The sequence below is a fragment of the Podarcis melisellensis genome, assembly GCF_964234715.1.
Source record: "Podarcis melisellensis genome assembly, chromosome: 1".
Taxonomy (NCBI): domain Eukaryota; kingdom Metazoa; phylum Chordata; class Lepidosauria; order Squamata; family Lacertidae; genus Podarcis; species Podarcis melisellensis.
In genome coordinates, this window is record NC_138528.1 from 7,620,418 (window position 1) to 7,692,506 (window position 72,089).

General features: G+C 47.9%; 1 long non-coding RNA gene across 1 annotated transcript; it reads right to left on the reverse strand.

Moving 5' to 3' along the window:
* Positions 1-16,416: 16,416 nt before the first annotated feature.
* Positions 16,417-52,762, reverse strand: LOC309373419. The gene is made up of 3 exons (XR_014170019.1): positions 52,664-52,762; positions 17,194-17,222; positions 16,417-16,435 (listed from the first exon to the last, which is right to left on the reverse strand). It is a non-coding gene; the product is annotated as an uncharacterized lncRNA (long non-coding RNA).
* Positions 52,763-72,089: the final 19,327 nt, after the last annotated feature.

Here is a 72,089-nt window from a genome sequence, read left to right on the forward strand (position 1 = left end):
TGGCTCCACCTGCAGGGATCAAACCTGGGACCTTCTGCATGCAAATCAGATGGTCTGCCACTGAGCTACATGAGTCTGGTGCTTTACAGAGCTAGAAGAGGGCAGGTTCTTAAGCAGCCTGCATTTTCACATTTGGCACAGGAAACAGAGGACGGGGAAGGGAGAAAATAACCATTATTTGAGGTATATGTATTTTGGCTAAGTCGCACACTTAGCTGTTGTAGTCCTAGGAACTAGGAGGTTGCGCCAAAGGCGCTGTGGAAAAGGTGCAATTTGAAGGACGTAATATAGGTGGCAGGTGGGTGGCCTCTCCCTCGAGGGGGCTGTATTATTTTCAAAAATGAAAATGAAAGCTGAGATGGTAAGGATACTGGAAGCAGTACCAACTGCTGCCCACATGTGGTACGGCCATTGACTGCCAAAAGACCGGCCGATGGAGCACATGCACACCAACAGAGCGATTTCGCCAAAGGGCACGCCGGAAGAACAGAAATAAATCCAGATTTTCCATTGGGATGAAGTTTGGAAAGTTCCTCCCCCAAAAAGTTTGCTTTTAAAAAAATAAGTGACAGTCGATAGCTGACAACTGTAAATGAACAGCTATTGAGCTGGAGGGAGTCTTTGGAGGACGGGGCAGGGAGTGTAATTACAGGTCGTAAAGCCCGCATAATTTTTGCAGACAGAGAGGACTTTGTCTCCCGTGTGACATGCTGATTGCCATCTGGCCCAAAGTCCTACGGTTTGGCTAAGGAAGGTTTCCCCCTCGCTTTTCCGGGAGTAGATTCCCACTGCTAACGGAATATGGCACATTCTAATTTCATTAATGCTGCAGGATTATCACAGCTTCCTCCTTCCTGCGGGGAAAAGGCTGCGCTAGGAATTCTACCTCCAGATGCAATTAGCCGTATATTTTTTTTAACAGCAGCATGCCGTCCATATGCACGGCTGCATGGGAGGCACTGAGGTCGCATCCTGCCCAAATGAGGCCTATGCATGGGCAGCATGGGAGCAGCCTCCCGAATGACAGCTGTTCCGACTTAAAGGGAGGAGGCCAGACTGCAGCAAAGAAATGGAACAATGGTGCAGATCACCTGGAGGCAGGGATAGCCCTGATGTGAGCCATGCTGAGCAATGTGGCTCAGGCAGTAGATAGGGGGAAGGTGAGCAACAGATCTTACTATCATCACTGCTGCTGCCTCCTTGGCCACTGCCATGGGCTAGTTGGACGCAGAGGAATGGTGGGAGGGACCAGCCGGGGAACAACCAAGGGAACAAGGCTCAGAACCCAAGGAATGGTGATGGGACAACGATGAGTAGTCAGGAGGTGAAGGTGTTGGAAGCTGAAGAGGTTAACAGGGCTTAGTGAGCGGGGAGAGTCTGTGGCAGAGAGCAGTCCGGAATCAGAGGAAGAAGCTGAAGCAGGAGAGGAGGGAGGCCAAGAGGCAGAGATGAGTTTGGCTGGTGAAGAGTCACGGATGTCTCCCAGAAGGTTGGCGGTTCGAATACCTTCAACTGGGTGAGCTCCCGTTGCTCGGTCCCTGTTCCTGCCAACCTAGCAGTTCGAAAGCACATCAAAGGGCAAGTAGATAAATAGGTACCACTCCGGCAGGAAGGTAAACGGCGTTTCTGTGCGCTGCTCTGGTTCGCCAGAAGCTGCTTAGTCATGCTGGCCACATGACCCGGAAGCTGTATGCCGGCTCCCTCGGCCAATAAAGCGAGATGAGCGCCGCAACCCCAGAGTCGGTCATGACTGGACCTAATGGTCAGGGTTCCCTTTACCTTTTACTCGAAGTTACGCAGTACCTGCACCTCTTTTTTGTTGTTAAAAAGTGTGGCGCTTCTGTAACAACTACATGGTGGGTACTGGCATCTATTTTTCTAGGAAAAAAACAATGAGTACATGAACTATGCCTGGTGTGGAGAAAGAAGAGAGGGAGAAAAGGTTCTCTCCTAGCCCTTAGGGCCATCCAATAAAGCTGAACGTTAGAAGATTCAGGACAAAGAAGCTATTTCTGCACACACAGGCGAACTGTGGGGTTTGCTCCCAAAGGAGGAAGTGATGGCCACGCACATGGATGGGTTTAGAAGAAGACTGGAGAAACTCATGGAGGACAAAGTTATAATTGGCTACTTGCCATGATGACTAAGCTCTTTCCTGCTGGAGGCAGCAATGTTTCTGCGTGCGGGGAGAGTGATCTTGCAACCATGCCCTGCTTGCAGGCTCCCCCAGGCATCTGGCTGGTCCCTGTGAGAACAGAATGCTGGACTAGAGGGGCCATTGGCCTGATCCAGGAGGCTCTTCTTATGTTCTCATGTTTCTGCATGCTATTATGGCTTCTGGATTCCTACCAATTCAAATGGAAAGCTACACTGAATAAACACCCACCAATAAAAGATAATGGGAGAGCATTTACCCAGCAAATTATTTGTCAAAATTACAAATACCCAAATACAGACGGTCATTCACCCTTGCTAGATTCAACGTGCTGCCATCTGCCTTATTGCAGGGCAGAGTCGAGGGTAAACCATACACGGAACGATTCTGCCCCTGCGGCTTGATGGAGGTAGAAACTGTCTCTCATGTATTGCTACGCTGCCGTTTCTACGGGGATATACGCTCGGTATTTATCACTCCTGTTATACAAAAATCTCCAAATGGGTCCGAACTTCAATGTCTAAAACTCCTGGTAGAGGACCAGGATCTAGAGATCATGCTAAGGGTGGCCAAATTCTGTGTGACTGCCATAAAACTTAGGGAACAAGCTGTACTGGCAAAATGATTAAGCTTTTAAATGACAATTTTAGGTTATATTTTAGTGATCAAGATTTAATACATATTTTTAACTGCCGCTATATCTGAATTGTCTCTGTTATACCCAACTGCAATTCAATGTATTCTTGTTGTGTTTTATGATTTTCCGATATTGTAAGTGAGCCAGAACTGGTCTATGACTGTAATAATAAAATTCATTCATTCATGCATGCTATTATGGCTTATAAATAAAATTCATTCATTCATTCATGCTATTATGGCTTATAAATGCTTACATACACACTATTTTCTCCAGTACAATTTACGTTATCTCTGTGCACGCTTTCTGGCTAACGAACTGCAAAACTACTCGGACCCCGAAAGCCTGGAACGCATGGGACAAGCGGTCACATACTGGTAAATACTGACCGCCACTGCCTGGCATTGGTGAGAAATATCATATCTTAATCCCAAATACAAAGTTTCAGGATCTGACAGCTTCAGGATCTGTCCTTCCAGCTGAGCACACACACATTTGGAGGATATTCACTATCCAAATTCACAGAGCGTCTCCAAAACTTGGAGAAGCAAACATTTCAAAGAATGGCTGCGCTTTGGCTGAAATGTTGTTTTGGGGAATGCAAATAAGGTAAGTTCAGGTTTAAATGTTGAACGGAATCAAAATTTCCCCCTGTTCCTATGGGTGGGTCTGCATGGCATCTAGCTGTGTGCCTCTTTTAATAAGGGAAGTGTCGACAAGTGTGTTTTGGACAGCATTCATTTCCCAACGCTAGGGCATATTGTTGTTGTTTAGTCGTGTCTGATTCTTCGTGACCCCATGGACCAGAGCACGCCAGGCACTCCTGTCTTCCACTGCCTCCTGCAGTTTGGTCAAACTCATGCTGGTAGCTTCAAGAACACTGTCCAGCCATCTCGTCCTCTGTCGTCCCCTTCTCCTTGTGCCCATCTTTCCCAACATCAGGGTCTTTTCCAGGGAGTCTTCTCTTCTCCTGAGGTGGCCAAAGTATTGGAGCCTCAGCTTCATGATCTGTCCTTCTAGTGAGCACTCAGGGCTGATTTCCTTCAGAATGGATAGGCTTGATCTTCTCGCAGTCCATGGGACTCTCAAGAGTCTCCTCCAGCACCATAATTCAAAAGCATCCATTCTTCGGCGATCAGCCTTCTTCCGGGCATATTAGCTACAAATAAAACCGAACACCACAATATAGCATGCAAGGCTTACTGATACAGAAGGGGGTAACTTATTATCTTAACCATATAATTCAGGAACACGGTAGCAATTTGAGTTTAATTTCTACCTGTTGGGATTTACTGAAGCAAGGTTCACGCTTGGAATGATTCCATTGCTCCTCATCCCCATGGAGATGCTCTATATATAGTCGCATGAATTCAGTCCAATTATGTTGCGCTGGAAATCTTTCAAGTTGGCTGGTCATCGTTTGCAGATCGTCTTAAACCCAATTGGTGCAGCTCTCATGTTGGGAATTGTGCAGAATTGTGCAGAATTGGCAGCTGGTGTGGCGGCTTTTACCGAGAGTATAAAAGCTCTTTTATGGAGCTGGTTCTTGGGTCTTTGTTTGTTTGTTTTTAGCATAGCTGCCTTGGCTGATCAGCAGGAACTGTAATTCTCCAGCCATTGTCCAATAAATCACAGGCAGGGCCATTCTGATGCTTAAACTCCGAGAGCACTTATTTTCACAAGGGCGCCGTGTGTTCTTACTAGCCACACAACTGCAGCACCGTCCCCTGGGCACGCACTGAATGCACGGCCCGTTTCGATGTGGGCTGCCATTTCTATGAAATGTTATCTTGCATGGCAAGGCCTAGGCTGTAACAAGGCATTTTAAAAGCAGCAGTACACAAGCAGGGAGAGCATTAACGCAAGGTGCACGCATTAAAATCCCTGCACACACCGAGTGTATTTTGTTCTCTCCTACTGCCCGGCTCAACAGAGTAGCAAATGCTTTTTTTAAAACAAGAAGAAGCAGCAGCTAATCTTCATTGATTTTTTCCATTATGAAAAAAAGCCAAAGAAAGAAACGAAAATAAAATAAAACCAGAGAGAATAGAATTCACACTCACAAGGAGAGGCTCTAACTTAGTTTCCAGAATTTACAGTGTAAAAGCAGAACAATTAAATCAGCAACCAAATCTAAGAGAGGGGGAAATCATTCTGGTACACAAAAGTGCCAATATACATGGAAACACGACATATAAGTAGGGTACAAAGCAGTGAGAGAAATAAGAGAGCATGCTATGAGCCACAATTTATAAATATATACACTGCCCTGGACCTTTGGATAAAGGGTGGTATATTGTTGGAATCTGTTGCATACCCTCCAACATTTCACTGATGAAAATAGGGATGTGCTATTCCATAATAGTAACAATAATTTTATTGTTTATACCCACTGCGGGAGGCAGTGGAAGATAGGAGTGCCTGGCGTGCTCTGGTCCATGGGGTCACGAAGAGTCGGACACGACTAAACAACTAAACAACAACAACAACAAACCCCACCCATGTGGCTGGGTTGCCTCAACCACTCTGGGTGGCTTCCAACATACATAAAAACATAATAAAACTTTAAACATTCAACAAACTTTCCTATACAGGGCTGCCTTCAGATGTCTTCTATAGGTTGGCTTGGGGATTGCATAACTCCATACCCTCCAACATTTCTCCAGTGAAAATAGGGACATCCCAAGGAAAAGCAGGACACTCTTCTTAAAGGTGGAGTGGAAAGAGGAGCCAGGCAGCTTCCTCAGGTAGCAAAAGAGCAACGGGATCAGGCCCTCTTGACCTTTGAGGAGGTGGCTGTGTTTTTCACAGAGGAGGTTTGGACTCTGCTGGATCCAGGCCAAAGAGCTCTGCCCAAGGAAGTGATGGAGGAGAATTATGTGATGGTGGCCTCTTTAGAGACTCTGATACTCAAGTCTGAGCTCTTCTCCTCACTTGGAACAGAAAAATACAGGGATGTTGTTCTGGACCAATTAGAATTTTGAGGGGCCATCTGGTAAAGGCTGTTTTCCAACTGGAGCGCTTGCAGGCCAGTGTTTCCCAATCGTCAGTGCTTATACATTTTTTTAGATTTGTCTTTGAACCTCTTTTGTTGACCACCAGCATTACGCTTTCCATTTTTAAATCTGGAATACAGTATTGCTAGAACGCAAAGGGACTTACACATTAGCTCCCTCGCCCCCAAATCTCAAGCAAGTCCTTAACTTCTGCTGTCCTCCAGTGCCCCCCCCCCATCCCTGTCTTTCCTGCACTGCAGCTGAAGTACTGCTTGGTACAGCGATGCTCCAATGCAACCACATACAGGAACAATGGGAAAATAAAAAGTAGGGAGATTAATAATCATCGTAATAGTAGTTCAGCTCTCACTGAGCTGCAGTTCCCTGCACCCTTAGCCAGCCACAGTTCCCAGGATTCTTTGGGGGAAGACGTGGTCAGTCTATTTGGAGCTGGCTTTGGGGTCCACTCCTCACACACATTTTAGAATTGGCAGGTTCTGCGGACCCTGGAGCAGCTGGGAAGCATCACAGCCCAGGCAAAAATCCCAGGAAAGGACACAAGGGTTGGGGCAACGCTTCATGCTTTCATCCAAAACATCATTGCTGCTGCTCACACCATGGCAACAAGAAAACAACACTTCACAAGAAAATTAGGGTGTGTTTTTTAGGGGGAGGGGAAATACAGTAAAGCGCACAACAGCTGTTGAAGGACCCTCATTACCATGGCAAAGTGAGACAAACAGCTATCCATGCAAATCAAAAGCTTTTCGTAATTCCAGGACTGTCCCTGGAAGATCAGGACACTTGGAGGGTATGTTCCGTGTCCTGTCAGGTGACCAGATCCAGCCTGACTTGAGAGGTCCTTGGCTGAGTGTCCGACAGCATTAACGAGGCCCTGCCTCCCTCTTTGTCACCATATGAACTCCAAAATCTGGGATCCCCTCGATACTGGTGCCAAGGTTTTGCAACGTTTTGCAGCGACCCGCAGACAGAGTAATTGATACATCAAAACGCGGTTGGTGGTTAATTACCCCAGTCTCAGTGTTGTCCGATTCACTCCAAACCGGAGCCAGACTTTGGCAAAATGAGGAATTCGCACTGCAAAACTGTTGCCAAATTTCCTCCGTCTTGGAGAAAGAGACACATACACAGAGGCACGAGGCTCTGTCCTGCTTTTTAATCCTCCTGCAGCTCCTCTCTTAATAATAATAATAATAATAATAATAATAATAATAATAATAATAATAATAATTTTAAATGCTGCCCACCTGACTTGGTTGCTCCAGCCACTCTGGGCATCTCCCAACAAAAAATAGTAAAAACACAATGCAACATCAAACACTAAAAACTTCCTTGAGCAGGGCTTCAGTTGTCTTTTACAAATCACATAGCTGTTTATCTGTTTGACATCTGATGGGAGGGCGTTCCACAGGGTGGGCACCACTACCGAGTTGGCCCTCTGCCTAGTTCCCTGTAACCTCACTTCTCACAGGGAGGGAACCGCCAGAAGGCTCTCGGTGCTGGATCTCAGTGTCTGGGCTGAACGATGCAGATGGAGATGCTCCTTCAGGTATACTGGGCTGAGGCCGTTTAGGGCTTCAAAGGTACTTCCAAGGGCTTCCAAGCACTTTGAAATGTGCTTGGAAACGTACTGGGAGCCAATGTAGGTCTTTCAAGACCGGTGTTATATGGTCCTGGCGGCCGCTCCCAGTCACCAGTCTAGCTGCCACATTCTGGATTAGTTGTAGTTTCCGAGTCACCTTCAAAGGTAGCCCCACGTAGAGTGCATTGCAGTAGATAACCAGAGCATGCACCATTCTGGTGAGGCAATGCACAGGCCTCTGTGTCCTGACAACCCCTATCCGTCTGCTCAGAATAGTAATACATCTCTGGTGCCATTTCCGGCTGCAGCCGACATGCCCGATTTGAGATTACTGTAATAATACTGCATGAAAAGGATAAACAGCCTTGTTTTATTCGGTGATTGGTTGCATGTGTTTGCCTAGGAAAGCCAATTCCTTAAGAGGGGAACATGTGGTTCCGGGAGACACATCTGCAGTGTATCTTGGTGCTTTGCCTCTGGTAAACGCTGTGCTCACTTTAACGATCAGATGTCGGGCGGAATGTGCCAGAAAACAGCCTGAGTCTGCCAATGCTTATTTTATTTTTATTATTTAAACGGAGGGGAGGGATAAAGTATTGCACCAATGCGCTTTCCAAGGCAGAAAGCTGCGTTTCCTGGCGGTGTGCGTGCCTTTTGCTCCTTCTCTTTCTATCACCCCCTCGAGTGCTTTTTGGGGTGGCTTCCTCCTTCCTCACCACCTGTGCGTACAGCCCCAAAGGTTTCGCCCCAAAGCGCAAGATCTGCTTTCTGTTGAGTCTTGAGCTCTTTAAGGAAGGCACCACCTTCAGCCAGGATTCAATGTGGCTTTTGTTCACACAAAAGTATACAAAAGCTCAGTTGTGATGGCTGTGCGTTTCGAAAAATCCTAGGGTTTCCAAGCTTCCGCCTTGAGGCTATGTTATATTTCACGTGAGATTCCAGGCCGTAAGAGAGAGCGTCTTGGCTGGCTTCTTTCTGAATGCACCTTCTTTCTGCAGAACCGTTTTAGCTACAAGCAAAAATTCGCAGCCAGCCCAACGACTTTTCGGGCTGGATCAATTAAAGCAGGAACTCCCAGGGCAGTTTCAAACAAGGGTGCCATTATCAGCACAGTGGTTGAGGTGAGGAGTGGGGGAGATACAGAGAGATCGTAAAACGAGAAAGTCGCCAGGATGCCAGTACAATAGCTGCAGTGAGCTGAATTCCCCCCACCTCCAGTTAGGAAGTTTAATAGCCCTGCAATATTATGCTGAGTCTCTTGATCGCAAGCCTACAAATGCTTCTAAGTTCACTCCAGAACTTTCTCCAAAATCCCAAGAAGGACTCATCTGCATGGGTCATTTTCAGCATTTCAAAAACGGCACAAATGTTCCAGTTATAATGTGTGTCTAATAACTGCTGTGGCAGCACCCCATTGTTGCCTTTGACTGGACTTAACCATCCAGGGATCCTTTACCTTACCTTACCTTACTATGAGTACAGGGTTTGCTTGGCAGACAAAATGAATCACTTGCAATGCAGATTCCAGAGAGGTCGCAGCAATGGTCAGCTGCAGCAAAATCAATAAGGAGTCCTGCATTATCCCAAAGACTCACAGTTTTATTGTGTCCTAAGATTTCGGGGGGTACGCAGGTGGCGCTGTGGGTTAAACCACAGAGCCTAGGACTTGCCGATCAGAAGGTCAGCAGTTCGAATCCCCGCAATGGGGTGAGCTCCCGTTGCTCAGTCCCTGCTCCTGCCAACCTAGCAGTTCAAAAGTACAGTGGTACCTCGGGTTACATACGCTTCAGGTTACAGACTCTGCTAACCCAGAAAGAGTGCTTCATGTTAAGAACTTTGCTTCAGGATAAGAACAGAAATCGTGCTCTGGTGACGCGGCAGCAGGAGGCCCCATTAGCTAAAGTGGTACTTCAGGTTAAGAACTGTTTCAGGTTAAGAACAGACCTCCGAAACGAATTAAGTACTTAACCCGAGGTACCACTGTATGTCAAAGTGCAAGTAGATAAATAGGTACTGCTCCGGCAGGAAGGCAAACGGTGTTTCCGTGCGCTGCTCTGGTTGTCCAGAAGTGGCTTAGTCATGCTAGTCACATGACCTGGAAGCTGTACGCCGGCTCCCTCAGCCAATAAAGCGAGATGAGCGCCGCAACCCCAGAGTCGGTCACGAATGGACCTAACGGTCAGGGGTCCCTTTACCTTTACCCTTAAGATTTGGAGGACCAGATCCCGCTTTTTCAGACACAGGAAGTGCTGTCTTCAATTTACTTCAAACTGCTACCTGTCAAATATCATAGAACCATAAAAATGTAAAGTTAACAAGGGGTAATAGGGACTGGAAGCATGAGTTCAAATACCTTCCTTCTCTGACTGTCAGGAGGGTGCATGTGATGGCCTGGGAATCCGATTCAGAGGCTGAACCGGAGGAACCCCAGCCTGCACAGGAGTCCCCACCTCCAGGGCCGGCTGAGCTGGGGCAGGGCCTTGGATCTGAAGCGCCTGCACCTGTGCCGGATCCTCAGGAGCAGGCCCCAGGTGATTCCACTCTGGCTCCGGAGGTGATTGAGGACACAGTGCCTACAGATGCACCTCTCCCAGCCCTGTCAGGGGAAGGTGAGTCTCCCCCTGGGTCCAGTAACCCTCCGGCCTCTCCTGAGCTGCAGAGGCTCAGGGCAGAGAGGCGGAGGGAACTGGTTTCTCCCAGGAGGAGTGCTCGCCTTAAGGCCAGGGGAGGCGGGGCTCCTGGGGGCCGGGACCGCCCCTGGCCTCAGAGAAGATAAAGGCCAGTCAGCCCGGTCCCAGGTTGCGGGAGCAATGTCGCTGAATACCTGCTTCTGCCCGGACCCAGACCTGTCCTTCCAGAGTTCCTGTCCCCGCCCGGCTTCCTACTTCGGACCCTGCCTGTTTCCAGACTCGTGACCCAGGACCGGACTTTGACCACGCCAACAGTAACCTTCCCCCCGGGACCAGCACAGTGTATGAGGAGCAGTCGTCTCCATCTCATTGAGAGCAGAGGGCAAGGGAAAAGTCTCTCCAGTTATAGGTGCTTGCAGCAGCTGTCACCACTGAGACCAATTAAACAGGTGGATGGAAGCTTTGGTACATGTGGTGCCTCATACAGCCATTGTATGAACTGGATCTTGATGCCAGAGCTCTCAGCCTAATGCATCCATTTGCTTGAGCCGACCTTGAATTATACGACATTTACAGTCTGTGCCTGACAGTCTTTCATGGCTGATTCACAAAACCTCTTGGAACCAGCTCACCCGATGCTACAAGAAGCAATAAGCAAAGAGTGTGTGTGATCCACAACCAACGTTACTTTAAAGCAGCGACAGATCAAAAACTTTTCACACTCCAAGCTGCTTTCTAAGTTGACAGAGTCCTTTTAATGCAAATTCACTTCAAACCGTAATTTCAGAGCAAACTTTAAAACCCTCCATAAGGCTTAGAACCTCTACAATGTCTCATTGTTTTTTGTTCCAAAACAGTTGAAAGAAAGGCCCTCTCTTTTCCATCTGGAGTCGGCGAGGTTTGGCTTGAAGAAAATAACAAGCCCAACACGCAAACGCATTAACTCGAATTGTTAAACTGAAATTCTTCTACAATAAGAGATCAATGAAATTAAAGACCATTCGCATTAAATTACTTCCATCCATTATCCACGACGCATTACATCTGCTGCACTTTTGCCGATGGAATATTACTTTCACTGTTATGAGGGCAAGGAATAAAGATCCCAATAAAAGAACACACACATCAAACATCGGTTCCTTGTGGCATTCCCCTTTGAAGTCTCATTGGCTTGCTTCCAGGATCCAGTCACAAATTGATTTAGAATTTTCATATATATATATATATATATATATATATATATATATATATATATATATCCCAGCCCCCCTTCTGAAGAGTGCTCTGGGACCGTTAACCAAGATGGAAATTCCAGTCTCTGATTGAATCTCCAGCCATGTTGCATTAGTAAGGGTACTGTATTTCAAACGGATTTCTTTCTTTTCAGCCAACCCTGTTTCTCCTGGCTACGTACGAAATGCACGGCGTTGCCTTTAGCTTGGCCGTGTAGCATTATCAGCCATGAAAGAATTTGAGCTCAACTGGCTCGCTTGATTCAACTGGATGATATGTTTCCATTGGCAAATGTCCCCATTAAAACCAACATCTTGAGAATACTTGGGTGAATTTAGTTCATGTCGGCTCTGTTTTCCCACAGGTTGTCGAGGAAATGCCAGAAACACACGTTCTCTCTCGTAACGCTAGAACCCGGTGTCATCCAATGAAGCTTGAAGAGTGTGGGCTTCAGGGCAGACAAAAGAAATAGCTTCTTCACACTGTAGAATTTGCTACACAAGATATGCTGGCTGTCGCCATCTTGGCCAGTTTCAAAAGGGGGTTAGACGAATTCATGAAGGATAAAGCTATTAATGACTATTTCTCATTACAAGCCATATTACCTGCAGTAGGAATATTCTAGAAAGAACTTGACAATTGGTCTTGAATAGGTTGCTAGGCAACAGAAAAATCTACCCAACAACAGGAACCTTTTTTAAGGGCATGTGGTCAATCTGACCAGATTGGTTACAATATCATCAACTCCATGAGATATTTAAACTTGATAAACGAAATGCTTTTGCTATGGAGCCTTCCAGATTTGAAAAAGAATTGATTAACTCCAAAAGAATTGATTAACTCCAAAGGAAAAACTCTTTCTAAAATATATAGACTCCTCCTTGACTGGGAAGTCAAGGAGGAGGAGGTAAAACCAGTAATAGTTAAATGGTCTCAAGATCTTGGTTATAACATCCCAATGGATGCTTGGGAACGACTATGGAAGGTAGATATGAAGTTCACCGTGTGTTATGTATTGAAAGAAAATTTTATGAAAATGCAATTCCGCTGGTATTTAACACCATTAAACTATCTAAAATGTATAAAAATACCTCAAGTAAATGTTAAATGCTGGAGATGTGGGGAAGCGGAAGGTACAATGCTACATATGTGATGGAACTGTAAGAAAATAAAGGAATTTTGGGAGGTAATTTCTAAAAAGCTCAAAAACATGTTTAAGATCTATTTTGTGATGGCCTGGGATTCCGATTCAGAGGATGAACCAGAGGAATCCCAGCCTGCACAGGAGTCCCCGCCTCCAGGGCCGGCTGAACTGGGGCAAGGCCTAGATGCTGAAGAGCCTGCACCTGTGACAGAGCATCAGGAGCTGGCCCCAGGTGAAGCCCTTCTGGCCCCAGAGGGGCTTGACGACTCAGTGGCCACAGGTGAGCCTCCTCCAGGGCCCAGTAACCCTTCGGCCTCTCCTGATCTGCAGAGGCTTAGGGCAGAGAGGCGAAGGGAACTGATTGCCCCCAGGAGGAGTGCTCGCCTTAAGGCCAGAGGAGGCGGGGCTCCTGGGGGCCGGGACCGCCCCCGGCCTTAGAAGAGGATAAAAGCCCAGTCAGCCCGGCCCCAGGTTGCGGGAGCAACGTCGTTGTTGGCTTCGGACCATCCTGTGTTCCTGATCCCTGCTCGGCTTCCTGTTCCTGACCATCCGGTGCTCCTGTTCCCTGCTCGGCCTCCTGTTCCTGTTCTTCCGGTGTTCCTGTTCCCTGCTCAGCCTCCTGTTCCAGCGTTCCTGTTCCCCGCCCGGCTCTCCGCCTCGGACCTCGCCCCTCTTCGTGTGGACTCTGCTTACACCCACGGTACCTTACCCCCGGGACCAGCACATATTTTATAAAAAAGATGGAAGCTTTCCTTTTGGGTATACTAGGTTCAGACATCCCTAAAAAGGTGAGGAAAATATTCTTGTATGCCACGGTAGCTGCAAGAACATTAATTGCTAGAAACTGGAAAGGGGACACAATCCCGACCAAGCTGGCGGGGTGGGAGCAGGAATGGGAGTCCAGAAGCCAGGAGTCAGGAAGCCAAGAGTCCGAGGGTCAGAGAGCCAGGAGTCAAGAAGCCAAGGGTCAGGAAGCAAGAAGTCATGAAGTCAAGGGTCCAAGTCTAGCATGGGTTAAATATATTGTTTGATTCACACAGAAATGAAAAATGTAAATGTATTAAAGAAGGTTTAAAATGGAAAATGGCTAAGTGTATGAAGCTAACCTTGGGGTTTCCCCAATGTTGTTTTATAAAGGACTCTGAGCTGTAACCAGTTGATGATTAGCCTGTTGATCACTTCTCTGCACTGAGAGTGAACCTTTGATCATGTGATGAAGGTATTGAGTTGCAAATTTGCCATCTTGAAAGGTTGGTGGCTGTTAAGTCTTTCTCTGAACGCCGCGGAGAACAAAGCATGTCATCCTGAGTCCCCAAGAGCTGCATAACCTGGAGATTGGAAAGCAGGTTGGAGAGAGATATGTTTGTTTGGATTATTTCATGTTTTGCAAGATGCTGAACGCAAGATATTGTATGGATATTTTTGATGTTTTAATTCTTTTTTAAAAAAAATAGTTTTTATTAAAGGTTTTATTGGATTACAGAAGTACATGCATTGTCTCCAGGTTCAGATTATAACCCCACCTATCTTCTCCCCTAACCTTAAACTGTGTACAATACTGAAGTCTCGCATCAAATAAAACATTGTTTTCTTTCTGTTTTAAAGAAAGTTCTGCCAGTAAAATTTTGAATAATTTTTTTCTTCACACGAAACCTGCGGGTTGCTTTTATTTTATTTTTTTAAAGATATTTATTAAAGTTTTCAATATTAATACAATAAAAAAGTCAAAAAGAAAAAAAGAAAAAAATAACAAAAATAGAAAAACAAAAAAAATTCTTAAAAGGTTTAGAAGTAGGTTAAAATTTATAGATAAGGATTTGCTGAAATAACAATCTGAATTGGAATACAATAAAGGGAGGTATGAGGAGGTCTGGGAAATAAGTTAATGAAAAATAAGTTATTGAAACTTTGTGTGTTTTTAAGTAAAATTTGAATAATTTTTCCATGGGCCTGGACAATGCTTCATTTCCAAAGGAGTCAGTAGCTTCAAAGCATTCTAAATTTCAATTTCCAGTTGTTGGAAAAATTGTTGATTCATTTCATAAAATTCACACGCTGCTTGGATTTAATTTTTAACACTCATCAGTGGTTTCTAAAATGCATTTTTTAAACCCTTAGCACATGGAGAGCGCACGCTGTGTGCTGGAGGCTCACATGGGTGTCAATGCACCACCATAGGCACATGTCCTGCACCAGCTTCTAACGCAGGTCACGATAAAACTATTTTGAGAAAACAGTGGGAAAAGAGAGATCAGCTGCTAGCGTAGGGTTGCCATATTTCAGAAAGTGAAAATTCAGAGTTGTTGAGCTTTCGGTGGGGGACAATTTTTTTTGAAGCTGTAAAGGAAATTTTAAGGGAAATTTGCCAAAATCTAGCTTTCCAACAGAATCTAGGACTTGCTGATCAGAAGGTCTGTGGTTCGAATCCCCGCGACGGGGTGAGCTCCCATTGCTTGGTCCCTGCTCCTGCCAACCTAGCAGTTCGAAAGCACATCAAAGTGCAAGTAGATAAATAGGTACCACTCCGGCCGGAAGGTAAACGGCGTTTTTGTGCGCTGCTCTGGTTTGCCAGAAGTGGCTTAGTCATGCTGGCCACATGACCCAGAAGCTGTACACCGGCTCCCATGGCCAATAAAGCGAGATGAGCGCTGCAACCCCAGAGTCGGCCACGACTGGACCTAATGGTCAGGGGTCCCTTTACCTTTACCTAGCCTTCCGACATGGGTTGCCATACATCCGGACTTCCCCAGACATTTCAGCAATTACCACCCAGACCCTGTTTTTGTCTGCCATATTCCAGATGTATTGCAACCCTACGCCAGAGCCTCACCGTTTACTCCAACCGGCACCCCTGCATTCCAGACTCTGAGCCTCAGGCGGCCTGGCAGGCCTATTTAATCACCTTAAATGTGATCATGGGTGAACACACACACTCATGTTCCTTTTCCATCTCCATACCCTGAGAAAAGACACACTCCCCCCCCCCCGGTTTTTCAGCCCCCCAAAACAGATTTAATGTGTGTTGTTCCAGATTCAAGCTTGCCATGTGATTCTCTAATAAAATAATTAATATGTATGAGCTGACACAATAGGCTAACAGCTTTAAGGCACCCGCCGCGTTCTATTATGTATGACTTGCCGAAAAGCAAATACAATTATTATCCTAAGTTATAATAATTATGTAATATTTCCTTGATGGAAGCAATTGCCATCTATTGTGCTGGGGAGTAATTACAGCCTTCTGAAAACCTTGATGGTCTTTGGAATCTTGAACAGCCAGCAGAAATGACATGTGCGTTTAAAACAAAAAACGGCCAACCTACAACACCGGGGACGATTTCTTCCAAAAATCTGGATGTGCCCAGAAGACTAAGAGGTTAAAATGGTAACGGTTAGCTTTAAAATATGGCGTGTTTTTATTCTCTTAGCAGTTTGATGGGGTGCCTTCCAGATGTTTTCAACTACAACTCCCATCAGCGATAGGCGTGGCACATAAAGGCATCTGATTTTGCTGTTACAGATGCACATAGCATTTCTTTCTCTATGTAATTCTCCCATTTATTATTATCATTTATCAGGACAGGGAAAAGAAAGTGCTTATTCATGCAGTGCGCAGTTAAAACTTTTGAACTCACTCCCGCAGGGGCATAGCTGTCAACGTTTCCTTTTTTAAAGGGAAATTCCCTTATTCCAAATACGATTCCTCACAAGAAAAGGGAAAAGTTGACAGCTATGCGCAGGAGGCAGTGATGTCCACCAGCATGGATGGATTAGGGTTAGACAAATTCACGGAGGCTATCGATGACTACTAGGCAGGATGGCTATGCTCTGTCAGGAGTGCGTGCAAGAGCCAGGCCCTGTGACCAATAGGACTTTGCAGGACTGGGGCCTTCCTAAGTTTGTTCTGAAGAGGCAAGGCGCGGCCACACAGGTGAGGCCGATTGGGCACAGCACCTGGTGGCAAGAGCCGGGAAGGGTCAGCATTTTCCCTTTGGCTCTTTGCCACAGCAACACGTTCCCTGCCTTGCTGCGTTTGACTCCTTGCTTCTTGATCCTCAGACCCTTGACTTCATGACTCCTTGCTTCTTGATCCTCAGACCCTTGACTTCATGCCTCCTTGTTTCTTTATCCTCAGACCCTGACTTCGTGACTCCTTGCTTCTTGATCCTCGGACCCCTGATGTGCTGGTCCCAGGGGGGTTACCATGAGGCATGGTCAAAGTCTGGTCCTGGGCCGAGGGTCTGGAGACTGTCCACCAAGGGGGAAGCTGGGTTCAAAGCAAAAAGCCAGGCGTGGTCGGGAACTCCGGAAAGACAGGTCTGGGTGCTGGCAGAAACAGGTTTCCAACATCGTTGCTCCCGCAACCTGGGACCAGGCTGACTGGCCTTTATCTTCTCTGAGGCCAGGGGCGGTCCCGGCCCACAGGTGACCCGCCTCTCCTGACCTGGAGGTGAGCACTCCTCCTGAGAGAAACCAGTTCCCTCCGCCTCTCTTCCCTGAGCCTCTGCAGCTCAGGAGAGGCTGGAGGGTTACTGGACCCAGGGGGAGGCTCACCTTCCCCTGACAGGGCTGGGAGAGGTGCACCTGTAGGCAATGGGTCCTCAATCACCTCCGGAGCCAGAGTGGATTCATCTGGTGTCTGCTCCTGAGGATCCGGCACAGGTGTGGGCCCTTCAGATTCAAGGCCCTGCCCCAGCTCAGCCGACCCTGGAGGTGGGGACTCCTGTGCAGGCTGGGATTCCTCCAGTTCAGCCTCTGAATCAGATTCCCAGGCCATCACATCTGACTTCGTGACTCCTTGCTTCTTGATCCTCAGACCCCTGACTTTGTGACTCCTAGCTTCTTGATCCTCAGACCCCTGACTTCGTGACTCCTTGCTTCCTGACCCTCGGACCCCTGACTTCTTGATTTCCGGCTCTCTGACCCTCGGACTCTTGGCTTTCTGACTCCTGGCTTCTGGACTTCCGTTCCTGCTCCCACCCCGCCATCTTGCCCCTGGTCCCGACATCCCCAGCCGGGACTTCGATCGTCCACGAACCAGACCGTGACATGCTCTGCCTCCAAAGTTGTGGGAAGCAATGATTCTGAACACCAGTTGCTGGAAACAATAGGAAGGTAGAAGAATAATTTGCTTGAATCCGGTTTGCGGGTTTCCTACAGGATTCTGGTTGGCCAGTGTGATAACAGGAGGCAAAACTAGATGGGCCAGCAGACTCTTCTTAACTGCTAGCCATCAGTAGTGTTGAAACAATCTCCAAGGTCACGGTGACATAATCATTGCTATAAAAGAAGTTTGGCAGTGATTTGAGAAAAAGAGGGAGGGTATTCCAAACACACGGTTCATGTATCGGCTCAGTTTTCTAAAACGTTATTCTGACGCTGGTCTGAAAATATTCGGTGCTGAAAACGTAACAATATGAAAAATGTCACCTTCCCTGCTCTGCCATTCTCCAAAAACACACCACAGAAATCTGGGTTGAAGACGCATGTTGGTTTGACCGTTCTTATTCCGCACTGGACAGTGTTTTCCAAAGGATTTTCTGAGGAGGAATAAGAGATGCTTAGGGAATAAAACGAAGCGCCAAAGACATAAAATGTAAAAGACTGCAGGAAGTGGTAACAGTTTGTGTTTCATGGAACGGGCTGGAGATGACAGAAAGGGTCAAGCGAGAGGTGGCAAAAAGGCAGACATGGGTGGGTGTGGAGAGGCCAAATGGAAAACACACATGCACTCACAAAGGGGCACGTTTGAACTGCTCCACCCCATGTCAGGTGTGCATGCAGGAGCCAGGCCCTGTGACCAATAGGACTTTGCAGGACTGGGGCCTTCCTAAGTTTGTTCTGGAGAGGCAAGGCACAGCCACACAGGTGAGGCCGATTGGTAACTCACAGCACCTGGTGACAAGAGCCAGGAAGGGATATAAGGTCAGCATTTCCCTTCGGCTCTTTGCCACAGCAACACGTTCCCTGCCTTGCTGTGTTTGACTCCTTGCTTCTTGATCCTTGGACCCTTGACTTCGTGACTTCTTGCTTCCTGACCCTTGGCTTCTTGACTCCTGGCTCTCTGACCCTCAGACTCTTGGCTTCCTGACTCCTGGTTCTGGACTCCCGTTCCTGCTTCCACCCCGCCATCTTGCCCCCGGTCCCGACGTCCCCAGCCGGGACTTCGATTGCCCATGAACCAGACCGTGACACCCCAGCTGATTTAGAAAGGGCCCAATTAAAAGAAATTTCTACCAAGATCATGTGGGGGGCCGGGTGTTTTCTACTACCATCCCCTGCTGCAAGCCCACCACCCGTTCCCCAAACTTGCTGCACCAAGAGGTGTGGCAGCCATTTGCACATTGCACACACACAAGGAAAGGTGCGTCCATCACCACAAAAAAGGACATAGATATGCACATTTAATATAGGTGTGAATTTAGAATTAACTACCCAAACCTAGATCGATAGCTAGATGCTATTTCTATTCATCTATCTTTTTCACTCTGTGCAAGAAGAAAGGAAGGCTGTGGCCAGGTGATAACTGCTGTCTGGCTGCTTCAAAGACCCTTCAGCTCAGAGGGCAATTTATTTATCCATTTCAGAATGGATATATGTATTGCTTTCAAAATTGGTTTACAAAACCAACGGCAATACGAACAATGTGGCTGGGTGGGGGGAATAGATAAGAATCATCCTTGTAAGAATAAAAGAAACATACAATGGAGTGGGGGTCGGGGGCGAAAAATTCACAAAAATAAAAACTTTCATTGGAAATCATTATTTGCCTTTCTGTTTGTTGATCTACTGAACTGCAATTCTGACATAGCTGGGAAAGGGCTAACGTTAGGGAGGCAGCATGGTGCAGTGGTTAGTGTGCTGGACTAGAAACAGGGAGGCTGGGGTTCGAATGCCCACTCGGCTATCTTTCTTCTTCTTTGGCGACCACTCGGAGCTGAGTGTCTTTGTTCCAAGTTTATTTATTTAGGGAGAGAGGAACAGGGAGGTTGTTGACTGCAACCACCGAGAGATGATTCACCATGGAATCTATTCAAACCCTTTGGGGAACCGACTTCCGGTTTTCAAGGGCTACCAAGAGTCAGGAAGTTCAGTTTCCAGTGTCTTCCAGTCTGGCCCTAATTCTAACGTATTGCCAATATGTTCTCTACCCCCAGATATCTTTTTACATAACCCCCCCAAACACTTAAGATATTATTTGTTCTCTTCCTATGCCACCCCCATTTTGGCAAGGTACTGAGCTGCATAATCTCGTACAACTCAAAGAGAACAAGATTAGAGTGTATTCCCCAAGTCTCCTAATGAGATGAGGAATTAATATTTGAAAAAAAGTGAGGAAATCCTGGCTTAACACACTTCTGGGAGAATGCGCTGCAGCCAGCCAGTCGCTCGGCCATGGTAAATCCTCCTTTCTTGGTTTTTGTGATATGAGGATGCCTCCCTTTAAAAGGGGGGTTTAGCTGGAATTCAATGTGACCTATGAAGTGGGAAAGGACTTGAATAAGGGACTCTCTGAACCATATCCCCTGTTCTTTGACCAGCTCTTTAAACTGTGGTGCCCAGAACTACATACTGTACAGTACTGCAGGTGGGGTCTGCCCAAGGCAGAATAGAGCAGTACTAAAAAAGTAATAAAAAAAAGAAGTAAAAAAAGTAGAGACATCACCTTGCCAACAAAGGTCCGTATAGTAAAAGCTATGGTTTCCCCAGTAGTGATGTATGGAAGTGAGAGCTGGACCATAAAGAAGGCAGATCGCCAAAGAATGGATGCTTTTGAATTATGGTGCTGGAGGAGACTCTTGAGAGTCCCATGGTCTGCAAGAAGAACAAACCGATCCATTCTGAAGGAAATCAGCCCTGAGTGCTCACTGGGAGGACAGATCCTGAAGCTGAGGCTCCAAGACTTTGGCCACCTCATGAGAAGACTCCCTGGAAAAGACCCTGATGTTGGGAAAGATGGAGGGCACAAGGAGAAGGGGACGACAGAGGACGAGATGGTTGGATAGTGTCTTCGAAGCTACAAACATGAGTCTGACCAAACTGCGGGAGGCAGTGGAAGACAGAAGTGCCTGGCGTGCTCTGGTCCATGGGGTCACAAAGAGTCGGACACGACTAAACGACTAAACAACAACAACAATTGCTTCTCTTGAAGAATCAGAGACTGGCCTTAGCTGAGAAATTCTATAAGGCAAATATAACTGATATAACGACCCAGAGGCTACCTTCTGAGCTTGGAAAAAACTTTCAAAGTCAAAGGTTACTTCCAAATGTACACAAACAGAGGAGAGAGACGGCTATCTTCAGGACCAGTTCCACTTGATATGCACAGACCTCTCCAGCATGAAAAAAATTCTAACAATAAATTAAAACAACAAAACAAAGCACTATAAGGAGTTAAGAAGTAAAATGGAAGAGAGGATAAAAACAAGTGCTAAGGGTTGGTTATAGAGCAGAAACTTTAGAGTTCGCCTTAGAGCTCAAAACCCTGCTTCAGGCATTCAGCAGCCATCCTGACTCATTTATGTGCATAAATTGATAAGAAAACCATGCATCTGTAAACACGTCAGATTTAGCCTGACCCTTTGCTAATCTGACACTGTGCATTCGTTTTCCCATTAAGACTAATCTCCAAATGCAATCGTACCAGTTATAGAAAATTCCAAGGATATGTCACTGTTGTTCTGGCACCTACTAATAAAAGGACACACACACACACCCCGTCGAACCTGCCACAGTCATTCTGTTGGCTGGGGCCCACTCCCAGGGCAACCCTGACCCTCTCCCTTCAAAACAGAATACAAACTGTACAATAAACCAGTAAGACAGTAGAAACTAATAAGAAATTAAAATTACGTTTATACTATAATAATAATAATAATAAATTTTATTTATATCCCGCCCTCCCCAGCCGAAGCTGGGCTCAGGGCGGCTAACAACAGTCAAAATAGTTCAACATTCTAAAAACATTTGTCAGGGTTTCTGGGAGAGAGGAGGAGATGACAGAGGAGACGGAGAGCGAGTGGGAGGAGGGGCAGAAGGATGAGGAAGAAGATGACGGAATTCTGAGGGAATCCACGAGTCTGAGCAGCGAGTCAGAGGATTCTCAAAAGGGGGTTACCTTAATCAAGCAAAGGGGAGGAGAAGGGAGAAGCGGAGAGGAGCCCAGTGGAAGACAGAGGAAGCAAGAGACGTCTCAGCCGGAAAGGAGTAAAGGGGGTGGAGTCGTCAGCCTCTCGGAGGGAGCAGGATTAGGAGAGAACAGAGAGAGGGGGTTGGAGCAGGGTGTTCAGCCTGAAAGGGTGGAGAGCAGAGCAGGGGGTGGTGTAGCGGTCGAAAGAAAGGTCAGCAGCAACGTACGCGCGCCAAGTTCAAACGTAGAGGCGCGCGGAAGTGGAGAGAGCTCAGGGGAGGAGCCCGGCCCTAAAGCCAGAAAGAGGGGGGAAGAGGCGGCAGAGGATTCAGCCTCAGGCGAGTCACGGAGAGAGGGAACCCAGGGGGGCAGGAAGACCCTGCGGAAAAGAAAGGAGAGGAAGAGGTGGTCTAGAGCCAGGCTATTAAGTTGGTGCGGAAGAGGGGAGGAGTCAGAGGGGACTTCAGCGGTCTAACGTGGCAGACGTACGGCCACAATGCTGAACTGTATGAGAAGCAGAAATCTTCAATAAACTTTTCCTGTAAATAAGCTGCAACGGAGTGAGGTCTCTTGTGAGCTGGGACCAGTCCTGGGTGGCCGTGACAGTAAGTCCCCTCTCTGAAAGCAAAAATTTTTTTTTGCGAAGCTCACGAACGGGAGCAGCCATGAGCGCTGAGGAGCAGCTGGTTGCATTGCGGAATCAGGTTACCGCTCTCACATCGGCAGTCATTGCTTCGCAGAAGAAGAATGACGACTTGGAGAAGACGTGCCAGGATTTGCAGGCAAGGTGGGAGCGCGCGGACAAGGCGGGGGCCCCAGGATCCAGAGCGGAGGGCATTGCGCTTGGACGGAGGGGGGGTGCCCTAGTTCCGCATTTTAATGGCAACTTGCAAGACTATCCCAATTTCAGAGCGGACGTTGTATATGCACTGCACTTACTCCGTCACGATTTTAAAGATGAGGAGGAGAAAGTGGGGTTCATTGTTTCGCACCTGCATGGGGAGGCCAGGGCTTGGCTACGCAATTTGTGGCGCGAAGATGGACCGGCCCGTCGCGATTCAACTGCGTTCATCAAAGCGATGGATTCTTGTTTTCAATCCTCTGTGGATGTGGACATTGCGCGCCGTCAAATGCACGGGCTGAGGCAGGGGAAAGCGACTGTGCGCCAATACCACTCTAAGTTTTTTGCATTGCTCACCGCCTTAGATTGGCCAAAGGACAGTAAGCCGGTCAGAGATCTTTTTTGGGAGGGATTGAGCCCCCCCATCAAGGATGAGATCGCTAGGGGGGACAGACCCCAGACCCTAGAAGACGTGGTGCACCGGGCTTTAGCTATTGGAATTCGACATGAGGGGCGTCCGTGGCACGAGGAGGACGGGCCCCAAGCGCGTGCGCAAGCAAGGACTCTCCCTTTTGTGCACAGGGACTTCAGCCGTGCGCACCCCTCGCCAATGGGGAAGGACAGAGAGGAGCCAATGGAGATTGGTGGTGCTAGGGCTCAGAAGCCATCCCAGAGCCCTGTCCCTGGTGCAGCCAAAGCGAAGCCTCCTAGAGGAACCAGGAAGTGTTACATCTGTGACAGTGCGCACCATATGGCGAAAGAGTGCCCCCAGAGGCTCCAGAAGCACACTGCAGCGCTGGCAACTGTAACAGCAGAGGTGCAACCAGGGGAGCAGCTTCAGGGAAACGACAGTGCCTGGCTGGAAGCAGAGCTACTGGGGCTCAGCCAGGCGGATCTGTAGACAAGCCCCCAGCATCACTGCAGAGCGTGGACCCTTTGCCTCCCAAACCGGCAGTTCTGCTCACAGCAACACTCCAGTTGCCTGATGGGAGACTCCTCGAGGTTCCAATAACGATCGATTCGGGAAGCAACGCCGACTTCATGGGACTGCAGTTCGTTAAGCAGCACAACATGGCGCTCCTGCCTGCAACGACGCCTCTGAACGTGGTCACGGTGGACGGCAGGAAGTTGCTGGGGGGGCAAGTGGTGCAGCAAACCCCTCCCATGATGATGCAGATTGGCAACCATCGAGAACTTATTAGTTTCAATGTCACCCACTTATCGGACACACCCATCGTGTTAGGCATGAGTTGGCTGGAGAGGCACAGTCCCGCGGTTGCGTGGTACCAGAGGCAGATCAACTTTTGTTCATCGTATTGTGCTCAGCATTGCTTTCAGACCGATCAGGGAGGAGAAGCTGAGCAGCCATTGCATCTGGGTATGGTGCAAACAGTGCCTCACAAGTACCAGGAATTCTTGGAGGTTTTCTGTGAGAAGGAAGCTGACAAGTTGCCGCCTCATAGACCTTACGACTGCGCGATTGATTTAGTGCCAGGGGCGCAATTGCCTGCTGCCAAGCTGTACTCCATGTCGGAGGACGAAATGCAAGAGCTTCGGGAGTTCATAGACCATAACCTCAAGCGAGGTTTCATCCAGGAATCTAAAGCAGCGGGAGGCAGCCCTGTTTTCTTTGTGAAGAAGAAGGACACGCCCCAAAAAAGGCTTATAGTGGATTACAGGTTCATCAACAGCTTGACTAAGCCCAAAGCTTTCCCCATGCCCAAAATTGACGACCTTTTAGCGACCGTCAGGAGGGGCAAGATTTTCACCAAGCTGGACCTACGTGGAGCTTACAATCTCATCCGCATCCGGAAAGGAGATGAGTGGAAGACCGCCATGTTCACCCCTCTGGGCACATACGAATACAGAGTCATGCCTTTCGGCCTCCAAAATGGCAGCCACGTTTTTCAAGCATTTATGCACCACGTGCTAGCAGGTCTCCTCTACAAAAAGTGTGTCTGCTTTCTCGACGATATCCTGATTTTCTCGGAATCGCCGGAGGATCACGATAAGGACGTGAGGGAGGTCCTGCAGAGGCTGAAGGAACACAGGCTGTACGCCAAGTTGGAAAAGTGCCAGTTTGATGTCAGAGAGGTTGATTTCCTTGGCTACAAGTTGTCCGACGAGGGACTGGCCATGGACAGGGCTAAGGTTCAAGCGCTGTTGGACTGGAAAAGCCCTCGAAATCGGAAAGAGGTCCAGAGGTTCATCGGCTTTGCCAATTTTTACCGCAAGTTTATTAAAGGTTTTGCGAACGCGACGGCGGCGATCACTGACACCCTCAGTTCCAAGAAGAAGAAGTTCGTCTGGACCGAACAAGCGGAGCGGTCCTTCCGGACGCTTAAAGGTCTTTTCGCCTCCGAAGAGCAGCTGCTCCACGTGAATCCCGGCAGACCCATGCGGGTAGAGACCGATGCGTCAGATAGAGCGGTTGGGGCCGTTCTTTTGCAAGAGGATTCACAAGGCAACTGGCGACCGGGTGCGTTCTACTCCCGGAAGCTCAGCAAGACGGAGCGCAATTATACCATATGGGACAGGGAGTTGTTGGCCATTCATGCAGCTTTCAAAGCGTGGCGACACTTCTTAATAGGAGCCAAGCACACGGTGCAGGTCCGCACGGATCACAAGAACTTAGAGTATTGGCGGACGGCTAAGTTGCAGACCCAGCGACACATGCGCTGGGCGGAGTTCTTTGCGGACTTCGACTTCAAAATAGAATACATCCCAGGAGACTCCAATGTTATTGCAGACGCGCTGTCCCGAAAGCCGCAATACTTGGAGGAAGCAGCTCCAATCGCAGCGAAGCACATTTTCGCACCGCAGGCGTGGACGTGCGCTACCATCGCAGTCGACCTGGACGCGGTGCGACGCGCGTTGCAAAGGGATCAGTTTGCACAGTCTAAGATGGAGGAGCTACGCGGAGGGTCGCGACACAACGATGAGTTTCAATTACAAGATGGACTTTTGACTCGTAAGGGTGCCCTTTACGTGCCCACCGACGATCTTCGAGCCAAGGTTTTGCAACAGTTGCATGACGCCCCTAGTGCAGGCCATTTCGGCAAAGAGAAGACGATGGAGTTGGTGGCTAGAGACTTTTGGTGGCCCCAGATGAGAGGAGAGGTGGCGGACTACGTCGCCAGGTGTGATATCTGCCAGAGGTCCAAACCAGTGCACCAGAAGCAGGCGGGATTGCTAGAACCGCTGGAGACACCGCAGCAACCGTGGGAGAGGGTAGCGTTGGACTTTGTTACAGACCTGCCCAGCTCCAGAGGTAAGACGGCGGTGTTAGTGGTGGTGGACTTGTTCACCAAGATGGCGCACTTCATCCCTTGTGCCAAGGTGGCGACGGCAGAACAGACCGCAAAGCTCTTCATCGATCACGTCTTCAGAGTGCATGGACTTCCGCAGTCCGTCTTGTCCGACAGGGGGCGCCAGTTTGTTTCCACTTTCTGGCGAAAGCTTCTGGGCATCTTGCACGTCAAAATCAACCTGACATCGGCGAGGCATCCACAAACCAACGGTCAAGCGGAGAGGGTCAACGCGATCATGCAGCAGTACCTGCGGTGCTACGCCAACCAGCGACCTGCGGCGTGGGTGGACTATCTGCCGATGGCTGAATTCGCCTACAACAACACGAAACACGCTTCCACCGGGGTGACGCCTTTCTTCGCGAACAATGGCCGTCATCCCAGAACCTTCCCGAGATTTGCGGCACCAGGAGGGGGGGGGCCTCAAGATGCAGACCAGTTTGCAGCGGAGTTGCAAGAGGTGCACGAGGAGCTGCGGAGACATTTGGAGCTGGCAAAACAGGCGTATAAGGTGCAGGCCGATAAGCACAGGAGGGCGGGAGAGGACATCCAGGTTGGGGACTGGGTGTGGTTAGCAGCCCACGCGATGCCGGCCAGGTCATTGGCCAAGAAGAAGTTAGGACACAGGCAGCTAGGGCCATATCAAGTTGAGGCTAAGATCAATCCGGTGGCTTTTCGTCTAGCCCTTCCGGAAGGTTCCAGGGTGCACCCGGTCTTTCATAGGTCGGTGCTCACTCCCTACAAAACCCCACACAGGTTTCAAGAGTCAGGAGCACCCCCAGAGCCACGTAGGAGGGCGCCTGAGAGGGGGGAATCGCCAAGACCAGAACCTCTTAACGAGGTCACAGAGATACTGGACTCGAGATGGGGGGAGGAGGGAGTTGAATATTTTCTCGCCAGGGAGGGCACACCAGCCGCTGCTAATAGTTGGGTGCCAGGCTACGAGTTAGACGAACCCCTTTTGAAAGAAGAGTTCCATGCACTTTTCCCACATAGACCCATGCCAGCTGAGTACTTTGATGACTGGCTTTTCACACCCACATTGTCTGATAGCACGTTCAGGGGTTTCTCTTCCCCCGAGGAAAGAACACCAGAATCAAGCCCGCCCAGGGGATCGTGCTCGGGGGTGGACACGGAAACCCCTTATTGGTGGGAGGAGCAGCCAGAGGAGGAATGGCGTAAGAGGTGGCTGATAGGTCCTTGGCGGGCAGCACCGGAGGAAGTAGCGATGGAAGCAGAGACTGAGAAGCATTTGGGGGAAGAACCCGACTTCGAATACACTTACACAGAACTGCCAGCGGAGAACATTGACGTAGACGACCTGTATCCTGAGCCTACCCCCGAAGAGCCGCAGTTTCCACAACCGGTCCCCGGCGAGCGGGAGGGGGGAAGGGGGGGCTTCGAGGGGGGGATGGATGTCAGGGTTTCTGGGAGAGAGGAGGAGATGACAGAGGAGACGGAGAGCGAGTGGGAGGAGGGGCAGAAGGATGAGGAAGAAGATGACGGAATTCTGAGGGAATCCACGAGTCTGAGCAGCGAGTCAGAGGATTCTCAAAAGGGGGTTACCTTAATCAAGCAAAGGGGAGGAGAAGGGAGAAGCGGAGAGGAGCCCAGTGGAAGACAGAGGAAGCAAGAGACGTCTCAGCCGGAACGGAGTAAAGGGGGTGGAGTCGTCAGCCTCTCGGAGGGAGCAGGATTAGGAGAGAACAGAGAGAGGGGGTTGGAGCAGGGTGTTCAGCCTGAAAGGGTGGAGAGCAGAGCAGGGGGTGGTGTAGCGGTCGAAAGAAAGGTCAGCAGCAACGTACGCGCGCCAAGTTCAAACGTAGAGGCGCGCGGAAGTGGAGAGAGCTCAGGGGAGGAGCCCGGCCCTAAAGCCAGAAAGAGGGGGGAAGAGGCGGCAGAGGATTCAGCCTCAGGCGAGTCACGGAGAGAGGGAACCCAGGGGGGCAGGAAGACCCTGCGGAAAAGAAAGGAGAGGAAGAGGTGGTCTAGAGCCAGGCTATTAAGTTGGTGCGGAAGAGGGGAGGAGTCAGAGGGGACTTCAGCGGTCTAACGTGGCAGACGTACGGCCACAATGCTGAACTGTATGAGAAGCAGAAATCTTCAATAAACTTTTCCTGTAAATAAGCTGCAACGGAGTGAGGTCTCTTGTGAGCTGGGACCAGTCCTGGGTGGCCGTGACAACATTCATTATAAAATTAATTAAAATCAAATTAATGGCAACCATCAAGCAAAATCCTGTGCAGGTTGCCAGAGGAGGGGGTCACGCTGCGCCCTAAATTAAACTAATCCCCAGCCCCAACTAAATGTTTATCCTACCCTAAACAGAGCGAAAACAAAACAAAACAAAACCCCAACATTTAAAACGCCACAGATTAAAAACTATTTTAAAACATTTAAAAGAGTTTTTAACACAGTAGTGTTAAGTTGTGGGTGAACATATCAGACGACACAGCGATTCTTCAAACAGCTCTTGTTTATTCACAGGCCAGGACAGAACTGAACTGAAGGGTTCAGTCAGCCTGCTTATATAGAGCTCCAGTACAACGTTACTGTAACAGCTTTCTAAAACTATCCAATCACTGAACGTCACTTTCAATCCCTTATTTGCATAACTATCTACAGTATCCCCCTGCTGGCCCAGGGCGAGAACTTCAGTACATAACAAGTCGGGCAATGTCTCTCCGGCCTCCCTGAAATTTGGGAACAGTGCGGTGACTGATTCTGGAGAGACAGTTAAGTAGATCCGCAAAACTGAGCTTACTATCTGTGAGTATAAGGAGACAAACTTTCATGCCACTTAATCTTACTGGGGTGAGATACCAATGGCATATAAGATACATACCTGCATATATCTTATTGCTGCAACCCCCATGGGGACCTTATGGTAAAGAGAAGGTCAGGGAAGAATAAATGGAAAGGAAGCCAGAAGTAAAGCCACAGGTAACATACAGGTAACATACCTGTTACCTGGATGATGTGTGGACGTTGGATGGGGTAAAGGGCCTTTTAGTGGTGGCACCCCAGCGGTGGGCTGCCCTCCACAGAAGCTCAGTGCCTCCTCTGTTGTCATCTTGACCTTAGCTCCCCCTGCCCCTGCCAATATATTCCCAGACTCTTTCCCAACAGGCTATCTGGATTTCACCAAGAAGAAAGTATTGCAAAACATAATTGGATGCAAACACCCAACTAGGTTAAAGGAAAGGAGGCAAGCTGTTCCTTTTAGATGCACCCAATAGCAAAAGGCTGTTATTTCTTCTTCGTTCAATTAAGATCTACAAAATAATACAACAGCAGTTACCAGCCCGTTACAAAACCTTTGCCACAATTTGGATGTCGGCCGCAAAGTCTCTTCTTGGTACCCAGAAACAACTTCTGAGCTTCTTCTTCTGTTGTTTTAAACAAAGAGGAAGTTCTGACTACTGATGGGCCTCGGGGACATGTTCCTGGGTCACTGGTCATACCCTTGGCTCTCGTGTGTTAAAAGGAGGAAGGAAGGCTAACTTTCGTTAATGTCACAAGGGGATACAATTCTTCCACCAGTGCACGTTAGGAAAACATACAGGCCAGGCTTCAGGTTTTTGAAGGCCCTGAGAGGAAAAGATCTCCAGTGTTCCCTCATCCCCCCATCTCTCTCTCTCTCTCTCTCTCTCTCTCTCACTCACACACACACACACACACACACAAAGTGACTCTGCTATGAAGGAAGAATTAATAATAATAATCATTTCATTATTTGTATCCCACCCATCTGACTGGGTTGCCCCAGTTTGCAGTGCTTGGGACATTTTACTTGAGAGAAAAGGCAAGGAAGAGGAGATACCACCAAAGTTTATAAAATTATGGCACGGATTAAGAAAAGGATTCCTTCCTCTCTCATTCCACAATACTGTAACTTCGTTGTTCTGTATGTGACAATGACAATAAAGATTATCGTATCGTATTACATATGGTATGTACAGTTGTTTATGGTTTTTTATATTATTTTTGCTGTAAAAACGTGTGAGATTACGATATTGTATTTATTTGCATTACCTAGAGCCTGTTCTACTGATGAAGCCTAGGATGGCGAAACAAGGCGAATATTCCGGAAATCCCTGTCTTAGACTCTGCGAAAGGATTCTGTGGAACTGTAACAACCTTTCATGTGGATTGTTTGGACCTTATGAACAGACAGGTGGAATAGACACTTATACATGTATGGACCTTATGCATGAACTGACTAGAGAATGAACTGGTCCACTGGGTCTTCTGCTTTTTTCGTTGAACTTTATGAAATCTACAATTTGATACAATAAATAGTATACCTTATTTATTCAAAAGTACAGCTGGTTACGTCTTGTGTGTTTATCGAGTATGTTAACCATAGGTTTGTTGTTGTTGTTTTGCCTTTGTACAACGGCACGTTCCTCCTGGTCTTCTGCTGCAGCAAATCTGCCCATGGGACTCTTCCTTTGAAGAGATTTTCTCCAGGGTCTGGGCTGGAGGGACTCCTGACATCATGTATTTGGTGCTCTGCAAATACTCCAAGGTGCAAACAATTGAGCCAAAGTATATCTGGAATTAGTAAGGGACGCGGGTGGCACTGTGGGTTAAACCACAGAGCCTAGGACTTGCCAATCAGAAGGTCGGCAGTTCAAATCCCCGCGACGGTGTGAGCTCTCGTTGCTCAGTCCCTGCTCCTGCCAACCTAGCAGTTCGGAAGCACAAAAGTAGATAAATAGGTACCACTCTGGCAGGAAGGTAAACGGTGTGTGCTGGTCCCAGGGGGGATGAGGTATTATTACCGTAGGCCAAGATCAACAGGGAGCCGGGCAGGTCAGCAGGAACGGAGGTAGGGCAGAAGCAGGAGTCCAGGTGGGGAAGCAGGAACACTGGTAAGGCAGGAGCAGGAATCCAGGCAGGGAAGCAGGAACACTGGTATGGCAGAAGCAGGAATCCAGGCGGGGAAGCAGGAACACTGGTAAGGCAGAAGCAGGAATCCAGGCGGGGAATAGGCACACTGGGAGTGCCAAACAAGGACTGGGTAAAGCAGATACTTCACAACGACGTTGCTCCCGCAACCTGAGACCGGGCTGCCTGACCTTTATCTTCTTCTAAGGCCGGGGGCGGTCCCGGCCCCCAGAAGCCCCGCCTCTCTTGGCCTTAAGGCGAGCACTCCTCCTGGGAGACACCAGTTCCCTTCGCCTCTCAGCCCTAAGCCTCTGCAGATCAGGAGAGGCCGAAGGGTTACTGGGTCCTGGAGGAGGCTCACCTGTAGCCACTGAGTCTTCCAGCACCTCTGGGGCCTGAATGATTTCACCTGGTGCCTGCTCTTGAGTTTCCTCAGCAACTAGGCCTTGCCCAGGTTCAGCCGGCCCTGGAGGCGGGGACTCCTGTGCCGGCTGGGGTTCCTCCGGATCGCTCTCAGACTCGGAATCCCAGGCCATCACACCATCCCCCCTCCCAGGCCCCCCCCTCACTTGAGGGCCCGGACCCGGCTTGCTGGGGTACGCTGCATGAAACTCCCGGATGCAGGCAGGTGCGTGGACGTTGACCGCTGGTTCCCAGGAGCGGTCCTCTGGCCCATACCCCTTCCAGTCAATGAGATACTGCAGCCTTCCCCTGCGGTATCGGGAGTCCAGAATGCGTTCCACCTCGTACTCTGGCTCTCCCTGCACCAAAACTGGCTGCGGTCGGGGACGGTCTGGGTGGAACTCGTCGGGTGGGGCCACCGGACTCAGAAGGGACCTGTGGAATACCGGGTGAACCTTCAGGGTTGCTGGCAACTGGAGACGGAATGCCACAGGCGAGACCTGGTCCACAATAGGGAACGGGCCGGTGAACCGGGCGTCCAGCTTCCGCGAAGGTCGAGAAGGGTGGAGGTGGCGAGTGGAAAGCCATACCAAGTCACCGACGTGAAGTTCCGGCCCCACCTGGCGGTGGCGGTCGGCCTGGACCTTGTACGCCTCCTTGGCCTGGCGCAGCTGCTCCATCAACAGCTGTTGCTGGGACTGGAGCTCCTGAAGCCACTCTGTCACCGCAGGGACCGCAGATGCCGGCAGCACATCCGGAAACAACCGTGGGTGAAGGCCATAACTGGCTTGGAACGGGGTCTGCTGGGTGGACGCATTCACCGCGTTGTTATAAGCGAACTCCGCCAATGCTAGGTGGTCGACCCAGTCGTCCTGCTGGTAGCTGCAGTAACACCGGAGGTACTGTTCCAGTACCGCGTTCGCCCGTTCTGTCTGGCCATCAGTCTGTGGGTGGTAAGCAGATGAGAGACAGACCTCTGTTCCGAGGGCCTGGTGCAAAGCACGCCAAAACCGGGACGTGAACTGAACGCCGCGGTCGGATACTACACGCTCAGGTAGGCCATGCAGGCGGAAGACATGCTGAAGGTACAGCTGCGCGGTTTCCTTAGCTGAGGGTATGGATGGGCAGGGGGCACAGTGCACCATCTTCGTGAAGTGGTCGGAGAAAACTAGAAGGCAGGTGCAGCCACGAGACGGGGGTAACTCCACTACAAAGTCTAGAGAAACTGTGTGCCAAGGACGTGGTGGAACCGGCAACGGCTGAAGAAGGCCGGGGGGTCGCCCGGTAGGCCCCTTGGCCCGCCTGCAGACGTCACAACCAGCGACGTAGCGAGCCACGTCAGCCTTCAAGCGGGGCCACCAAAACTCACGGCTTACCAGATGGGTGGTCCGATACCGCCCAAAGTGCCCCGCCGCTGGAGCGTCATGGGTCATCCGGAGAACCTCAGCCCGCAGCGGCCCTGGCGGGATGTACAGGCGCCCGTGGTGCAGCAGAAGACCCTGATGCGAAACCAGCCCTGGATACTGAGGGCATGATCCTTTGGCCAGTTCCCGGAGTCGTTCCTGGGCCCAAGCGTCGACCCGTTGCTGCTCCCGCACCCGAGCCTGCAGTGGCTCAACCTCCTGGGTGGCCAGGAATGCAGCTGGTGGTAGGATCGTGGTGGGTGCTGCTTGCTGAACCGTGTCTGCGTTGTCTTCAGGTTTCCGGGACAGGGCATCCGCCTTCTGGTTTTGGGAGCTAGGGATGTAGCGGATCCGGAACTGGAACCGGGAAAAGAACAACGCCCACCGGATCTGCCTTTGGTTCAGCTTGCGGGTGGTCTGGAGGTATTCCAGGTTCCGGTGGTCGGTTCTCACCTCCACCGGGTGTCTTGCTCCTTCAAGATGGTGGCGCCAAACCTCAAAGGCCACCTTGATGGCCAGCAGTTCCCGCTCCCACACGGTATAGTTACGCTCCGCTGGAAGGAGCTGGCGGGAATAGAAGGCGCAGGGTAAGAGTGGTGCTTCCGGTTCGTGCTGCTGAGACAAGACGGCACCGAGAGCCGTACTGGAGGCGTCAGTCTCTACCACAAAGGGTCGAGAAGGATCCGGATGCTGCAAGATTGGCGCTCTCTGGAAACAGGCCTTCAACCCTTGAAATGCCTCCTCCGCCTCCTTGTCCCAGGAAAACGGCATCTTGGGGCGCAGAAGCCGGGTCAACGGGGTGGTGCGGTGAGCATAATCCGCAATGAAGGTCCGGTAATAGTTGGCGAACCCCAGGAAACGCTGTAGGTCCTTGCGGTTCCGAGGTGCCGCCCATTCTCGAACCGCTGCCACCTTCCCAGGATCCATCTGCACCCCACCTGGTGAGAGTCGATGACCCAGGAAGTCCACTGACTGCTGATGGAACTCGCACTTGCTGAGCTTTGCATACAGACGATGCTCGCGCAAGCGCTGCAGCACGGTCCGGACATGGCCCTCGTGGCACGCCGGGTCACGAGAGTAAACCAGAATGTCATCCAAGTACACCACCACGTACTTGTCTAGCAAGTCCTGAAATACGTGGTTGATGTACCGTTGAAACACAGCAGGCGCGTTGCACAAACCAAAGGGCATAACCAGGTATTCAAACTGTCCGTACCGGGTCCCGAATGCTGTCTTCCACTCATCCCCGGCGCGGATCCGAATCAAATTGTAGGCTCCCCGGAGGTCTAGCTTGGTGAACACCTGCGCCCCTTGCACCCGCTCCAGTAACTCCGAAATAAGGGGCAAGGGGTACCGGTCCGGGATGGTAATCTTGTTCAGGGCCCGGTAATCATGGCAAAGGCGGAGCTCCCCACATTTCTTTTTAACAAAGAGCACTGGCGCAGCAGTGGGCGAGGTAGAAGGTCTAATGAACCCTCGCTCCAGGTTCTTGCGCAAGAAGTCCTGCAAAGCCTCGCGCTCTGGCTCTGTTAACGAGTATAAGCGACTCACCGGTAGAGGCGCTCCGGGCTGGAGGTCTATGCCGCAGTCATAGGACCGATGCGGCGGCAGCTGGTCTGCCCCCCGTTCCTCGAACACGTCGTGATAGTCCCGGTACTCCGCGGGGAGCGTTGCAGCAGCCTCCTCAGTGGGCGCAGCTGCTAGCATCTCAGTCTCAGCAGACGAACTGGGGTCTGGGAAGTGTACAGTCCGTTTGACCCAATCAATCTGCACATTGTGATCCTCTAGCCAGTCCATCCCAAGCACCAGGGGGAACCGGGGCATGGAGGCAATATCCAGAGTTCGCATCTCACGGTGCTGCTGGAGGCACAGGACCAGGGGCTGGGTCTCTCGAGTGACGGCGCCCGAACGCAGTGGCCGTCCGTCGATTGCCTCCACCTGTACCGGTTCTGGCTTGTTCCGAAGTGGCACCCGATGCTGGGCAGCAAAAGCAGCGTCCATATAAGAGCGGGTTGCCCCTGAATCCACCAGGGCATGGGTAAGAATCCATGGCCCTCCTGGAGGGTATAGATGTACCGGAACCATAAGGTGTTGTAATTCGATTGGTGCGGTCCCATTCTGTGCTGTTTGGGACCCCAGGAAGCCAGGGCCATCAGCTACTGGGGTTGGCGGTTTCTCAGGACAGGATCGTGCATAGTGTCCGCTTCCGCCACAATAGAGACATAGATTCCCCTCCCGACGCCGCGACTTCTCTGCGGGGGAGAGGCGTGGCCGCACTGCCCCAAGCTGCATGGGTTCCTCCAATGACTCAGCTGGGCCTGTGGGGCTGCTGGTGGACCCCGGGGCCGAGAACTGGAGGTGCCGGCGGCCCCGAGCCTGACGCCGATCCTCTAGCCGATCGTCTATCTGTAGACTCCGCTGAATAAGAGCGTCTAGCGTGGTGGGGCGTTCCATTGTGGCCAGCTGGTCCAGTATCTCATCTGAAAGCCCCTCGAGATACTGGTCCCGAAGAGCAGAGTCGTTCCAGGTCAAGTCCTGTGCCAGCAGCCGGAATTCTGTGGTGTATGCGGCCACCTTGGACTTGCCCTGTCTCAACCGCCGAATCGCCCGGTTGGCTTGACTCCCCTTCAAAGGGTTGCCGAACGCGGCCTCCAACAGATTGCAAAACCCCCCGTAGTCTGCCAGCAAGGGGGAGTCTTGCCTGAGCAGCGGCAACGCCCACTTGGCCGCCTGGTCCTTTAACAAACTAATCAAAAAATGCACCTTGGTGCGGTCGTCGGGGAAGTTCCGGGCGCGCCCCTGAATATACAGCTTGGCCTGGGCAAGGAACATGGGAAAGCTGGCCGGAGCCCCATCAAACTTCTCAGGCAAGGCCACTGGGTACTTGCCAGAAGCCGGGGCGTCGGCCCCAGGAGCCGGTAGGGCGTCCAAACGCTGCTGTAGTGCCGCAACCACGTTACTGAGCTGCTGCACGGTGTGCGTCAAGGCCTGGTTCTCCTGGGCTATTGCCAACAATGTAGCCGCTTGGTCAGCCATGGCCTCTGAATCTTCCCGAACGCACCCCAACAAAGAGGGAGTGCGGGTGTGGCGGGAGCAAACTGTGCTGGTCCCAGGGGGGATGAGGTATTATTACCGTAGGCCAAGATCAACAGGGAGCCGGGCAGGTCAGCAGGAACGGAGGTAGGGCAGAAGCAGGAGTCCAGGTGGGGAAGCAGGAACACTGGTAAGGCAGGAGCAGGAATCCAGGCAGGGAAGCAGGAACACTGGTATGGCAGAAGCAGGAATCCAGGCGGGGAAGCAGGAACACTGGTAAGGCAGAAGCAGGAATCCAGGCGGGGAATAGGCACACTGGGAGTGCCAAACAAGGACTGGGTAAAGCAGATACTTCACAACGACGTTGCTCCCGCAACCTGAGACCGGGCTGCCTGACCTTTATCTTCTTCTAAGGCCGGGGGCGGTCCCGGCCCCCAGAAGCCCCGCCTCTCTTGGCCTTAAGGCGAGCACTCCTCCTGGGAGACACCAGTTCCCTTCGCCTCTCAGCCCTAAGCCTCTGCAGATCAGGAGAGGCCGAAGGGTTACTGGGTCCTGGAGGAGGCTCACCTGTAGCCACTGAGTCTTCCAGCACCTCTGGGGCCTGAATGATTTCACCTGGTGCCTGCTCTTGAGTTTCCTCAGCAACTAGGCCTTGCCCAGGTTCAGCCGGCCCTGGAGGCGGGGACTCCTGTGCCGGCTGGGGTTCCTCCGGATCGCTCTCAGACTCGGAATCCCAGGCCATCACACGGTGTTTCCGTGTGCTGTTCTGGTTCACCAGAAGGAGCTTAGTCAGGCTGGCCACATGACCCGGAAGCTGTACGCCGGCTCCCTCGGCCAATAAAGCGAAATGAGTGCCGCAACCCCAGAGTTGGCCACGACTGGACCTAATGGTCAGGGGTCCCTTTACCTTTACCTATATCTGGAATTAAGAACATGTGAGAGTTCCAAGCCACCTCTGCTGGAGAGCATTCCATGACGACAAGCTTCTCTTTCAACTCTGCGGCTTTCTGTGTTGTGTAATCTTCGGGAAGGATTCCCGATTGCAAAACCAAGCTTAGCACCCAAGGAGAGCGCGTGTGTTGTGGTCTGCGGAGACCACAGAACAGAGATTGCGAACAAAGAATGGGGCGAAGGGAGTGGCAGAGGCAAAGGGAGGTCAGCAACCAAAGTGTGTTAGCTGTGGGAACTGTGTACAGCCCGTTGATTGGTTCTAAATATATACCAAATTCCTTCTCGAAAGCTATAATTAAAAAAACTCCCATCTATTTCAGGGGACTGGTGTGCCAGAAAGAAGATGATTTAATTACAGCTTTCAAAGTGGAATTTGACCATAAGATAGACAGAAATCAATAAGCAAAGAGCATTGCGGTTCCTATGCAACATGCAATAATGTCGTGTATCTGCTGACCTTTGGGAACTCTTGCTAGGATGCCTCGAACGAAAAGGAATATGCTCCTATCAAAGGGAAGGTAGAGGAGATGGCCAGCCTGGGCAGCTGTTTCAGAGGTCAATTCCTCACATTAAAAAAATAAAATCCTTCTACCAAGACATTCAGGGTGGTGTACATGTTCGCTCTCCCCTCTTCTTTTACAACAACCCTGTGAGGTAGGTTAGGCTAGGTTGAGAGAAGGTGACTGGCTCAAGATCACCTTGTGAGCTTCATGAATGAGTTTACTGGAGAGCAGGGGGTAATCAATTTTTAAGCAAACAATTTGGATTAGCATATCAGACTTAATAAAGGAGATTAAAGGTGTGTACTGTGTCCAATATACCTGAAGGAGCGTCTCCACCTCCATCGTTCTGCCCGGACACTGAGGTCCAGCGCCGAGGGCCTTCTGGCGGTTCCCTCGCTGCAAGAAGCCAAGTTACAAGGAACCAGGCAGAGGGCCTTCTCGGTAGTGGCGCCCTCCCTGTGGAACGCCCTCCCACCAGATGTCAAAGAGAACAACAACTACCAGACTTTTAGCAGACATTTAAAGGCAGCCCTGTTTAGGGAAGCTTTTAATGTTTAATAGATTGTTGTATTTTAGTGTTTTGTTAGAAGCAGCCCAGAGTAGCTGGGGAAACCCAGCCAGATGGGCGGGGTATAAATAATAAAATTATTATTATTATTATTATTATTATTATTATTATTATTATTATTAATTATTATGCTTTAGAGATTTAGTGGCTGAGGAAGATCTACAGCTGGTAGTGAGAATCTTAACATGGGCAAGAAGAGGAATTTCAGCAAGATGGAAATTTACACAGATGTCTTGGGGAAAACATGGAATGGGGCAACACTGACTAAATGAGCAATTTTGTGGGAATCAGTTCTTTATGGGACCGCACTGCTGAGGTGCAACATGAGATCTGTGTTGTCCCGCCCCCCCCCCCCATTCTCTGCTCCTTCTTCCATAGCCAACTTCTGCTTGTAAGATACCTGCCCTTTTATTCCATGACTGTGAAGTTTATGTAGGAGCTTCCAGTAAAGGGACTTTCTCTAAATATTTTTGGAAGGCCAATCATATGATGTACTTGGACTGCTCTTATCTACGGATTTGCTTGTAGCCTTTTAAAATTCTTTCAGGGTTACTTGCCGACTGTAAAGCGGGTCTGAACGTTACTGTAAAAAATAAATTTGGGTCACTGGGGAAAGAGCTAAAAGCAGAAGAAATCCTTGAAAAAAGTAAAAATCTATGTCCTATCCAAACTAAAAGCAACAGAGAGAGAGAGAGAGAGAGAGAGAGAGAGAGAGAGAGAGAGAGAGAGAGAGAGAGATATTAAAGCAGTACAGTACTTGTAAATATAGCCAGAGTTCTGTGATTTTATAGCATTTATGGACTATGGTTCACTACAACCATTTAAAACAGTATCACTAAACCCCACTGATCCTTTGGGCAGGCAGTGAGATGGTTTTCACTGCTTTACTGCCTGCAAATGACACTAACAAAAAGAATTATAGGTGATGTGTTGCAGCTCTGCCTACAAAAACACCAAGAATGTTACTCAGGGCCACAACAAAAGCATCTCCCTATGGAACAAGGTTTCATCTGAGCCCCGATGTTGAATAAGTAATTCAGAGTTACCCTGCCCACCACCTGCCCCTCCCCCATCCGTTGGCATGGCCCAGCCAAAGTTAAGCACTTGCATTGATGCCTGAGAGATGTAAGGATGTGATTTGAACGCTTGGCAGCACCTGACACTTCTCCTTACCCTCCCATTAGTGTCCGTCTCCCCTTTAGAATTTAGACTGCAAACTCCTTGGGGCAGAACCTTCGCTTCTTGCTTATTTAGGGTCCTATGGAATGCACCCCTTTGCACAATTGGTTCCACATGGCCAAACCATGGGCTCACCATGCAAAAACAGCTGGCTGATTGCCAGAGGGTGTTGGGTAGGTGGGTGGGGATCTGCTCTTTGGGGGGAAATTTTTAGGGCTATCTCTACTCTACTCTTTGACTCCAGAACCATAATGGTAACAGGAAGCCATGATTGCCACCAAGTTGTTAGGTGAAGGGTAAAAGGAACCCTGACCATTAGGTCCAGTCATGGCCGACTCTGGGGTTGCGGCACTCATCTCGCTTTATTGGCCAAGGGAGCTGGCATACAGCTTCCGGGTCATGTGGCCAGCAAGACTAAGCTGCACCTGGCGAACCAGAGCAGTGCACGGAAATGCCGTTTACCTTCCTGCCGGAATGGTACCTATTTATCTACTTGCACTTGGACGTGCTTTCAAACTGCTAGGTTGGCAGGAGCAGGGACCGAACAACGGGAGCTCACCCTGTCACTGGGATTCAAACCGCAACCTTCTGATCCACAAGGTTTGGACCACAGCGCCACCTGCGTCCCAAGTTGTTAGGTATAGTGATTTAATTTAATGAAATTGGGAATGCTTCAATGCATTACAGTGTTTTTAATTCTGAAATGTTCCCTAGTAATTCTCATGTGATTGGTTAGCTCTGGTCACACGAGAGGTATCTTATTACAGTGGTACCTTGGGTACATACGCTTCAGGTTACATACACCTCAGGTTACAGACTCCACTAACCCAGAAATAGTACCTCAGGTTAAGAACTTTGCTTCAGGATGAGAACAGAAATCGTGCTCCAGCGGCGCGGCAGCAGCAGGAGGCCCCATTAGCTAAAGTGGTGCTTCAGGTTAAGAACAGTTTCAGGTTAAGAACGGACCTCCTGAACGAATTAAGTACTTAAGCCGAGGTACGACTGTACTTGGATGCCTTTAAAAGATGACAGTACAAATTCGTGAAGGCTACCTGTGGCTACTAGCTGTGACAACTACGTTGACTCACTACTCGGGAAGCAGAAATGCTTATTTCCAATTCTGGAAACCTCAGGAGGAGAGCGGGCACTTGTGCTCAGGTCCTGCTCGCAGGTTTCGCTAGGGCATCTGTTTGGCCACTGTGAGAAGAGGATGTGGACTAGAGGGGCCCCTGGTCAGATCCAAGAGGACTCTTCTTACATTCATCAAACACAATCTCCATTCATTTTGGTGCAAAGGAAACACAACACAAATGGTCTCTGTTTGCAGATCAGTTGCCTATCATTTGTTGCTTAAGGCCCACAACAGCAGCAAATACCAATTGCATTTGCTGAGCGGGTTTCCATTCCAGACATGGGGCAAATAAGTGAGCATCGACAATTACTGCTCCCGCTTTTGTCAGAGTTATTTGACACCTCTAGTCCCTATTAGTGGCACCTGAGAGAAGAGGTAAACAGGATTCTTCACTGTAACGGCAGCTATCCTGCATCCAGAATCTTAGGCTGGGCAAAAGGAACTCTGGGAAGGAAGCAAAGGGCAAGGGGAAGTTGAGCTGGGCGAGGGTTAAACAAAAGTATTCCCAGACCTGAACTCTCCACTGAACATCTTGTTTTAAGTCCTGTGCCCGCAGATGCAACCCAAAGGCAGCAATGGTAGTTGGCCCTCAAAAATTTCAGCCCTCGAGTGCCTCAGTGTTTTGGATGGTGGCTTTGAAATCCAATCCATTTCCTAGAACTGGAAATGAAGAATTAATCCTTGAACTGTAAAAATAACATCCTGCATGGGAGAATTAATGGAAACAAGTAACAGGCCAGCCAGTAAGACACTTTCATCCTGGATTTTTTAATTCTCTGGTTTATTTTGGACCAAACACTCGAAGCGTGCGTTGTTGTTTTTCTCCTTGCCCGCCCCCCTACTTTCTTGGTATCCAATGTACACATGATGGTTGCAATAAATTAGAATATTTAGCTGTTTGAACTCTTAACAAAACACTCTCCTCCTCCGCCTTCAGTTATGTTCCTTTAGGCTGTCCCCAAGCCAAGGGCAATTCAGATCTCAGGCAGATTTGGGCAGCATATGCTCAAAACATGTTTCAGCTGCTGACCTCACCAACCCAACACATGAAAACTAAAAATAAACTTGGGATGGCAGAGCTAGACAAATGGGAGCCCACATTCCTTCCTGGGAAAGGAAAGAGAGACAGCGACTCCTCTGATCTGTTTATTGTAGGAAGATAAGATCTGATGTCAAATGTCCGAACGGAGATTGACTTTCTGGATTCTGTCTTCCGGACAGCACAGTCATCTTCTAGATGCATCCTCTGAGAATCCACAGTGTTCTCCATCTCCATGTTGCATCGAACCAAATCCACAATTATTTCCTCGACGTCCCCCATGCACTTATTTAATCCACCTAAATGGCTAGTTGAAGATCCTCTTTGCAAACTCTCTAGCAGCCCAGCCAATTATTCCACTCTTCTGGGCGCTGGAGGGGGACCTGATGCTTAAACCATCTCCCTCTAGTTGAGTGCCTTCTAAACAGACATGGACCACAGTCCTCTCAAACAGTGTGTTGAATGACTTTAATGCACTAAAAAATAATAATAATAAGGTTCATAGAGGAAAATACAAAATTTAATATCTTCTCTCATTTTTAAACCAAACCAAGACTTTTATCTAGATACAATAAAAACACCAAAGAAGAGGGGGAGGGGAGAGAAATAGATAAATGATATCCCTTGAGTCCGCTAGATGACATCGCAAGGGATTGTTGCCTTAGGAGAGTGAGAAAAATTCTCAGGGATGACTCACACCCCAGCCATCACCTCTTTAATCTTCTACCCTCAGGAATGAGATATTGAAGCACAATCAGCCGTACCAACAGGCTAAAAAATAGCTTCTATCCATGGGCTGTTAGGCTGTTGAACAGAAAATAACATAGCGAAATTGACTTGCGAGGTGGTGTGTTGTTCGATAAGCACACAGAGTGCAATGAAACTGAGTGATTTTTTTTGGGGGGGAGGCTTGTTTAATTTCATTGTGTACAGGTTGTACAATAACAATAAAGGTATTATTATTATTAAAGAATTAAAGAAAAGAGAGTAGAAAAGAGAGAGATAGAAAAATATGATTTACTTTCAATTCTTCATCTGTCCGCCATATAAGAAAACAATATTCATTTTGCCCAATCCAATATAACAATGTGCTTTTGATATGCACGTACGAAGATTATATTGGCCTTGCAGAAATGGAACATTTATATTCACATTTTAACTTCAGTGTGCTTTCTGTGCTATTGGTTAACCCGGCATGTGCTTTACCGTCTTGTCAAACATCTTTTTTTAAAAAATTAAAAAATGAAAAGGTGTGTGTGTTCTGCACCAGGCAGGAGAACAGCCTGTTGAATGAGGTCAAGGGCTCCGGCTAGCCCAATACTCTGTTCTCATAGTGGCCAAGCAGAACCGGCAGGTGACAGCATTCTCCCCAGCCATGTTCTCTAGCACTCAATGGCATTACTGCCTCCAGCTATAGAGGACATCAGGCACAGACATCAGGCCCAGTAGCCATTGATAGCCTTACCCTCCATGAAGGATGTAACTCACAATGAGACAAGATAGAATTTGATATGTATGTGTATGTGTATATATATATATATATGCAGGTTTTGGTGTCCTCGGGTGTCTTCCCGTGTAAAAGTTGGGGTGTCTAGGCGACGTTTCGACGAGGTCTCACTCGTCATCTTCAGGCTGGTGCTTTCGGCTTCTTGCCAGCCTGAAGATGACGAGTGAGACCTCGTCGAAACGTCGCCTAGACACCCCAACTTTTACACGGGAAGACACCCGAGGACACCAAAACCTGCATTCCTGTACCCGTGAAAATCTACGAAAGCAAATATATATATATATATATAGTAGTTGTTGTTTGTCATTTAGTCATGTCTGACTCTTTGTGACCCCATGGACCAGAGCACGCCAGGCACTCCTGTCTTCCACTGCCTCCCACAGTTTGGTCAAACTCATGTTCGTAGCTTTGAGAACACTGTCCAACCATCTTGTCCTCTGTCGTCCCCTTCTCCTTGTACCCTCCATCTTTCCCAACATCAGGGTCTTTTCCAGGGAGTCTTCTCTTCTCATGAGGTGGCCAAAGTATTGGAGCCTCAGCTCCAGGATCTGTCCTTCCAGTGAGCACTCAGGGCTGATTTTCTTCAGAATGGATAGGTCCAAAACAAGCTGTATGGTGTAGTGGTTAAGAGCGGTAGTCTCGTAATCTGGGGGACCGGGTTCGTGTCTCCGCTCCTCCACCTGCAGCTGCTGGGTGACCTTGGGCTAGTCACACTTCTTTGAAGTCTCTCAGCCCCACTCACCCCACAGAGTGTTTGTTGTGGGGGAGGAAGGGAAAGGAGAATGTTAGCCGCTTTGAGACTCCTTAAAGGGAGTGAAAGGCGGGATATCAAATCCAAACTCTTCTTCTTCTTCTAATCCTGGGGAACTTGTGCAAGAGGAAGTTGTGAAGCAACGCACCCCGTGCGCCTGCAACTAAACAAGGCGTCAAACAAGCAAAGACTTTACCGTGTCCTTTTGAATGCAGTTTTGAATTGTGTTCCCCTTTTCCGTATAGCAGAACGCATCTCATCTCTGAATAGTGGCAAGGTGAATCCTTGGAAGCAGTGCTGATGATTCACAAGTTGTCATTAAAGCAGATTTGAAGCCACTCCCCAACACATACTGAGTTTGGCTCGGGGCGCTCTCACTTGTGGGGCTACATCACAGCATTGTGGTGAGTACAGCTCTATTCACACAGCTCACGTCTGTCAAAGCAAAATGAAGAGGGGGTGGAGATCTATTCACGTATATTTTTTTCTCTACTCATTTTTGTGTCCTTTTTGTTTTTTCTTTGCATCTTTATAACTGAAAACTTTTCAGTATTGATATTTGATATTAACATTAAAAAAGAGGGGGTAGGGATGCAGAATCCTGCCTCCTGGACTCATCCCTGACTTTTAGACTTATAGGGGAGCCCCCCCCAAAAAAACCCCATTAATAAATGGTAGGATTTTTATTAGTTGGGAGTATTGAAGAGAAAATTGCAGGCCAGTGGAAAATACAGGCTAAGCTTCCTTTTCAAGCCAGGGCCTCACCTGAAAAAATAGAGGCATTAACATGACAAAAGTTGTTGCTAGCCCATCTAAGAATTCTTGGGCCTGGGCAGACAGAGGTTGCCATGGTGAAGGGGTGTGCGTTTGAGGTGTCAGGAAAAGTGCCTTTAGAGCAAGGTGTGCTGGGGAAAAGGAGGAGAGGAAAGGGACAGATCCATTTTGGGCAGGCTGGCTGAAGGCTGGCTGGGAGAGAGGCCTTGCTGTGGGGAACAAACCTTTCTTGAAATGACCATGCTGTAAGTTCTGGACTCCCTCCACACAGACAGAAGGTGTAAATATTTCATATTACCAACAGCAGCTACAAGATTGCTGGAAGTCTTGGAAGTATCACAAGATTCTTTACTGTTGTTCTATCTTGGGAAGGTTTCAGGCTGAGCAGGCATCAGGGATGGGTGTTTTACTTACTTCGTGGCAAGGGGTTAGCTGTTCTAAACACCATCAGCACTGGGGAAATAAACATCATTTCAAGCCTCCTTTTTTAAAAGGTGAAAGAAAAGCACGGGGAGCAGCTACGAAACAGTACAAGGGATGGGAATGGAAACAAAGAGAAAGGAAATCCCTTATTTCATAATGGGGCAAACAGAAGCACTGGGAGGAATACATCAAGTGAAACCTAAAACCATCCCTAATGCATTTAAGAGGAGGCAAAATGCGAAGTATATCCTGCCTCTGGGAATAATACTGGTAGGAAGCTTTCACCAAGAAGGCTGGAGGACTTTCTGTTTGCCCTGGAATTTGAGCTGTTGTTTGCAAAACCTTCCCAAGAGTCCGTTGTTTTTTTTCCAAGTGTCCGATACTTCTGGCCAATCTGTTTTCCAGAATGACCAATTCCCTGAGCCCGCTTTCTCTCTGTTACGTTATCAGAAGCCAGGAGTTGTCAGAACCAAGTGAGGAAAGCAACAACCCTTCTGCCTGAGATGTAGAATGACGGGGGAGAACACGGATATTTTTTCCCCCCATTTCTTTTTATTGAGTTTCACTTAGATAACCAAAGAAGAAAACAAATCAACCATTTCAAAAAGAATATCCAAACATAACATAAATATAACATCAGTTTCCGTTACAGTTCTTTGTCTTCCCACTTAAATCTTTATATCTTTAAACATTTATATCTTTCCTCCACACACCTATTGACCTCCATCCCTCCTGATTTCAGGCTTCGTAATATAAATACTTTCTTTTTCCTGCAGCTGATAATTGTTAATGGTTTACACATCGTGAGATCATACCTGCTATAGTTTTTAAGTTTCTATAATTCCCTTCGATATATACCATAAATTTATTCCAATCACTAATAAACTTTGTATTTTTTTGGTTTCTGATTTTTTGTGTCATTTTCGCTAATTCAACAAATTCAAATAATTTTATCTGCCAATCTCTAATCGTTGGGGTGTTTGGAATTTTTCCAATTTTGAGCAATTAATATTCTAGCCGCAACTGTAGCATACTGGAATAATGTCTTATCTTCTTTTTTGATTTCATCCCCAATTATTCCTAGTAGGAAGGCCTCTGGACTTTTGGGGAAAGTGTATTTAAATATTTTTTTTAACTCATTATAAATAAGTTCCCAATATTTCTTCATTTCTTCGCACGTCCACCACATATGATAGAAATTGCCTTCTTTGATTTTACACTTCCAGCAAGCCTTATTTCCTGTTTTATACATTTTCCCTAATTTTGCCGGTGTGATTTTTGAGCAAAGTATCTTATGCTGCTTCATGCTATAGGAAAATAGGAAGCTGTCATCTGTTGAGCGAGACCAATGGTCCATCTAGTTCAATACTGTTGACGCCAACTGTCAGCGACTCTCCAAGGTTTCGGACAGGGGGGCAAGATGCTGGGGATTGAACCCTCGGCACACAAAGATGTTCTCTCACTGAGCTACAGCTCTATATATAGACAGGAAGAGCAGGCCAGTTGAAAAGGCAGCAACCTCAATCACAACAGGATTGCAGAAGGTAACATATTTTTACAGTGCCGTGCTTGGCACGAAATGCCCCAACAAAAGCTCCAGGCTGGTGTTTTATTGCAGGCAAATTCTGAAACATCTTCTTGAGTTAGGCTTCATCTGAACTATGCATTTGAATCAGTATCGTGCCACTTTAAACCATCATTGCGTCTCCCAAATAATTCTTGGAGCTGCTGTTTGTCTAGGGTGTTGGGAGTTGTTTGGTTTGCAAACTATTATTATAAAATGTAAAATACCTTGAGTGTTTTGTTTAAAAAAGGAGGATATAAGCATGGCAAATAAATACAAAGGTCCAGAGGATCTGAATGCAGAATTCACAGGTGTGGGCCCAAGGGTGGGCCTGGCAAGAAGTGCAGGCACTGAATTTTTCCCACACCCTGAAATGTTGCCCCAAACTGAAGCCAAAATCTCCCTCAAGATTTTGGTGTATTTACATACATTCAACTTCATATGCTAAGTTCTTTCTTGACTTAAGCAACTTAAGAAAGAAATTAAATATTTAGCTTAACCTTTGTTGATATCTACAGGAGCCTGGCTTAAGGAACTTTAAAGACCGAATCTTCCTTTTGGACACAATTTGAATGAGTTTTTTTGTTTGTGGCTTCTGTAGTAGATCTTGTACCTTGTTCTCTCAATTTTTGGATTATTAATATAAGATTTAAAACATAGGATGGTTTGGTAGTGTTTTTTGTGTCGCTTATGTGCTGCTTACTTCATACTGTTCTACTACCAGAATTGGCAGCATAGGTTACCGTATTTTTTGCTCTATAAGACGCACCAGACCACAAGACGCACCTATTTTTTGGAGGAGGAAAACAAGGACAAAAATATTCTGAATCTCAGAAGCCAGAACAGCAAGAGGGATCGCTGCGCAGGAAAAGCAGCAATCCCTCTTGCTGTTCTGGCTTCTGGGATAGCTGCACAGCCTGCATTCGTTCCATAAGACGCACACACATTTCCCCTTACTTTTTAGGAAGGAAAAAGTGAGTCTTATAGAGCAAAAAATACGGTAATTTTTCCAATCTAAAGTCAAGCTACTTGAATCTGAATTTACCAATGCGTGGATGTCTGCATTAACAACCACAACTCTTTGGACCTCACTCAAAGTAAGATGTAACTCCCCGGGGCCATCTCACCAATGCCATTGAAACTAAGATGTCAAGCGAGGCTGCATACTGGCCCCACTCTTATTTAATTTCTACATCAGTTCCATGGTGGGCCACCTCCATAATACAAACTTTCACTCCCCCAAACACATCTCTGTTCTGCTCTATGCAGACCATGCAGCAATACTTTCAAGAATGGGATCATCTCAATAGATGGTCCTGGTTGCGGGCAGGCTCTCAACCTGGTTCCCCCCACCCTGGCGTGGCTGGAGCTGTCACCCTCACGCCGGGTGGCACCACAATCACCCAGGGCTATTGCCCAATCATATCAAAGGGTGATAGTGGAGGAAAGTATAAAAGTGGCAGCACAACGTGTGCCAGGCTCCTGCTTCGTGCTGCCAAACAGAGCTGAGACTTCTGTCACCTGCATTCTTCAAAGGCCATAGCTATAATTCTTGTCAACTGTCAATTAATTCCTTTACCTTTTCAGTACATTAACCTTACAGAAAGGCTTCTTTTGCCATTTTATATCCTTCCATTTGTCGCGTTAATCTTCATCCCCTAGCCCTCCGGAGCAGCGCCGTTGCGGCATTATTTTTTCCACCCCACACCCCTCAGAAGTGGTTTCGCTGCTTCTGCCTTCCCCTTGCCCAAAACCATAAAGGAATTGTTTAGCCAGCTTGCCTGATAACCCCCGACCCCATAGACCTGTTGTTTGTGTGTTCATTATTTTGCCTGTGTTCCTGCTTCGTTGCCCTCTGCAGTGGTACCTCGGGTTAAGTACTTAATTCATTCCAGAGGTCTGTTCTTAAACTCATCCTGAAGCAAAGTTCTTAACCTGAAGCACTATTTCTGGGTTAGCGGAGTCTGTAACCTGAAGCGTATGTAACTTGAAGCATACGTAACCTGAGGTACCACTGTATTTTGCTCTGAGCTGTCATTCCTTATCTCCAATCTGCACTCCGTTTTCCTAACTCCAATTTGGGGCGCTTAGCGCTTGGGTCTTTTTTGGACTTTAGTTGTTATTGTGGTTGCACATTAAGAATTGTAAAGTCAAACTTGTATTTTGAGGGTGGGGGAAGAAGCGGGGGGGAGGAGGTAGTGGCTTATTGGGGGGCTGGGGGGGGAATTGGGTTTGAGGGTGTGTTCCTTGTTGCCAATTTTACTTTATTTGAATTGGGTTGCAAGGTTTGTTTGTGAAGAGGATTTTGTGGCATTTGAATTGTATTGCAAAGGAAATCTTTGCTTTGTTATTGCGGAGAGCGTAGCTAACTTGGGTGTCTTATTATTTGACCTGTTGAGTTTTTGTGCAGGTTAATGTAGCACAACACTAAATTGAAGGGGCGGTTTTGCAAGCGCTATTTGTGGAGTTAATTCTTGTTAAAACTGCACTAGTTTGAGTGGCATCTTGGGCAGTTTATTTTGGCGCGAACAGCCATTTTAGTGGTAATTTGTTGTGACCGCTATTGTCTAGATCAATTTATTTAAAAGGGGGGGAGCAGCCTCATTAAAAGGGACTGCTCTTGTTCCTCTTTTTGCCAGTCAATTACAGTGGTTTTGCTGTTGTTTTTGATTTTGTTATTCCTTTGCCTTTCACCTTTGCAATTTGGCTGGTTTGTATATCTGCTGTTTGTGGTGCAGCAGCGCCACCTGGCGGAGAGGCTAAATAATAGCAGGGACAGTTGCAAGCCCAGCTAAACGGATTAGCAATTGCTTCAAAATAAAATTCAAAAAGGCAAATGGAATCTACCAGGTGGTTTGACAATGAGTGCAAACAGGCTAAAAGACACCTGAAGAGAGTTTACCGCAAATATAGGAACTCTAAATTCCACCCCTATTCACTGCATATGTGTGATGGCCTGGGAATCTGATTCAGAGGCTGAACCGGAGGAATCCCAGCTACTGGGTCCAGTAACCCTCCAGCCTCTCCTGAGCTGCAGAGACTCAGGGCAGAGAGGCAGAGGGAACTGGGTTCTCTCAGGAGGAGTGCTCACCTTAAGGACAGGAGAGGTGAGTCACCTGTGGGCCGGGACCGCCCTATGCCTCAGAGGAGATAAAAGCCAGACAGCCCAGTCCCAGGTTGCGGGAGCAACGTCGTTGGAAACCTGTTTATGCCAGCACCCAGACCTGTTTTTCCGGACTTCCCGACCACGCCTGGCTTCTTGCTTTGGACCCCGCTTCACCCTTGGTGGACAGTCTCCAGACCCTCGACCCAGGACCGGACTCTGACCACGCCTCATGGTAACCCCTCCCCCCCCCCCGGGACCAGCACAATATGTCTCCCTCAGACAGAAGTATAATCTTCCAATAGAATGGAAAAGACAAAAAGCAGAAAGAAATGCTTGGCTCAGCTTAATAAAGGCCTTGCGCGACAAAGACACCTCCCTCTCTTGGCGTACTATATCAGGCCTCCTGGAGCATGAGCGCAATGTGCCAATTCTGTGCCTCAGAGGTCTCCCAGAGATGCAAGAGGAAGACATAGGAATGAAATTAATAAAAGAACTGGCAAATTGGTTGGGAGTTGAAGAGGAAGAACTGCTCTTAGACATAGACAAAATATTCAAAATGTTGTTGTTTAGTCGTTTAGTCGTGTCCGACTCTTCGTGACCCCATGGACCAGAGCACGCCAGGCACTTCTGTCTTCCACTGCCTCCCGCAGTTTGGTCAGACTCATGTTTGTGGCTTCGAAGACACTATCCAACCATCTCATCCTCTGTCGTCCCCTTCTCCTTGTGCCCTCCATCTTTCCCAACATCAGGGTCTTTTCCAGGGAGTCTTCTCTTCTCATGAGGTGGCCAAAGTATTGGAGCCTCAGCTTCACGATCTGTCCTTCCAGTGAGCACTCAGGGCTGATTTCCTTAAGAATGGATCGGTTTCTTCTTGCAGTCCATGGGACTCTCAAGAGTCTCCTCCAGCACCATAATTCAAAAGCATCAATTCTTCGACGATCTCCCTTCTTTATGGTCCAGCTCTCACTTCCATACATCACTACTGGGAAAACCATAGCTTTTACTATACGGACCTTTGTTGGCAAGGTGATGTCTCTACTTATTCAAAATAAGGACTGACAAATCTAAGACGTATAAAGGGCTAGGTGACTGTATGATTTTCTTGAATTCTAGATTACTTAAAGATAAGATTCTACAAAAAAGGAAGTTAGTGACTGAAGGGAGAAACTAAATATACAAGGAAATCCCAAAAGAGACAGAATTATAGTATCATAACAGAGGCCCTAAGGGAAAACGATAATAGGTTCTGTTGAGACATTGAGTGCATACAGCTTTTGGAGTAGACACTTAGTAGGTTGGCAACAAGCCAAGTTAAACAGAGTATGCGAGAAAGTCTGCTTGGGGACAGGGAAGCCTAGCAACAGGTGGTGATTGGCTAAGTTCTCCCTTATAAGCAGTATGACACAGCAGTTTTGTTGGAGTTTTGAGTAGGAGTTTGAATCTCGTCTGTGTATATAGTACCTTGTACAAAGCTATGCTTTACTCTGCTGTATATAATAAAACTAACTAAAAATCAAGTTACTCGTCAGCAAGTTCTGTTCCTGTTCATCGTCCTGGAATTCATTGATTTGGCAGCTGGTAGCAAGAGTTACGGTTGAGATCCATCAACAGGTTATGGTGCGCTGTATGTCTGCAAGGTGCTAGCCAAGTTGTGGACGCAAGGGTCGGAAGTCTCCCAGATTCCTATCGAAGGAGTTGATGAGGACGTGTCGGTGGTGATCAGTGGTAGAGTGTCATGGAGTCAATGCTAAGAGCTGATCGGTGCATTTTTGGTATTTGTGGAAGCTGCCCAGAGTGGCTGGGGAAACACAGCCAGATGGGTGGGGTACAAATAATAATTTATTATTATTATTATTATTATTATTATTATCATCATCATTATCATTATTATTTATTACAGGATGACTGGATGCTGACTAACACAGACACCTGCTGTTGTATGCTGTAGCTGATTCTCAGCTGGAGCTGTGAGTGGTCATACTGGTTCTGGGTTTGAGGAAACACTGCTCCAAAAGCATGGCACATCCATTTGCGTTGCCTTTCGAACTGCTGAACAATAACATTTACTTGTTGTGGTCCCAGCGGATGCAAGCTACTCTACAGAGATCTCTGGGATGCTGTAGCCAAACCTCCTCTGAAACCTGATGCCGAGGAGATAGAGCGGGACCAGAGGGTGAGAGCCACTATTGTCCTGGGGCTGGATGATTTACAGTTGCCCCATGTGTGTGAGTGCAACTCTGCGAAAGCTGTGTGGGCGCCTCTGCGAAATCTCCATGTGCAGAAAACAGCCAGTCCAAAGCTTTTGCTTAGAAAAGCTCTTTATAAATCTCTACTTCAACCAGGTGTGTCAATGCAGGACCATCGTCATGAGTTGTATATGAAGTTTGTTGCTCTTCAGGAGAGAGGTTGCAATTGACAGGAAGAAGAGAAGGTCTGCATAATTTTGAGTTCTCTTCACAAGTTGGGACAATCTTGTTCTTTCACTGGAGTCTATGCGTGAGCGGGATTTGACTCTGGACTGTCAGTGGAAGGTTGTGGTTCGAGGACCCGACCCCCGCAATGTGGAAAGAATACACAAGGACACGTGATATAAGGTTAATGGGCAAGGAAAGGCCACAATTTTATTGATTACAGCAGTGAAAAGGTATTGGCTTAGGCATTGGATTTCTGGAACAAGTGGGTTTATTCACCAGTAGGTGGAGCCTGTTGATGCCAATCCAACTATAGGCTCACCCCTGATGTCACCGAGGGTCGTGCCATGGCCTCCCGCCAAACAAGCATCGGACAGAATACACGACCGCCAGATTCCTTTAACGGAATACCCCTAAAAATTGAAGGCATAGGCGATGGCCACACCTAGCACTTCGACACAGCACAACACATTATTCCAATGCCTAACCTACCCACCAATACCACAAAAGTTGTGACGATTGCTACGAGGTAGGCGAAAAAAACAAAAAGGCCTAATGCCAAATGGAAAAACTCCTACCGGGCCCCCTAGACAACCAGGGCGACCAACCTAAGGTCCATAGCAAGGCCAGTGACCTAAGCCCTAACTCAAAGGGAGTGGAGGGTGGGTGACTCGCGGCGAGAGGACAAAGAATGAGGTCGAGCGAAGGCTGGCGCCGCAGCAAAAGGCTGCTGAACACGCCCCCCCTCAGGCACCTGGTTGGATGCCTGCTGAGGGGCGTGGGTGCCAGCCAGGTGAGGTGGAGGCAGGGGCGGAGCTCGGGCTCCCGCCCACAACCACTCCCCTCTCTTGCAGGGAGGAGAGTCTTTGCTTGAGGAATGACAGAAGTAGGAGTGCAGGCAGCCAGCAACTCTGGATGTAACGGTGGGTAGTTGGTCTGTGAGAAATGCCTGTAGTTTGAGCAGCTGTCTCAGCGTTCTTGAGAAGCTATCAGCGAGGAGTCTGCGTTTGCTGTGCATCACTGCTACAGATGTGGTTCTACAAAGCATCTGAGGCGGCAGGTTCTGAAGGTCAGAGACGTTGGCAGCAGAAGCAGAGACAGCGCAATTCATCACCACGGTGGTCAAGTGTTCAGAAGATTAACGACACAACACTTGGATTATAGATTCGGGCAGTTCCAGGCTGTGATGGCCTGGGACTCGGGCTCGAACTCAGAGCCAGAGGAGTCTGAGACCGCACTGCACCCTTTGCCTCAGGCGGCCGCTGAACCTAGTCTGGGGCCTGATTCTGAAGCTCCTGTCTGCCATAATGGGCGACCAACCGGAACTCCTTGCTTCTTGATCCTCACACCCTTGACTTTGTGACTCCTTGCTTCTTGACCCTCAGACCCTTGGCTTCTTGACTCCCGGCTCTCTGACTCTTGGACTCTTGGCTTCCTGACTCTTGGCTTCTGGACCCCCGGTCCTGCTCCCACCCCGCCATCTTGCCCCCCGGTCCTGACGTCCCCTGCCGGGACTTTGATCGCCGGACCATGACACACAGAGGATCTTAACCTCACAGTCAGAGAGTAAGCGAGAAACCTTTTCAGCTAGTCCATGCTGATGTATGTGGTCCTTTTAAACCTAGAAGGGGTAATTCCCGATATGTGCCTGCAATAACTGATGCTACAAGGTTTTGCTGGGTTTATCCTATGAAACATAAGGGAGGGGTGTTCTCCAAGTTTAAAGACTGGGTAGCATATGTGGAGATGCAATTTTCCTGTAAGGTACAGAAGTTGCAATCCGACTGAGGTGGAGAGTTTTTATCTAATGCGTTTCGGTCTTTGTTGGGAAGACATGGAATAGGGCATAATAAAACAAACTCTCAGAGTCCTGAGAATAGAGTCGCAGAAAGGAAAACTTTAAACCCTGGAACTTGGAGGCACAAAACCACAGCTAAGCAAGAAAACTCTCTATCATATTAGGAAAGGAATTCCCCAGGAAGAAAAGAGAACCTGGAATAGCTGGAGTTGGATTGGATATAATTGCTTACTGAAGACCAGGGAAATTTATTGCAACACTCCTTGCCAATATGTAACTTTTTAACGTTTTCTGACATTTTTGGATGCATATCTCTTAAAGCTTAAAATTTGAAGATTTGGACTATAATATACTGGATTACAAAGTTAAAGGACTATAACATATTGGATTACAATTATAAAGTTGGACTATTCTCCATTCACCGCCACCTTCTTGAAAAGGAAAGGAATTATTGAAGAGAAGTATACAATTTTCCACTAATTGTCTGTGTTGGTTTTGCTTATCTTTCTGTCTTATTCCATGTATGAACTGTCCTGTTTGATATATGGCCAAACAAGGTTTGTAGCCAGCATCCCGTTGAGGCTTTGTTCAATTTTAGGTTTTTCTATTTTTTCCCCTTAAGCGTTTTTTATTATTATTTAGTTTATTTCCACAAGATAATATTTCTAGTCGATTACTTCTCGTTTCAAAGAAGATTACTTCTTGTTCCAAAAGAGAAAAAAGCAGTTTGCTTTAAAAAAGTAGAAACAGAATTACTTGAATATGCAGATCAAAAAATTATCTTAACAGGAGATTTAAATGGCGTTCCATCATTAGAAAAGAATAGATCAGCTAGGAAAAGAGATACAAAAGAAGGCAGATTACCAAAGACTTTTTTGATTTGGTTCAAAGCTTAAATTTGATAGATATCTGGAGAGTAAAACATTTGTTCGATAAACAGTTCACTTTTCATTCTTATGTCCATGATAGCAGTTCAAGGATAGACACTTTATGGATTTCCAAAGAGAATCATAGAATCGTAGAGTTGGAAGAGACCACAAGGGCCATCAAGTCCAACCCCCTGCCAAGCAGGAAACACCATCAGAGCACTCCTGACATATGGTTGTCAAGCCTCTGCTTAAAGACCTCCAAAGAAGGAGACTCCACCACACTCCTTGGCAGCAAATTCCACCGTCGAACAGCTCTTACAGTCAGGAAGTTCTTCCTAATGTTTAGGTGGAATCTTCTTTCTTGTAGTTTGGATCAATTGCTCCGTGTCCGCTTCTCTGGAGCAGCAGAAAACAACCTTTCTCCCTCCTCTATGTGACATCCTTTTATATATTTGAACATGGCAATCATATCACCCCTTAACCTCCTCTTCTCCAGGCTAAACATGCCCAGCTCCCTTAGCCGTCCCTCATAAGGCATCATTTCCAGGCCTTTGACCATTTTGGTTGCCCTCCTCTGGACACGTTCCAAAGTTAAATAAAATAAATAAAAGTTGAAATTGATCCCAGAACATTATCAGATCACAATTCCATGATAATGGAAATTCAAAAGGAAAGTCAAATTACATTTAGACTGAATGAAGATTTATTCGAAGACCAAAATTTTATGGAAAAAGCAAAGATGACCTTGGGGGATTATTTTGAAATAAATCTCCAGGGCCAGACTAAATCACAAATGATCTGGGATGGAAGTAAGGTAGTGATGAGGGGATTGTTTATACAACAAAATTCAATTGAAAGGAAATAGGAAAAAAATTATAGATGAAATTATAAAAAAGGAGGAGTTGCAAAAAAAAAAGCTAATAGTCAGTAAAGCAGGCAATTAGGATATTACAAACCCAATACTCCATGATAGTTAAATAAGAAATCAGTTGGAAAATAAAAAGAATGAAACAGAAATATTTTGAACATGCCAATAAATCAGGAAAACTGCTAGCGTGGCAATTGAAAGAAGTGAACAAATAAATTTTATAAATAAAATCAATATAAATGGAAAAATTACAGATAAAATGAAGAAAATAAGAGAAGCATTCGTGAAATACTTTTCAGAATTGTATAAGAAAGGAAATGAGAAAACTTTTTAAATAGAGGAATATATAAAAAATAGTAATCTGCCAAAAATAAAAGAGGAACTATTAGTGATTTTAAATACCCAAATAACAGTTCAAGAAGTATTAGAGGCAATAACTTGGACAAAAAGTCTCCAGGACCAGATGGATTAACGGCAAAATATTACAAAAAGCTAAGTGAACAATTAGTAAACCCATTGAAAGATATGATGATGGATTAAATTAATAAGAGGCCAGAGATAAATACTGAGATATAAAAATTTTAAGGTTTCTTTTCGTCTTCTTCTCCCTCTGTACCTTCATCGTGGTGGATTAGGCCGACTAAGGGGCTGAAGATATTATTGAAAGACTGAGTTAAGGGTTTTTCTTTTTTCTCCTGTTGCGTTTCCATTACGTAGATTAGGCTGATCAAGGGGCTGAAGACTTTATTGAAAGACTGAGTTAGGATTTTATGGAAGAATAGAAGAACAGAAGAGGACTTTTAATTGGACTAATAATAGGAGTCTTTATGTATTTTTTCTATGTTTTTTTCTGCTCCTTTATTTTTGTAACAAATTATTGAAGTGGAATTGTTAAGGATTTGGTATTAATTGGAGTTGGGAACAAAGAGATAAAAGTGAAAGTCACTGTGGAGGAGGGAGTGAGAGGGGGACATCTAGAGGTACAGTGTTGAAATTACAAAGTTGTTTTGTTTTGTGGAGACTTTCCCTGCCCTCTAGTGGACAAAATTGAGTATTACAGCAACAGACTGAAAATGTCAAGGGGAAATGGGGAAAAATTGGGGGGACACCAGGTGAAAGGAAAATTTCTAGACAAGAAGAGATTAAAGATTTGGATATTTTGTGGTTAAAAATAAGGAATTTAAACAGAATGAACAGCATATGGAGAAAAAATTAGAAGTACAGGAAACGGATAAAAAAATAAAGGGAGTGGTGGGAGAACTCTCAAATAAAATTAAAGACTTGATTGTTAGGTCCAAGACGATTGAGGAATCAATGAAAAGGATTCAAAAGGAAGTTAAAGAAAACAAGAAAGAGATGGAGAAAATTAAAGATGAAGTGGTAGATTTAAACAAAACACAGAAGAAGGTCTGGGACAATTTAGCCTTATTGGAGATGCATCAAAAGCAACTTAACCTGAAATTTAGAGGTGTAAATGAGGAAATCAATGAAAAAGGAATGGGGAAATGGGGAAATAGGAAAGCCACTTCCGGACCTGGCCAAGGAGGTGGGGTTGCGGGCTTTACACCCACCCCACGTGCACGGGGGCCGGGTCGCAGCCCCCGCGAGAGCAGGGGAATCCTGGCCGCGTTGTCTGCCCAGCCAGCCAATCGTGTGGCTGGGGGGGCGTGGCGGGGTTCGCCCTCTTTTGCCGGCCAGCCAGCACATTTTAGGTTTGTATTGGGATCCTGTGCTTGACCTCGTGCTCACCTTTCTTTAGAATTGTGTTTTGCAGGGTCGTGGCTTTCTTGTGGATTTGCCTTCACTCCAGTGTCCGAACACCCTCGGTGGCAAGAAAACCAGCAGAATTCCGGGAACCGGGAGGGGTCTCAGGCCCTGGTAATGCCATGTAACCCACAGGCATTTGCACAGTTCTTCACTGCTTTTGAGGCATTTTATAGGCAATGCAGGCCTGCAGGCCAGGCGGCAGCGGCACCGGTGGCGCTCACCCAAGAATGCATCCCGGATACTCCACCTAGTGATTTGGATCGCCCCGGCACCTTGGCGGCCACCGCAGCAGTTCTGAGAGCAGCCAATGATTCAACAGACTGGCCCAATATGCGAGCACAAACCGCCACTTCAGGCAAGTCAAAAGGGGGTCAGAAGGGTAAGAAGGGCAAGGCTGGTACTCAGGGCTCTAGTACTACTAACCCACAAAAGGACGCAGGTCTCCCTAGTCTTTTTCAGAACCCACCACCGCAAGTGGCACCAGCTGAGGGCGCCTCAGGCTCCTCTTCAGATGAGGAAGCGCAGTGGCGGCAAGACGCGCAGGCGCCCAGCGTACCGGCACAAGCCACGCTGGATAGACAATCAGGGAAGAGGAAAGAAGGAAGCATACATCAAAGAAGAGCAAGAAGAGTAAGCGGTCTGAATTGGAGGATGAATCAGGTACCTCTTCATCTGACTCAGATAGCGATACTCCTATGGAGGAGTACTGGGGCCATGGGGAGGATAGCTCAGGTCTTCCTTTATGGGTGCACGAAAGGAGGGCTAATTCATACCGCAAGTCCTTTAACAGTTCCCTGGAATGGAAGGACGGGGCACTAGTTCCAGATGTAAAAACATCCACAAACCGGTCTACTGATTTTATCTTGGGGAATCATTTATCTCAGAGGAAGAGAAATAAGATTCTTAATGGTGAGTTTGTCAACATATTCACATTGTTACCACCAGCTAAGTTGACGGATATAGGGGGAAAGAAGCGTAACTATGGTAAGCGTAGGTACAGAACACCCAGAGCCGAATGTAATTTTGAAAATTGGCTGGACGGGTTCCAGGTGTTCATGGGTGTGTTCAGCACGGCTTATCCCAAGCACACGATGCATCTAATTGCTTATCTGGCCCATGTTCGGAGGGCGCAGGAATTGGCGGGGGAGACCGCTGCACTAAATTATGATGAAGATTTCCGCAGAAATGCTTCTCTGTTATCTTCTATGCTCTGGGACTTGAAGGACCAGAACTACTGGTTGGAGCACGTTGGTCCTTATGTAGAAAAGAAGTCCCAGGAGTCGTCTAAATCCTGGAAGACCAGTGCAAAACAGAGGCGGCTGTGCTGGGAATTCAACAAAGGGGTTTGTGTGCGGCCTATCTGTAAGTATAGCCACGAGTGCGAGAAATGCCTCGGAAACCACCCAGCCACTGCCTGCATTAAAGGGAGGCAGCCCTTTCAGGGCGGGCAAGCCAGGGAGCCAGAGGTGGCCATGGAGCTCCATTCAGACCTCAGGGAAACCAACAGTAATTTTGATCTAGGCCTGGCTTTCTCTCCCATCAAGCTGACCCTGTTAAAAACTCTTTTGGATCTTTATCCCAACAGAACAGCTGCATTGTATCTGTGGGAAGGTTTTAGTACTGGTTTTAGGATCCCAGTAGCTCCCCCCCCCAATTCAAGTGACCCACCAAACAAAAAATCAGTGAGGGAGATGCCTGAGGTAGCCCGAAAGAAAATTAGTAAGGAAATTAAAGCAGGGAGGGTAGCTGGTCCCTTTTCCATCCCTCCCATAGTGGGTCTTCACATATCCCCTCTAGGCATTGTCCCCAAAAAAGCACCCGGTGAGTTTTGCATGATTCACAACCTTTCTTACCCAAAAGGAGGGTCTGTCGATGCGATACCACAGAAACTTTGCTCTGTGAGGTATGCCTCCTTTGACCAAGCGGTCAAACTGATTCGCAAATTTGGAAATGGTGCACTGCTGGCAAAATGTGACATTGAGTCTGCTTTTTTACTCATTCCAGTACACCCAGAGGATTTCCGGTGGCTGGGTTTTAACAACACAGAGGAATTCAAGATGGCTGCCGTGTAAGGTTTCTCTTTCCAGCTCTCTCCAATCTCTTCTTCTGAATTAGATTTTACAACTGCTGGAGTAAGTTATTTACTTTAGTTTTGCATTCTGCTAGACAAGTAATTGCTGGACTTCCTACCGGTGTGATACCAGATTTTAATTAAGTCTGACGAAGGAGGATTGCTTTGGATTGAGGGCTAAGAAAAAAAGCTGCAGCGGCAGTGAGAGCCCTCCGAGCCAAGTCGTTTAACCAGATCAAAAACAAAATCTAAACAATTAAGCCTGACAGAGGGGGAAGCAGGCAGCACCAGGTACCTCAGCAAAGGCCAAACTCTTCTTCATCATCGGTCAGAGAAAGGACCTTCATCCCTTCACCATCCTCTGTCAGCCTGTTCCTGGTGACCTAGATGTTGGAGAAAAATCTTTAAGCTGCACGAAGAGAAACCCCCCTGTTTAAGGTGAGGCCTTTGGGAGTTTCCCTTTCATCTGAGACCGACCCGCGGTGGGCCCTGCGATAAGCTTTGAAGGAGATTCTTATATTAGTCTTAGTCCTGGGAAATATTTATCACCTGAGTTGACGTTGAAATATTATCCCCCCTCTTCTCGTTATCTGAATTATGGGATATGGGAAACGTCTTAGCGATTCCGAGGAGATAGCCCCTGTTCCCTTTCCGAGATCAAAGCAAACAAGGGTTGAACCATGTCACTTTAAAGAAGGGAGTAATCTACTGGATTGTTCCTACATGGTAGAAACTCAGAACCGTTTCAACCCATTGATTGATTGCGCGTCAGCACTTAAAGACGAAGAGCGAATAATTCCACAAATAACATGCGATGTGGACAACAGTAAGAGTGTAGTCTCTCCTCAGAAGGAGGAACTGGTCCTTGGCACGGCTAATCATATGACATTTGAACAGTCCCATTTAATAATCGATCTTTCGTCCCAGCTGCACAGCCTCCAACAAAAGCTAGTTACTACTTCCCCAGCGTCAGCCGGTGTTAAGTCCCTTGAAGAGAGGAAGGGGACGAGGAGTTTGTCCTTAAATAACAAACGTACTGACAAATTTAAATACAACCTTAACCTTCAATTAGGTCATCAATCTTTGATCTTAACACCAAGGAAAGTGAGCCTAACTATACAAAATGGGGACCCAAGATGGAGAACTCTGGGTGGGGCCAAGGATCTCCTAAAGGTGCTTTTAAATATGGAGGGAACACAAATCGACCTCTGTGCAGTCCTCCCCCTTGTTCATCACCATAAATCCCAGAGAGTCCTGCTTGCGTTCCAATCCACAAAAATTCCTACTATGATATTACGAAAGAAAGCATTTTTGTTTTGTTGTGGGATAGCACCAACGAGAACTTTTATAGACCCTACGCCTAAACCCTTACTGTTGGAGGCAATAACCAAAGAGGGCTCAAAATCTGCTAAACCCGATCCACCAGTGGACACCGGAGTGGGTGTTCTACCCCAGGAGAAGAGTTATGTGACCTCCACTCCCCCAGCAAAGAAAAATGACCATCCGGAAAGTGGCCTGACACCACCAGAAGAGATCAAACTCATTGCCTCCTTTGCAGATTTACCAGTGGTGGAACAAAAAGAAATTATTAATAGACTGGAATCACTTAAAACCCAACTTATTAGGAAGCTTAGCACCAGAATACCCACGTACAGTGATCATGACTCCCCTGAAGAACCAGATCATATGGATCTCTCAATACCTAATGCTAAATGTATGTCGGTAATGGAGGATAAGATACAACCCCAAGAAGCAACTACCAGTCCTTCCCTCCGAGCAGAACAATCCTCTGTGCTCTTAATAGATTTACATGACCGTCCATCGAAAAACATACCTGAAGAAAGCAGCACACAACAGGAAAAATCCCCTTCTACACATTCATCGATGCCAGACCTGGAACCTTCTTATAGCACTGACCAATCAAGAGAAGAGGTGCCTTTGCCAACCTTCCCAAATAGCCCTCTCGCCCAGCCTTATCCCTCTTTGCGGAGTATTATGGACTCAACAGCAAGACCAGTGACGGAACTGATTGAAGACCCAACAGGCCACATAAATCAAGTAGCCCAAAAGACCAGTAGCAGGCAACAGAGAGACCAAACTTCTGACGAGATAGCTGGTTCCCCCCGGGTGGCCCACCAAACTCTTTTGGAAAAGGGGCCCGCCCCTGTTCAAGGTCCTACTCCTAGTGGATCGAGTGGCCAAGCTCAACAGTCAGATGACCTTGTAAATCCCACTCAGCCTTTACGAGAGGTTTTTCATCAGAGGAAGATAACTGATTTCTTTATTGGCTCCCCTCTTCCCGTATTAAAGTTGAGCCAATTTTCCGAATGACAGTCAATTGGAGGAACGGGGAAACCCCAGCCTTCAATATTAAGTTGGAACATTGCTGGATGGAAAAGTAAAAAATTAGATCCAGAATTCCAAAAATATATTAATTCCTTTCTTATCATACTATTACAAGAAACTTGGGTGGAGGAGGAAATTGAGTTAAATGGCTTTGAGTTTATATGCCTGCCTGCTAGCCCGTCAACGAATGGTGGCCGCCCTAAAGGTGGCCTTACAATTGGTATCTCCCTTAAACTTCGGGCTAAACTTTCACTAGTGCATGCATTTCCGCCTTATGCTATTACCGGACTGATCTCTGGTGGAAACTTCTCTTTATTGGTTACAAATGTCTATTTCCCTCCAGGAGGGTTAGCAGCTGATCTTACTTCCAGATGGGAATCCCTAGAGGATTTTTTACTTTCTTGTTATCTTAAATATCCCAATGTCCCCTCCATTACTGGAGGCGATTTTAACGCTCGGATAGCCTCAAATCGGGAGGCTCTTAAAAAGTCTAAGTGGTGGGTTGACCCCGGCGCTCAATCTTACGATCTAGTTTACACCCCCACTAGAATATCAAAGGATATAAAAGTCAATAAGGCGGGAGTGATGCTTTATCAGATGACTCTACGCCTTAATTTAATTATATTAAATGGCAGTTGTCCTCCAGACATACCAGGAGAATTCACCCACCTGGGGTTAAAATCAAACAGTGTTCTCGACTATGTATTGGTTTCCCGGGATCTATTTTTGAAGGTCACCTCTTTTAAAATTGATAATGCCCAATTTAGTGACCATCTTCCCCTGACAACCAAGTTATGTGTTGACTGGCAGTTGCTCGACCGCTCCCACCCAATCCCGGTGATTGTGGAGTCGTCCACTAAAACAAAGGGGACTAGATGGTCCCCTGCCCTCGCTCATAGATATACGGATTTTATCCGAGAAAAGTTTTCTGGTGATCAGCCAGATGTAGGAATAGTCTCGCGTGATCCTATTACCTGTATGATTTTTTTTCTTGCCCGATAGAAGTTTTAACTCACTTTTTTACTTCTCCAACCTATGGAGTTAAAAATGATTATTTTAAATTTGGCGCCCCTTGGTTCAACTCTGCTTGCAAACTAGCCAGACTCCATCTACATACAATATATAACGACTATAAATTTTTCGGCGCTGCGGCCTTACCTCCATCTTATTCCCTGGCTAAAAAAGCATACAAACAGGCCCAGAAATTGGCCAAACGGGAATGGCATTTAAATCGTTGGCAGACTATAATTTCTGCCTCAAAATCTCATAACTCCCGGAAATTTTGGTCCTTAATAAAGGGAAGAAACACGGAATACCCCTTAACGGTAATCCCGGCCCCTACATGGGAGCAGTTCCTGAGAAAATATTTCTCAGTGGCAGAAGCTCCGGCCACTCATTGGAGTCCTTCTAATCCCCTTCCCGTCTGGCCCAATACCGACCCTGCTGAAATCCTAGAATTGATAGCTGAGCTGAAAACTGGTAAGGCCCCTGGACCAGATAGCCTGTTGAGGCTATAAAGCTTCATTCTGCATGGTGGGCAGGGATTTTGCTAAAACGTTCGACGCAATAAATGCCACGGGCTTAATACCAGGAATGTGGAAGGAGGCCATCATAATTCCTATCTATAAAAAAGGCCCTCCCGGTGACCCAGGGAATTATCGGATTATTAGTCTGCTATCGTCCATTGGGAAAATATATGCCTGTTTTTTGCTGGCAAGGTTGATGAAGTGGTCAGTTGAGGCTGACCTGATTGGACATGAGCAAGCTGGATTTAGATTAAACCGATCCACAACAGACCAGGCAATTATTCTTTATCACTTAGCCCGGAAATACTTGACACCTCGACGGGGCCAACTTTGCACAGCTTTCATAGATTTGAAAGCTGTGTTTGATAGTATTCCGAGGAAATTACTATGGGATAAACTTGCCTGTTGGGGAATAGATAGAAGGCTCCTGTGGCTTATCTCCCAACTTCATGCCGGGTCCGTGGCCAGGGTGAGAATTGTTGGTTTCTGCTTTCCTTCACTGTGCAGCGAAGTGCTTGTCACGGGACAGGTGTTTACATTCCACAGTCAGTTGCTGTTGGGTTTTCTCACGGGAAAGGGAGACTGGATGTGACGTACACTGGTTTCCTGTTTTTCACAGTACTCTTGGAGTTCTTTGTTTCCGAGGAGAGAGGAGTTGCTTCTCTGCTCTAGCAGAGGCAAGATGCCTGCTTGTAAACTCTCAGCATTGAAGTGTAAATAAACTGAAATTAGGCATGTGGCATGTACTGCTCATTCTTCCGCTGTGTACAGGACTCTGCAAAATCAACATTTTTGGTTATGGGCCCAGCACGCTTCCGCTGCGCCAAGATTTTGCAGAGTCCCCTGCTGGAGACCTGACTAACCCAGTGCCAGTAAATAAGGGTGTACGACAGGTTGTATTTTAGCGCCTCTTCTTTTTAACTTATTTATCAGTGATATGAGGAACCCATTAGTCGCCTCACAAAAATTTATCCACACCCCTTGTATAGCAGATTACCGTTGTCCTTTACTTCTCTACGCAGATGATGCAGTACTACTCTCTTACTCCAGAGTGGGTTTAAGGAGAGCACTAAAGATTTTTGCGACATATTGCCATTCTAATCATCTGTCTATCAACCACACCAAGTCCAAAGTACTGATATTTTCAAGGAGTCGAAAACTTTATTCATGGAAACTGGAGGGCACAAAAATCGAACAAGTACATAAATTTAAATATTTAGGAATTTATTTTCAATATAATTTAGGGTGGAAAGCGCACGGTGAATATCTTCAAAACAAGACAAAAGCCCTATCACACTCCCACCTCCGTTTTTTCTACTCTGAGGGGGCCTTATTCATCCCTGCGGCCTTGAAAGTGTATAGCATCAAAGTGATGGCCACAATGGCCTATGCTGCACCTTTATGGGCTACCTTTGCAAACCTCTCACCTTTAGAGCCACTTCAAAGCCAATTCTTACGCCGACTACTAAAATTACTGTCAGGGAACTGACATCTAAAGCGCCGCAGGTGCAAAGGCTCCCTGAGGTTGAGAGAGCAGTAGCAGCGGAAGAGGGAACCAGTAGAGGGCGAGCAAGAACTCCAAGGGAAAGTGAGTCGGAGGGATGGCTCAGAGACGCTTCAAGCGAAACCAGTGGGGAGGTCTCAGGACCTCCTATAGGGACACCCACACCTCGACGGAAACTGTCCCGCCGAGAGGCCAGACGACGTGTTTCCGTTAAGGAGCTTTTATGTTGGAAACGTTTCCGAAAGCAGCCACTTTCGGATTCTACTAGTGATTGACGCAGCCATGCTGGAGGGGCTCCGTCACAGGCAGAGGTTTGAAAACCTGATCAAACTCTGAGGGACTTGCATTTTACGCACAAGCAGCTCATCGTCCCAGCACAGCAATCCGAAAGTCACCGAAAGCCAGCTTGTGCAGAGAGAAGCATCATGAGCAACCCAGCCGGAACCGGGGGTGCAGGAGCAGCTGGAGGGGGTCCAAGCCTGGAAGAAAGGTACAGAGCGTTGGAGATCCAGTTGGCGCTGCAAACGGCGAGGCTTGAGGAGAGGAGGGCTCAGGATGCAGAAAAGGGAAAGGAGAAAACCACCCCGCTCGCCAGAAAGGTACCAGGATTGGTGCAGAAATTCGGGGGGGATCCCAGGAACTATCATGCCTTTAGAACAGAGATGCAATACGCTCTAAACTTGCAGTTTGATGACTTCCCCGACGAGGAATCGCGAGTGGCGTATGTGATTGGCCATCTCGAATCCGGGGCGAAAGATTGGGTTAGACCCCTGATGGCAGCGAATAATGAGATCTTAAAGGACACGAGGAAGTTTTTTCGTGCCATGGACCTGATGTTTTCCAGCGATATTGAGCAGGGGGTGGTGCGAAGGCAGTTAATGGCTTGCCAGCAAGGAAGCAGATCTGTCCGTGAGTACTGGACTGAATTTACTATGCTGATTCATAAATTGGGGTGGGACCTATCGGCGGAGCCCATCCAAATGCTTTTCGAAGAGGGGCTTTCTTCAACCGTCAAAGATGAGCTTTCCCGGGGGCCCAGGGCGGAGTCTATGGACCAATTAACCAAATCTGCGCTGGCCATAGGAGCGCGCCAGGAGGCGAGGGCTTTGGAAAGGCGGGAAGGGAAAGGAGACCGTTGGAGGGAGTTCCGCATTCCAGACATTCCAGAGCCATCTTTCCCACCGGCAGAGCCGATGGAAGTTGGAACAGCGCGGGGGCGCGCAGTTTCAAATCCCAGTGAAGGGCGGAAGAAGGAGGGAAAGAGCGCCAAGAGATGTTATCTCTGCCAACAGCCAGGGCACTTTGCCAGAGTCTGCCCACAAAGAAAGGAATGGCAAGGGATGGCAGGAGCTGTTGGGGGAAAGGAAGAGGAAAGCAAGGAGCAAGTAAAAGCCAACGCCTGGCTGCCACCGTCGGGGCACAGCAGCCAGGCCAAAGAGCAATGAAAGTGCCCATGCCAGAACCTCCCAGACCTGCTTTAGTGATAGAGGTGTTACTAGAACTGCCAAACGGACACCCACTAAAGGTCAAGGCGCTTTTGGATTCAGGCAGCTCCTGTAATTTCATGAGTAAGGAGTTTGCAGCTGAGCACCAGATACAGACCATCCCTTTAAGTAACCCCTTGCAGGTGACTACGATTGACGGCAGAGAGCTGTTGGGGGGAGAAGTTAGCCAACAGACTGTCCCGATGATAATGAGAGTGGCAAGGCACACCGAACAGATAGCGTTTAATGTGGCCATCCTGGGAGGAGCGCCCATCATTTTGGGGATGAGCTGGCTGGCGCTACACGATCCGCTAGTGGGCTGGCATCAGAGGGTGGTCTCCTTTGGGTCAGCGCATTGCCTAGAACACTGCAAGGAGGGGAAGGTCTCGGGAGGAGACAGAGTCACCCTAGCGGGGATGGAAGTGATGGGCAAAGGGAAGGTGCCCCCGCAATACGCAGATCTGAGCAACGTATTCAGCGAAAGGGAAGCAGACAAACTGCCACCGCATAGACCCTTTGACTGTCAAATCAACCTACTCCCAGGGGCCCAACTCCCAGTAGGCAAGCTGTACGCCATGTCAGACAGGGAGATGCAGGAGCTGAGGGAGTTCATTGACAAAAACTTGAAGCGAGGTTTCATCAGAGAGTCCCGAGCGGTGGGGGGCAGCCCAGTGTTTTTTGTGGACAAAAAGAACACAGACAAACCGAGACTGGTGTGTGACTTCAGGGCCCTCAATGCAGTGTCGGAGCCCCTGGCTTTCCCTATGCCCCGAATTGACGACATTTTGACCAGAGTAAGGAAGGGAAAGATTTTTACAAAACTGGACCTGCGGGGGGCGTACAATCTGATACGCATAAGGAAGGGAGATGAATGGAAGACCACCATGTTTACCCCTTTGGGAGCCTTTGAATACCTCGTTATGCCCTTCGGTCTACAAGGGGGCTCCGCCTGTTTTCAAGCTTTTATAAACCACGTTCTGGGACCTTTGCTCTACAAGAACTGTGTGGCCTTTTTAGACGACGTGTTGGTGTATTCGGAAGATGAGGAACAGCATGTGAGGGACGTTCGAGAAGTGTTGGGCAGGCTGCAAGCCAACCAGCTGTGGGTGAAACTGGAGAAGTGCCAGTTTCATACCAAGGAGGTGGAATTCCTGGGGTACCGCTTGTCAGACAAGGGATTGGCCATGGATCCAGGCAAGGTTCAAGCGGTACTGGAATGGAAGACACCGAAGACCAAGAAGGACGTGCAAAGATTCTTGGGGTTTGGGAACTTTTATCGGAAGTTCATCAAGAACTTTGCCCACTTGACGGCGCCCATCACCGACTGCCTCAGCAGCAAGAAGAAATTTGTTTGGACGGTGGAGGCGGATCGAGCCTTTGAAGAACTGAAAAGGGCTTTCGCCTCGGAAGAACAACTTCTGCATGTGGATTTACAAAAACCCATGAGAGTGGAAACAGATGCATCCGACCGGGCTATAGGGGCGGTCCTTCTTCAACCGGGGAGGAGTGCGTCGGAGTGGAGACCGTGTGCATTCTTCTCGCGGAAACTGAATAAGTCCGAGAGGAATTACACGGTGTATGACAGGGAACTACTTGCCATTCACGAAGCATTCCGGAGGTGGAGACATTTATTAATTGGGGCACAACACAAGGTGCAAGTGTGCACCGACCACAAAAATTTAGAGTATTGGAGAACAGCTCGAGTGCTCAACCAACGACAAGTGAGATGGGCACAGGAATTCTCCAAATTTAACTTTGAGATTTGTTATGTGCCAGGCCCAGAAAACGTCAGGGCGGATGCGCTCTCACGCAAACCAGAATATTGGGAAGGGGAGGAGGTGATCGAAGAGAGACATGTCATCCCGGAGGACCGCTGGGTGTGTGGGGCGGCGCTGGTGGGGCAACGGGAACTGGTGGAGGAAACGGAAAATGATGAATATGCCCAGGATAAGCTCAGAGGTCTCAGGGGGGAGGGCGAGAGCCCCGGAGGTTTTGAGGAAAGAAATGGGGCATTGTATTACAAAGGGGCACTGTATATACCCGAAGGTGAATTGAGGGGGAGAGTACTCAAGCAGTTGCATGATAGCCCCACGGCGGGACATTTTGGGCAACACAAAACCATGTGGTTGGTTACCAGGGAATTTTGGTGGCCTAAGGTGAGGGAAGATGTAAGGGAGTATGTAAGAGGGTGTGACCAATGTCAGCGAGCCAAAGGGGAAAGAAGGGCGCCGGCAGGGTTATTAGAACCTTTACCCACACCAGAACGGCCTTGGGAAGCGATATCAATAGATTTTATGACGGATCTGCCAAGGTCCAAGGGGAAAACAGCCATCATGGTAGTAGTAGACCTGTTAACTAAGATGTGCCATTTTGTAGCATGCTCACATGCAGTCACAGCGGAAGAAACGGCGAAGTTGTTTGTGGAACATATCTTTAGGTTGCACGGGGCTCCCTCGAGGGTGATCTCAGATCGAGGCAAACAATTTACTTCCAGGTTCTGGAGGAAGCTCATGAGCTTGCTACACGTGGAAGTTAATTTTTCAACTGCCCGGCACCCTGAAACCAACGGGCAGGCGGAAAGGGCAAATGGCATTCTTCAACAATATCTTAGGTGTTATGTCAATGACAGAGAGAACGATTGGGTCGAAAAGTTGGCGTTGGCAGAATTTGCCTACAATAATGCGGAGAATGTGTCCACAGGGATGAGTCCCTTTTTGGCTAATTACGGGTGTCACCCCAGGGCATTTCCAGGGGAAGGAGGGGAGAGATGGAGCGTTCCAGCGGCTGAACATTTTGTAGAAGAGATGGAAGCCATCCATCAGCAGCTCCAGCTCAACTTAGAAAGGGCCAAGGCACAATATAAGAAGCAGGCAGACAAGAACAGAAGGGAAGGTGAAACCATAAGGGTGGGGGATCAAGTGTGGTTGTCAACCCAAGGGTTGCCGTTCAAAGGGGGTTGTAAGAAACTGAGGCCCAGAAGATTGGGACCCTTTGAGGTGATTCAGCAGGTCAACCCGGTAGCTTTCAAACTCCGATTACCCAACCACATGAAATTGCACCCAGTGTTCCACAGGTCGTTACTGTCACCATACAGGGGGGGACGTGAAGGGGAGCACGTCAGGGGACCAGCCTTGGAAGAGAGGGAACGCCGCAACCATGTAGCGGAAATCCTCGATTCCAGGTGGAAGGGTAATCAGGTGGAGTATTTGGTGGCGTGGGAAGGGGAACCGGAGTCAGAAAACACCTGGGTAAGTGCAGAGGAAGTCAATGATGAGGTTTTAACAGAAACGTTCCACCAAAGGTTCCCGAGGAAACCTCAGCCTATAGCAAGGTTTAGGAGGGAGTATTTCGGCACCACCGATGAGGAAGAGGAAATGGAAGGGTTCGCGGAGTCGGAGTTGGAAGATGGAGTGGACTCTGATGACGAAGAGTACCTAGAGAGTAGGAACAGCAACAAGTGGAAGGAAGTGTTCGCGACGTCGGAAGATGAGGGAGGTTCTTTCAGGGGTTTTACCTCCTCACCGCCAGTAGGAGAGGAGACGGGAGGGGGTGAAGGGGGCCCTGGAGGGGAGGTGGATGTCAGGGAACTGACATCTAAAGCGCCGCAGGTGCAAAGGCTCCCTGAGGTTGAGAGAGCAGTAGCAGCGGAAGAGGGAACCAGTAGAGGGCGAGCAAGAACTCCAAGGGAAAGTGAGTCGGAGGGATGGCTCAGAGACGCTTCAAGCGAAACCAGTGGGGAGGTCTCAGGACCTCCTATAGGGACACCCACACCTCGACGGAAACTGTCACGCCGAGAGGCCAGACGACGTGTTTCCGTTAAGGAGCTTTTATGTTGGAAACGTTTCCGAAAGCAGCCACTTTCGGATTCTACTAGTGATTGACGCAGCCATGCTGGAGGGGCTCCGTCACAGGCAGAGGTTTGAAAACCTGATCAAACTCTGAGGGACTTGCATTTTACGCACAAGCAGCTCATCGTCCCATCACAATTACCAACATGCGTAAGCAATGCGGCTATTCGCTTAGAAATGAAGATCCCCTCAGTGGAGTTAGTTATATGGAGGAGAGTTTTGATTTATTGGATATCCCTATGGCATAAACTCCCGAACCACTATCTCATTCAATGCATGTGGCGAGATGACTTCACAAATTTGTGGTCAGGAAAAATCCATGCCAAATTGCTGTCCTATGAGATCTCGCCCACTGAACTGCTCAAACTGGATCTCAATGTGGCAAAAAGGTGTATAAATCAAAGGCTGGATGATGCGAAGCTATACCAAAATCTCGTAGCTGGTGGTGGAGCCTGCTCGCCGTTAAATCTCGGCATAACCCCTATCTACCGCGCTCCGTCCTACTTAACATCGCTTATGGCCGTGTCTCACCGATATGCCTTTATTAGAGCTAGGTTCAATGTCTTTCCAACAAACGTGCTGAGACATAGATTCACTAAGGGCCAAGTCCCTTCAATGTGTGCTTGTGAAAAGAAAACATCTGAATCTCTACTTCATGTTATGTTTATCTGCCCTTTGTACAGTTCAGCCCGTGCCAGTATACTAAACCCCATAATCCAGCCTATGGCTGACAAACCAGTAGACCTACAGCTTGCCTGGGTTCTTCAAGATGTGGATCCTTATATTACCCTACAGGTTGCTAAATTCCTAACAACCATCCTCTCGTACAAGAGACGGAATGGAATGTTAGCTGATTAGTGATAGTTATAAGAATTTTCTATAATGACATCAGATATTGATTTTAGTGTAGTGTCTAAAATTTTTAATCTTAAACTTTTCTTATGAATGGCTAATATCTGTCCTTGTGAGTTGTGAATTGTGTTATACTATTTGTGGTTTGTACAAGTCCGCTGTTTTATTTGATTTGTTTTGTTGTGTTGTGTTTCATGATGGGCGTAAAGCCGAATAAACATTTTGATTGATTGATTCCGGTGGCTGGGTTTCAAGTTTGAGGGGGCTTATTTCATGGACAAGGCAATGCCCATGGGTTGCTCAGTGGCATGTGCAGCCTTTGAGGCATTCAGTACCTTCCTGGACTGGGTGCTTCGCTTTAGAACAGGCTCTGAGGGTGTGTCTCAATACTTGGACGACTTTATCCTCGTAGCTGATAGTGAACCTAAGTGCTCGGAACTTCTTGAAGCCTTCATTTCTTTATCGGGGGAGTTAGGCGTCCCTCTAGCCGCAGACAAAACGGAGGGCCCAGCTACAACTATGGTTTACTTAGGTATTGAATTGGACACTGTCGCCCAGACCTCTAAACTGCCCAAAGAAAAATTGATCGCACTCGGGGACCTCATTCGACAACTTCTCCCCCTAAGGAAAGTTACCCTCAGGCAGATTCAGTCACTATTAGGTCATTTAAATTTTGCTTGCCGTGTGGTTTCCCCTGGTCGCCCATTCTGCGGCCACCTAGTGAGGCTGTCAGCAAGTCTGCGATCCCCTCATCACAGGGTTCGCCTATCAAAGGAGGTAAAATCCGATCTGGAAGTCTGGTTGAAGTTTTTGAAAAATTATAATGGAATTTCCTTGTGGCAGGATAACATGTCACTGCAAGCTGACTTCCAGGTACACTCGGAAGCGTCAGGCTCTCTTGGGTTCGGTGTTTATTTTAGGGGGCAATGGTGTGCCCAGCGCTGGCCCGCAGCCTGACAGGGAGGCCCCATTACCTGAGACCTAACCTTCCTGGAATTCTTTCCGATCGTAGTAGCGGTGCACTTGTGGTCTAAGGAATTTAGTAACAATAGGGTATGGTTTCACACTGAGAACCAGGCAGTAGTAGCAGTCCTTTCCAAGCAGGCCGCCCATTCTCCAAGGGTGGGGGTCCTTCTTCGTTCCTTCGTTCTCCTGTGTTTAGAGCTCAATATCCACTTCTCCACCAAATTTGTGCCTGGTGTTAACAATGACATTGCGGATGCCCTATCTCGTTTTCAGATGGACCGCTTCCGCTCGTTAGCCCCAGACGCACAACAGCTTCCTCAGCCGTTCCCGGAGCACTTATGGAGCCTTGGGAACCAGAAGTGATTCAGAGAGTATTAGCCTCGGTGGCACCTTCCACGTTAAGATCTTATAAGAAAGCTTGGTCGGCATCAGATTCGGCTGGCACGCATATTTGTGGCGCAATAAGGAAAAGGTCCACAAAGGATTCTCTAATCATATTATTAGAGGGCCACTGTTGGAAGTATGGGAGAGAAATAAAAAATTATTGGAAAGAAGCACTCCCTGGTGGTTATCGCCAATCGACATCTTAACAACAACAAAAATAAATATTGAAGGAGAAAGATGGACTTATGAAGATCTGTTAGTAAAAACAGAAAAAGGATGGAAGATCAGATCATATGAAGAGATAAAGAATAAACTAACAGGTTGGATTCAATTTTATCAAATTAATGCCTTGTGGACCGAAGACAAAAAGATCAGGATGAAGGGGGGGAAATCCAGATTCCAGGTAGAAATATTAGAAGGCAAATCAAAACTCCTATCTAAAATGTACAACCAGCTGCTAGAATGGGATACTAAGGATGAAGAAATAAAA